The sequence below is a fragment of the Nymphaea colorata genome, chromosome 6 (assembly GCF_008831285.2).
Source record: "Nymphaea colorata isolate Beijing-Zhang1983 chromosome 6, ASM883128v2, whole genome shotgun sequence".
Taxonomy (NCBI): Eukaryota; Viridiplantae; Streptophyta; class Magnoliopsida; order Nymphaeales; family Nymphaeaceae; genus Nymphaea; species Nymphaea colorata.
The window spans coordinates 25,696,134-25,768,222 of NC_045143.1; the positions used below are offsets into that span (position 1 = coordinate 25,696,134).

General features: G+C 40.2%; 2 protein-coding genes and 1 pseudogene across 2 annotated transcripts; all 3 read left to right on the forward strand.

Moving 5' to 3' along the window:
* The first annotated feature begins 6,519 nt into the window (after positions 1–6,519).
* On the forward strand, positions 6,520–13,089 carry LOC116256767 (SNF2 domain-containing protein CLASSY 4-like). Its single transcript, XM_031633247.2, has 5 exons — positions 6,520–6,859; positions 7,709–7,773; positions 7,883–10,204; positions 10,795–10,938; positions 11,050–13,089. The coding sequence occupies exons 2-5, from the start codon at positions 7,711–7,713 to the stop codon at positions 12,937–12,939; spliced, it is 4,419 nt and encodes a 1,472-aa protein (XP_031489107.1). The 5' UTR covers positions 6,520–6,859; positions 7,709–7,710; the 3' UTR covers positions 12,940–13,089.
* A 17,587-nt stretch (positions 13,090–30,676) lies between these two features.
* On the forward strand, positions 30,677–31,546 carry LOC126410129 (protein transport protein Sec24-like At4g32640). The gene is made up of 3 exons (XM_050078233.1): positions 30,677–30,910; positions 31,202–31,276; positions 31,387–31,546. Exons 1-3 carry the CDS (start codon positions 30,734–30,736, stop codon positions 31,510–31,512), a joined length of 378 nt encoding a protein of 125 aa, XP_049934190.1. The 5' UTR covers positions 30,677–30,733; the 3' UTR covers positions 31,513–31,546.
* A 10,507-nt stretch (positions 31,547–42,053) lies between these two features.
* LOC116256768 (cyclin-dependent kinase C-2-like) lies at positions 42,054–48,957 on the forward strand (annotated as a pseudogene).
* The last annotated feature ends 23,132 nt before the right edge of the window (positions 48,958–72,089 follow it).

Below are 72,089 nucleotides of genomic sequence, written 5' to 3' on the forward strand. Positions count from 1 at the left end.
AAATATTTTTTTTCATGTTGAGAAGAGGTAATTTGTCTTTCTCTCTCTCTCTCTAAATATTTTAAATGTCTGCTTTTGCAAGATCCCATATGTTCTTGACCTTAAAGTATAAGACAAACTTTTGATGAAAAAAAATTGAGAAACTGTGAAAGATCATAAACATAATGGCAAAAATGAAAATGAAGAAGTCAATAAAAATGAGAAATAGGGCCAAAGATAGTGATCCCACTTGAGTCTAGCAGCAATCTGCTTTATGTACACATGGATCGTGTTAGTTAGCCAACTCCTTTGGCTTACCTTTTTCTGAAAAATTATGGCATTACAAATTATCTTGTGTTTGAATGTGCTACCACATTGATATTGCATTAGCTAATCATTGGACACTTTGGCCCACTTAGTTACATTCCATGGTATGGGCCATGGCCAAAAAACTTATTTGTTGTAGTGAACAATCATTTTCTTACATGTAGATTTGCAGAGCTGCTGGATGCAAGCCCATCCTTCTCGTATCTGATCTTCTGGAACCCAGCCAAATTCTTGCCTCTTTTTTATGAAGCCGCTCACATGGCCCAGGAAACATGTCTTTATATTGGGTGACATTTGAGGGAGAGAAATTCTTTCATGTTTTTCATGTTTTTGATGGACGTCTGGAAAATGAAATCATGCAGGAAGTGGTGTTTGATGCATGCAAAAGTTGCAAGGAGATGGTGTTGAAGGAGTCCTTGCATATGCACATGGTTACGTGGGCGGTTCTCCATTGGAGTGTTCCAGTATATTTATTTTATCTATAAGCATTCTTTTTTATTCTGTTTTGTTATGGATATATGTTATGCATCAATTTAGTTGATTCTTGGTTTTGCTGTTCAATTTGATTGAAGCTTTTCCAAGAATTGGTTGTTTGAGACTCAAACAAAGGGATTGGTCTCACTCTGAAAGGACCATGATTAGATCTGGACCCATGAAGATGACAAAAGGCAAAATAGAATATGAATTCCGAAAATGCAAGCACATGTACATCTTATTTTTTTCCTGCTTCTCTCGTCCTCGTCGTCTCTTCGTCCTCGTCGTCTCCCTCGCACTCTCACTCTCCTGCTCCAGCCACTCACCCTCATCTCTCTCTCGCTGCCTCCCCTGACTCCCTCCCTCACTGCGTCTGCCCTCTCGCTCCCTCCCGAGTCCCTCCCTGGGGCCTCTGGATGATCGATGACTTCGACAATGGCGGACTGTCTTCGATTCAGATACGACCCTGAGCTTCTTCCTCGATAGGTGGCGTCCCTTTTTAAAGAACGACTATGATAGAACCCAACATGGTCGGAAGCAGAAACAGTAATAAAAACATTAAGAAGAACGTCAAATCAAGTTAGAGAGGATACCCGTGGGAAGCCCTAGACTATCTCAATTTGACTAACCACAAATGTCTAAGAGGATTAGAGTTAAACCTTATAAATGCATTCTTATAACAAATGTTTAGAAGCTATTTTGCACAACATCCTTGATTAATACTTTATGTGCATGCATTAGTACTAGTCATACTCATGCTTTTACTGTGATTTGTGCACACACACACACACACACACACACATATATATATATATATATGGAGAGAGAGAGAGAGAGAGAGAGAGAGTTATGATGTGGTCTTTACCATCTATGTCTTAATTTCCAGTTTGAATGCAATTTTATACTAAGAAGGTAGTTATGTGTATATTCATTTAAACATATGCACATCTTTACCATAATTTAGGTTATTCCATTCCCAACCTCAACATTCTTCCCCATGCATCTAATATCATAATGTGGAATATAACTACTTATAAGTAGTTCTTATGAGACAATTGTAAATATAGCATTAGAGACAATACTTTGGACTCACATCAATCTTGAGGTTATTTCCTTTTTCTAGATTTTTAATTAAGCAGTTGCTCAAGCATTAGTCAATCACTCCCTAACATGAGGTAAGAGACATAGCCACTCAACTCAACACATCCATTTCTAAGGTTAAGAGGCTAACAAGTTGGATAGCAAGTATGAAGGAGGTTCACCCAGGTTAAGGTAAGAATAAGTGATGTAAAATACCTTCTAACAAATCCAATTAACCATCATAGGGATTCTGACTCTAATCATATTTTTTATTTCCTTGTTTTTAGTTAATTTGGCTTACTCATTGAGCAGGTTTCTTGCATTAATCAAATCTATGATTCTTTTTTTGTGACAATCTCAATCTGACATCAATGGCTATTCCTTAGGTTTGGTTCTCTTATTTCTATGGCACTAGAATCACTTTATTCTTACTTAAGATCTAAGTATCCACATCCAGATTTTTTTTTCTTATGTTTTATTTTTGTGCAGCTACTCAATACTAAATAATACGTTGGTAGAGGAAAATGTTAATATCTTACAACCTGATCAGTCTTCTCAGGTTACATTCTGTTTAGCCTTATTAAACAAAAACATCAACACAATAGGGAGTATCAGGCTTGCTCATACTATTTCTAGAAGTAGACATAATTAGTTAGATTAGTCTCTACTCATTGCTTTATTTGCAATAGAATTTTTCTACACACTTCTCTATTCGGCCAGACTTGTTTCACAACTAAGCATCACAAACTTGTTTAGTAGTTCTAAACTTCAAGTGTTTTACACACTGCGGCGTTTGAGAGTAATTTGTGATTCTAATCACATACTATATTTCAAAAAAGATTGTAAATGTGATTGGATGCATTGTTTCATGTTAATGTTAATAGAAAATAGAACCACCTTTAACAGTCTATGTGTGTGTGTAATCAACCTATATGCATAATTGCCCAAACTTATACATTGATTTACATGCAACCACATGCAAAGGGTGAGACCTACATACTTCTCTCATGTCTGAATATTACCATGCATGTTTAGTGCTGGTAAGTGCAAGTTATTCCATAATATCCATAGACTACCAATAATCACATATTATGATAACTCTGTTTTAGTGATATTTTGATTTCACAAATTCTAGTAGGGGTAAATATATGGTTGTCTCTTTCTTTTTTTCTCCTATGTTCTGTTATAGTGATGAATTAACATGATGTATTAAATCTATAAGCAAAGTAGAGACACAATCAATGAGCAGTAATTTTCATTAATCTGACTTGCTCATCCTAATTTGTACAAGTAACCTTCTTCAGCTTTGACTGCTTAGCAAACCAGATCACAAAGAATCTTGATAAATTCCTTATTTATGCGGTCTTAACAGACATGCATATTCATGTCAAAGGTCATTACATAGGTTTATTCAATTCTTTTAGCAGAACACATACAGACATATATACCAATATGGTTTAAGGAACAACAATAGTTTCTATGCATGGTTTACTATCCAACAAAATTGATTACAAAAGATTCTTTTGAACTCTTTAGTTATGGACTTTTTGAAATTAAGACATTTTCATCTCACAACAACCATTTAGTAATTTGCCAATGTACTAAGAAAATATGATAATCTTCTCGTGTAATTTGATTGTATTCTGAATTCTAAAAGAAACTTAATGCCATGCTTAGATTCCTAGAAACATGATGAAATGCATAATATCATATGCAAAACAATTATTCTCATTCACAACCTAAGTGTTCTTAAGCGTGTGTCTACGCATATACAGATTTACATATTTATGTTTATATATATCTATATGCACATAAGCACATCAACGTATTTGAACCACATGTTTCACACATATCTGAATGTTTTTCATTCATGTTAAAACATAAACAAATATAATTCCAACAACTTACAAGACTATCAACATCGTGAGGCCTCTGGTTCTCTAGGACCTTTGCTGACTAGACACATCCCTGAGTTTCAATCAACAACCCCTTCTACTTCTTATTTTCTTAAGTAGCTGAGACAATCGAGGAGTACACCATTTAGTACCAAATTTAATCCCAAATAGAAAAGGAGCATAAATGAAGACTTACCTCTCTCTTTTCTCCAATTTTCTGTTGTTAGGACCTTCCCCTATAAGAATGCAGCAAATTGAAGGTTAAGATACTACAATACAAGGTTAAAGTGGTTATCTTCAAGGCCACTAAAACTATGATCAGAATTTGCAACTTCTCCCAAGAAGGATGTCCTACAGTTTCCCCCTCAACAATCTTTCGATACACCCATTAACATATTTGATCAACTTATTTTCTCATGCAAAAGTAGTAACCCCCTATTTAATGTATATAATTTATGCTTCATTATGACTTAATGAGAGGTTTAATTAGGCCCACTAATATATATATATATATATATATATATATATATATATATATATATATATATATATATATATATATATATATATATATATATATATATATATATATATATATATATATATATATATATATATATATATGCATCTCTAGAAACATATTCAGTTCTATATAATGAAAAATGACAGGTTTTACAAAGAAAGAAAGAGAGATAAATACATAAACAATATATAGAGCCCGAGTCAAAAGAATTGTATCAGGCCGAGTTAGATTCAGACCCAGGCCGACTCTACCCAACAAAATTTCTTTGACTAGGCCAGTTTGTGGAAGGAATAGCCGGCCCAAAGCCTGATGTACCCGATCCCCACCTTTATTGGCTGCCCCATAGAGGTTGTAAATTAAAATATTAACGCCCATCTTTCAAATATTTTTGGCTCCTCCACTAATTTCAAAAAGTTGGAAGGAGCGGCATCATCATTCACTTAAATATATGATGGTTAGAAAATACCACCGAACATTAAGAAATATCACGCCGAAACAAAAAGAGTTGAACATGCTGAACACATGCCATGTCGAAACTGATTTTGCAGGAGATGAATGAGAGTTATATACACATACGATCTTTTATGTATAAATAATTAAGTGTGATCGTATTTGAGAAAGCATAGAAAGTAGGCCTGGGCATCGTCGGCCAGGCCTGGCTCCATAAGAGTTGGGATCGGCCATTCTGATAGCACCTCACAACTTGAACATCACAAGTCGGGATTGGGTCGGCCTGATGCATAAGCCTGGGCTTGGCTTGATACTCGATATTCGAACCTGAGTTCGGCCCAACCTAATTAAAATAAAAAATATTTGTTAACATCTAAAATAAAAAAATCTGAATATAAATAAAAGTAATTCAAATTTTAAAAAATTAATCAGGCCGAATCGGGTCCCAACGAGCTGACCCGGGTTGGTCCGAAATATTATCGGGCCGACCTGGGCTGGTTTTTTCAGCCCAGGTCTTGGGCCCGATTGGGTTATGTATCGAGTACCTGTTGGATATCGGGATCGGTTGCCCATGCTTAAAAGAAAGACAGGATGATGAATAATAGAAGTCCTCACAAAGGCATTTTTAATCATGTCTATATATAGCTATTCTTGTATTACAAACAAGAGGTATACATACCATCTCATTTGTTGATGATGAAGTGCAAACATATATTTATGGCAAAGATAGAGAAAAAATTTATGATAGAGATTCTTACACTGTGTTTCGATGGATTGAGAAGAAAGGATAATAAACGAAGAAATTATTGATAAAGAGGGAAAATAAGGAAAGCAAAAATATAATAGTTTGTTTGGATAAGAAGAAAAGACAAGGAAAGGAATAGTCAAAAACCATTGTTCGTTTAGCTGTATAAAGAATATTATATACCTAGCATATGCATTATTTAATAACATGAACAATAATTGAATGTTTATAAATTTTGAAGGTACACGCTTAGGGGATATTTAGATGGATACTTAAAATTGAGTTTGTCAAAAACCCAATTGTTTGACAAAACTTTTTTTTTTATAAAGGCTTTGAAAAACCTACCCTCAATTTTTTTTTGAGAAAACTGGGTTTGGCCGCTCTCTCTAAGTTTTTACTAAGGTTGAACATCATATCGGTTTAGCTTGATAAAGAGTTTGGTTCGGGCTTCCGTTCGAGCTGTGCCATGACTAGACTACCTGAAACCCGAGTTCAAGCTCGACCCGGCTTGGTTAAAATTAAAATACATATAATTTAATATAAAATAATATATATATAATTATTTATAATAAAGTATATAATTATATATATATCAATAAAAATCATATTATAACAAAGTTATCGCATTAACTAGAGCTGAGTCGAACCAACCTAAGTTCGTGTTGAGTCCGGCATCCAATTTTTATCCTTACATCTATACAAATAAATCAATTTTCAAAAATTATTTTACAAATTTATTTTTCATCAAACTCGGTTTTCAAATTTCTAACGACGTCACTAAAAAGCCGTGCTAAATCACTTCGATGACTTTTAAAATGCGCGGTCGAACGCAAACGGTAAATCCAACGCAGTGATTTTATGTGGCGTGAATTTCATGAGGAACTTTTGAAGACGGTTTTTTGTTTCATTAATGACAAAGGGAAATTTAATTATTTCGAGGACCAAACATGGGAGTTAACGGACAATTCATTAGATCAGTGATTTTTAGATCACCAAAAAATTTTGGGCGGCTTTTTGTAATTCCTTTAAAAAAATTAATGCGATCGCCGACCTGCATCCCTTTCCCGGGAACTCGAGTCCTACACGCGCCCCTTTGCCGCAGCGGAACTACGGACGCAGATCAGAGGAGGGAAGTGGCGCGCACGCCGCCCCTTCCGCCTGCTTCCCGCTTTTTTCTGAGCGGCCGAAGGTGTCGGAATCATCCCTTTCCATGGGTTGCCTCGTGGCCGTTCACGTCGGTGCGCACCAGACGTAGAAAGAAGCCACCTGTAGTCTTGCTATCGAGGTTTCTGTTTCTTAGGTTTCCCCTGTATGCGTGCCCTAACCCCCTTATAAGCCCTTTCCTCCATCGCTGGGATGTCGTCGTCTTCCCCGCCATTGCTGTAGGTACTTGGTCACTGCACTGCCTCTCCGTTAGCCCGTCACCCGTTATCAGAAACATAAGCTCTCTTCTCTTCGCTCTCTCTCCCTCTGTCTCTTACAGAGGTGGGCAGATTGAGAGAGGGAAAGGCCGTAAAAGGCCCAGCCGCTGCCCCTCTCTTTCTCTCTCAATTTGCCTTTCTTTGGAGACACACACACAGAGCGAGAGCGAGAGAGAGAGAGGCGCTGCATCATCCCTCTCTCTCTCTCTCTCTGTGAAACTGATTATACATTTAAAATTTTGAATTTCTGGTGTGTCTTCCTAGTTGGATTACTTCATTGTTTGGCTGAAAGTTTTACTTCCTCCGGCAAATTCTTTTAAACTTTTGAAGGTCGGTGTGTATGTTTATCATTACTCGAAAAGGTTATCGATCAATAGTTTGTCAAAAAAGAAATATATCTTGATTGTTGTATATCATTATGCAAATATGCTGTTATGCACTCAAGGAGTTTATGGTTCAAACTCAAATGTATATATATGAATTGTCCAATTGATTACATTCGAAATAAATTGTAGATTATTGGAAACAAAATGTTCTTGTATATTTCGTTAGCGATATATATAAGCGTGTCAAAATTGGTTATCATGAGTGTTTTTAGTTCTATTTTATTACGTAGATTTTGTTGCCTTTAAAAAATGAATTTTTGGTGAAATTAATTTCTTCATCTTCGGTTGGCGAAGCTTCGAAACGCCCTAAAACAGTGGTATCTCGGTTCTATCCTTATTTTCGATCTTCCTCTTACCATGGAACTCAATTTCGATGTTTGAAGTATTCTTTTATCGTCTAAATGCTTGAGTTTTCTCTTTTCGTGCAGCCATGAGCTGCGTCGCGAGGAGAACGAGGAGCCAAACCCAGAAATCGTCAGGTTCTCGTCCTCCGGTAATTCCTTTTTGCTCATCTTGTTTTGTTTGCTTTCTTCTCTCATGGTTGAGGGGAACGATTTTCTTGCTTGTGTCGTCTGGGATAATTAATCCGAGAGATTGTGTAGGCTGCGATCGGTTCTGCTGAGAGGAGAAGGCGAGTCGCCCGAAGAAACGGCGGAAAAAGTGAAACGGTTGTTCTCTCGAGCGAGGAGGACGGCAAGGAGGAGGGGGAGGTGGTGGAGGGGGAGGAAGGGCAGCATAGTGGTTTTGTAGGGAGAAGCCTGGGAAGGAAGAAGAATTTAGGTTCTGCTAAGAAAAGAAGGCGGATAGCAAGAAAAAACGGCGGGAAAAGTGAAACGGTTATTCTCTCGAGCGAGGAGGACGACAATGACAAGGAGGAGGAGGTGGACGAGGCGGAGGGCGAGGGGGCGAGAGGGCACCCGCGTGGTTTTGTAAGGAGAAACGTGGGAAGGAAGTGGAATTTGAAGTCGGGGAAGGGGAGAGAAGAAGCGTCTGCGAGGGGTTCCTGTTGGGAAGGGGCGGCAGGTTCGATTTCGGTGAGGGAAGGTGTTCCTTCCTGTTGTCGAAGGAAGAGAGACGGGATCCATGTAACCGGCGATCATGATGGTTGTAAGGAGGAGTTTGTAGGGAGGAAGGGTATATCGAGAAGAACGCAAGTGGAAACAAAGAGTTCTGTGGATGGACAGTTTCACTGGTCGAATGAATTTGTGTGGGCGAAGAGAAACGCGCCTGTGAGGAAAACAAGACAATGGGGGAGGTTGACAAAAGGCAATTCCGCGATGAATCAGGAAAAGAAGAAGAATAATTTGTCGGGGAGACAAATTAAAGTGGATGAAGAAGATTCAGTAGCTGAATTTGAAGAAGGAAGCAACGGTAAGGACAACAGCAATCATGATGAGAGTAGCAATAATGAATTTGAAAAAGACGAGAGTGAGGAGGAAAGTCATGGTGAGAGTGACGATGATGAATTTGAAGTAGGCGAGAGTAAGGAAGAAACGGACGATGATGACGAAAGCATTCACTATGGGAGTGATGGTGTTAATTTCACGAATGAAGACCGCAATCATCTGGGAACTTCTGCAAGAAGAGAGATTGCAATAGAAGAGGAGATGAGGATTTCTTCGGATGCAAACATGGGCCAGGAAGATGAAAAGGATGGTGTTGATGATCATGCTGTTGACAATGATGAGGGGGAGGAGAAGTACGAAGTTATTGCAGCGGAGGAAATTGGGAGAGAGAAAAGGCAGGTGCTACAGAGGGAAAATCCGATAATTCAGAAGAAAGAGATTAAAAACCGCATGGAAAGGGAGAAGCCTGGCAGAAATAGCAAGCAGGAAACGTCTGTTGCAATAGAATGTAGAGTTAATGAAAGAACAAAGGATTCATCGAGATGCCCCTTTTCTGTCAGCAACAACGGAGCACAGGATGACGTTGGTGATCATTTTATGAAAATGGGAGCTTCCAATGCAGAAGCACAACTGGCAGAAGATTGTACTGATGATCCATCAGATGCTACTGATGAAAATAAATGGGGGCTTCTGAATAATTGTGTCGCCAGAAGAACAAGGTCAAATTTCAAACAAACTCCCATTGGAAAGGTTGGATCATTTAGCAAGCCTATTTGTATAGGTATGAACAATTCTCTAAATCCATTGGTCGTTGACCATGATATGCATCACGATGGCAGTAGTAGCGGTCATCAGGTAAGTGACAATGGTGTTCCTGATTATGATGGCAATGATAATGTTGCTGACGAAAAGGGTCTAGCAAATGATTTTTCTGATGTAAGCAGTCACCGGATCAATGGGGATCTTGATTCTGATGATGATGGCAATGATTGTCTTGCTGATCGAAAAGGTATAGGGACTGGTTTTGCTGACAACGTAATGGAAACAGCAGACGTCAAGATATCTGGGAAGAAAGGAACTTGCTTCGGTGATTTTCTTGGTGATGCTGGACGTGTTACCGATGGTTCTGCTGAAAAGGGAATAAGAGAAATGGGTAGGGAGGCGTCTAGAGAGCAACAGTGTGATTATATTGATGATGACTGCAGTAGCTGCTGTGATGATAGTGAGGATGATGAAGACGAAGAAAGTGAAAGTGACGGATGTTCTGACATGGAGATAAATGAATATCCTGAAGGAAATTCTGGAAATGCAAAAACAAAGCATGGTTCATTAGATGTCTCGCTCTTTGACCTTCTTGTAGCCACAATTTCTCGGAAGAGAGTTGCCATCCCAAATGATGTCAAGTCCAGTGAAGGAGAGAATCTAACTAAAGAATTGCCATTATGGTTTTCATTCAGGGACTTACAGCCCGAGCATGTGAAGTCAGAAACTGAAGAAAATTTGGACGCACTGTGGGCTGAATTGGACTTTGTTATTGAATGCGAAGCAATTGGATCCTTTGATTGGCAGGAAATTGAGGTGAGATGTTTCTAACCACTCCATCGTTTCCTTTCCTTTTTCCTGTTATAGCAAGCTTGTGAGTACAAAAAGTTGTTATCTCATAGTCCAGAATTGGTAATCTCATGATAAGAAAAACATGTTATAGCAGTTTTAACACATGAAATTCATGAAGTGAACATACCAAATGTGGCCCAAAGTTTAATAACGTCAAATGTTTGAAAACCAAGACTAAAACAAGTTATGGCAGTTGATACCACATGTGTATCTTCGGGTTTCAGCTTTCTCAAAAGGCGACATCGAAGGTGCACCATATCTGTGTTTATCATGAATGTGTGAATTTTCCAGAAACAAAATGGCAAACTGTCAAGCTGACTAAACCTGCATGTATCAAGGCCTGTGTCTGTCAAGACTTAGATCTTTAATTAAAGAAATCAAGCTGTTTAACTTTCAATCGTAACTGAAACTTGTTCGAACTGTGGGATTTCTTTATTACTATTCATTGCTGAGATGGTTACTTTATCCTGTTTGTGCTCTGGAAGCTACAAATGAATTTCACGGAGGATTTAAAATTTGCATGGGAAAATAACAAGGTTCACTTGCGGATGCAGGTCGAACCCAAAGGAAGCATGTTTAGTTGTGAATTTAAATCACCTGCTTGTCAGCATCAATTCGTCCTTGATGAACAAGTTGGTGTTATATGCAGAATATGTTCCTTTGTGAAGACGGAGATTAAGCACTTTATGCCACCAATGGTAGGTAACAAGGGCAAGCTTCTCTTACTATTGGGTGGGCATATTTCATTGTTTATCAAGTTAAGAAGTGTATATCGATATGACTCATGCAAAATCGTTCTATGCTGTTAGGTTAGTGGTACCTTTGGAAAACAGAGCAGGAAAGGTTCATATGAAGAGGGGGATGACTCGGTGTTGGATGAGTTTGATTGTGAAGCTAGCGGTTGCAGCAACATTTCAAATGATTTCACCAGTGGAACTGTGTGGGATATTATTCCTGAGTTGAGAAAAAAAATGTTCCAGCACCAGAAGGAAGGTTTTGAGTTCATCTGGAAAAATTTAGCAGGCGGAATTGTTCTTGATCAATTGACTTCCAATTCAGATGCTGTAGGCGGTTGCTTAATTTCACATGCTCCAGGTTCTGGCAAGACGTTTCTAACTATAGCATTTCTCCAGTCATTCCTTCAAAGGTTTGATGATTGTAGACCAATGATTGTTGCTCCAGTGAATCTACTCCATATTTGGGAAGGTGAGTTCATAAAATGGGGAATTGGGGTGCCATTGCACATGCTCAACAGTCGGGGTTTCTCTGGAAGAGAAAGTAGTTCTGCCTTGGAACTACTGACAAGAAGGCGAGGTAAGTTAGGTTCTACTGGAAGGCAGAATTTGTGTCGTATAATAAAAATCTTTTCTTGGATTGATAGGAAAAGTGTTCTGCTAATCAGTTATGGTCTGTTTAGAAAGCTTACCACCGAAAGGCGACATTCTGATAAAGAAGGTCAAGTCATACGCAAAATACTCCTCGAGTATCCAGGTTTACTTGTCCTTGATGAAGGGCATACTGCTCGGAATAGGTTTAGCAGGATTTGGCAATGCCTAAAACGTGTTAAAACTCAACGGCGCATCATGCTGTCTGGCACACCCTTCCAGAACAACTTTGTGGAGCTCTTTAACACATTGTACTTGATTAGACCAACTTTTGCAGAAGGAATTTTCAAGAGCTTTGGGGACCATGAAAATGGCTTAGAAGCTGATCCAGTTGAAAAAGAAATGAGTTTGCAGGATAAAAATGAGACGGTGTTCAGACGTACTTTTGCAACATTTTCAGGTGGCATAGAACCACGGGGAAATAGCTCAAGATTAAAAGAGCTCAGATTAATAATTGATCCTTTCGTCCATGTCCATGAAGGTAATCTCCACAAGCTTCCTGGGTTGAGAGATTATTTTGTCTTTCTGTATCCATCTACTCTTCAGAGGTGCATCCTTGAGAAGCTAACCGAGAAAAGTAACTTCGAGAATAACTATAGGGTGTCGTGCATCTCCGTCCATCCATCCATTCTCTTGGGAATAGAGACCCTGGATGCAAAGGATAGAGACGTTATCAAAGAGCACCAAGCAGACCTGTCAAATGCCCGAATTACTGATGGAGTTAAAGTAAGATTTGTAGTTGAGCTTGTTAGGCTGTGTGCAGCTTTGAATGAAAAAGTCTTGGTGTTCAGCCAATTTGTCCTCCCACTCTCCAATATCAAACATTTTCTTATTTCATCCTTCAATTGGACCACTGGCCAGGAAGTTTTGCAGCTTGATGGAGGAATTGCACAAAAATGTCGTCAGCCAATAATTCATACTTTTAACAACTCACAGAAAGTAAAGGTACTACTTGTTTCCACAGAAGTGTGTGCCGAAGGGATGGATCTGACAGGGGCTTCAAGAGTGGTTTTGCTTGATCTTGCTTGGAATCCATCAGTACGAAGGCAAGCCATAGGTCGAGCTTATAGGATCGGCCAGAAGAAAGTTGTTTATGCATACAATCTGATTGCGTCTTCTACATTGGAGGAAAAGAAGCATAAAATACAAGATATAAAGGACAAGTTCTCACAGTTGGTGTTTTCTACAGTTGCAAAGAACGATACGTTGGTAGACACTTTAAAGGAATGCGATGATGGAGTCCTCTGTGAACTGATTAAGCGGGACATATCTGCTAGCTTTTTTGAGAAAGTTCTTGAACCGAAGTGCGGTTAGGATCTTGAGGTCTAGCAGGAGGACTGGTTGGTGGACTATCACAATGGAGGGGCTTGCGTTTCAACTTCGTGGTTGTTTTGTTGGGTTTCTACGCTGAAAAAGCGAAATAAAGAAAGAGATCAGGAGCGTGGAACTCCACTTTTTTGGCTCTAGGCTTCTGAGATTTCCGAGTTGCTATGGTCTCTCCCATATGCTTTCGAAAAGTTTTCAGAGTGGTTCCCATCTGTTAACCATTGGATGCCTAACTTTTGAACCTTTTACAATTCATTTTTGGGGTAACAAATCATTTTTTCGTATAAGAAAAAGAACGCTGTAATTCTTGTTACAAAAAATTATACCCTTTAGTTTCAATTCTTTTTTTCTCAACGCATGTTCTCCTCTTAGCATTTACTGTCCATCGCCCCCATCATGATGGAGTTCCATAGTTTCGGGTTGCTACCATCATTTCAAAATTCACCAGATGCTTTTCATTCACAGCACATATCTCTCTCTCTCTCTCTCTCTCACAGACGCTGTGTGTGTGTGTGTCTTAGTGCTTTTCTCTTGAAGATATATGTTGTGCATAAATCATGGCCATAAAGATTCTACTGCAAAGGGCGGAGAAGCTGGGGGCTTGACAACATGTTCTTTTTTTTTTTTTTCCTTTTCATTTCTTTGTTCTTTCTTTCCTTTAAAAAGTGTTTGACAGCTATCAAGCACTGTTCACTGTTAGAGATATGCAAAAGGAATTTCAGCCGACAACGTGAAGCATGAAAATAGTTAAACTTCACAAATCATCAACGGCATCGTATATCCGATGATAATTCTGGAATCTAGAGGTATTCCTCATATATGGTTCTCCCGTTGACATATGCACAGCCCGTGGAGAAACCGTAACGAAGGAATCAAGTTTTCTGAAATCAGTTTCTTGGGTCCGTGATATTCTTGATGGAGCACTACAGCTTTAAGTTTGCTAATTGATGGAATCAAATTGCATCCAAGTCATTCATTTTTTTCCCCAGAAATGCCAAATGGGAAGTCTGATTCATCAATTTTAAATTCCAAATTTCCTAAATCTGATGGTTGTAAGGTTGTCTGGCTTGTAAAATTTAAAATACCAAGGACGCCCTAGTGTTCAAGCTGACAGTGCCCAAACTCTAATGTATTTCTGGACTTGGTAGTCCTGTCTTTTTCTTCATGATTTTTTCAGAGTTGGGATGAACATATCAGTTTGAAATCTATCAACTTATTTGGGCGTTGGTTCTTTTCCTTTTGGTTAGCATTCATATTCTCTCGAAGCTTCTGCTGTTAATCAATTTTTCTTTTTTCTTGGTCATTTTTACGACTGTTTGAATATGTGCAATTAGGGGTGAACACGAGCTCGAGCTCGGCTCAGCTACTAAATCCTCGAGCTCGTCTCGAGCTTGTCCAAAGCAACTCCAGCTCGACTAGGTAGAATTTGTCGAGCTCGAGCTCGATTAAGCTTGACAAACTGGACTCAACTGAATCCTGCTTCCCCTTGAAATCATGGAGATCTACCACCGGTCCACCGCCACCACTCTCGTCTTCACCACTGTCAACACCAACCATTGGCATTTTCACATGCTTCTCCCCCACCCAGAATCCACCTTAAGCCCTGCAATGGTTAAGGGGCTCTCGCTCAAGCTAGGGTTTGCAAAACTCTCGCAACCCACATTTGGGCAAATACCCTCGCCCAATCCAAAGAGTGAGGGAAACCCTCGCTTGGGCAAAACCCTCGTCCAAGAGAGGGTTTCAGAAAGCCTCTTTTGGCAAAACGAGAGAGAGAGATATCAGAGAGGGAGAGAGAGAAGGGGAGAGTAGAGGGAGAGGCTTGGACAAAACGAGAGAGAGAGAGAGATTAAAGAGGGGAAGAGAGAAGGGGAGAGTAGAGGGATAAGAGCAGCCGAGAGCAAGAGGGTGTATACCTTAATGTTGATGTTGAAGAATCGGTGGCTGGTGGGGGTTCATGAGAATGAAGGAGAAGCCCAGTCAAGAGAGAGGTGAGAAGCCCAGTGAAGAGAGAGGTGAGAAGCCAGCAAGTAAAAAAAATGCGAAGAAGAAGAAGAAGAAAGAGCGGAGAGAGAACGCAGGGGATGAAGCATGGAAGAAGAAGAAGAAAGAGGGGAGAGAGAATGCACGGGATGAAATGAAACGTAAAACGAAAAAATCAAAATAAGTATTGCTTTTGATTGAGCCGAGTCGAGTTGGCTCGACTAAAAAAACGAGCCGAAAAATGAGTTTGAGCTCGGCTCGATAAAAAAATGAGTGGAAAAAATGAGCTCGAGCTCGGCTCGTTTATTGAAATAGTCGGCTCGAACTCGATTTCGAGTCGAGTTTTAACGAGCTTGTTGTTCACCCTTAATTGCACTGCAATTGCATTTTTAAAAGTCTCACACACGAGTTATCTTCTGCAAAATTCCGGAATTTGGTGAGCCGGCAAGACTCACTGCCTCATTCAAAGCTCCCACCCAACCCGTCTTGCAGTTGTTTGTCTTCTGTTACTTCAAAATATCCAAAGATTGCCCTAAAACATTGTCGCTAACTGTGCATCACATGGCTTATTTGAATCTAATTTAAAGGGAGAAACAACCTTTTGAATTTTTTTTGAAGATTCAAAAGAATTCCAAGCTAATCTGGGAAAGAAATTTGAAGAAAGAAGAACTTGCTATGAGTTATTGGAGAATTAACTATGATGAGAATACCCAATTAATTTTGTAAAGAGATTGAAAACAAGACTTGGGAATTTGAGAGAGAAAATTTGGGCTTTCAGGTCTGGATCCTCATCGTTAGACCTGAAAAAGTAAAGAATGAAGATCAATTTTGGCCTTCATATTTGAGTCTTCATCATTACGTATAATATGAGGAACTTTGAAATAGATCTGGAAGATGGTTTTGAAAGCATCACTTGAAATGAGTTTTAATGATTTCATTTAAGGATTTCCTTTTGAGATAAGAATTTATATTGAAGGTTGCTTTGAATGTTTAGCAAACATGAACCACTTTAAAAATTGGAATATGCTTCCATGAAGGTTAAAAAATGGATATCTTTTGCATCTTCACTATGACCAATTATGTGGATTAGATCCAATTCCATACATTTTATCAACAAAAAATGCTCAATGTTGTTCGTCTCATTCGTTTGTGCAGATTTTTATAAGTTAGGCGCAATGAAATGCAATTAAATTTGCAAAGAAAAAGACCTATATGTTCTATGTAACTTTTGATTATGATTGTCAGATTATTTGGTTCTCAAACTAGAAAACTGTCGGATTAATTGGACTGGAAAACTCTATTAAGTGGGTATATAAACTGCATTAAATATATTTGAAAAAGTGTATTAAATGGATTTAAAAGATGTATTAACAAATTTGAAAAATTGCATTAATTGGAACTGAAGATTTGCATTGATTGGATTTGCAAACTGTATTAATTGTATTTGGAAAACTGTCAATTGGACTGGGGAATTGCTTTCAATTGATTGAATTTGAAAATTGTGCCGACTAGATCAAAAGCTTCCATGGATTGGGTTTGGAAGCTGTACGGATTGAATTTGAGAACTGTATTGATTGGATATATATATATATATATATATATATATATATATATATATATATATAATGTATGTATTGGATTTGAAGGTTTATATTGGTTAGATTTGAGGATATGCATTGCTCGGATTTAAAAATTATACGAATTGCACTGCCCCTCTTCTTCCTCTTTTAAAAAAAAAGTTCAAAAATTTACATATAAATTTTCACAAAAATATTTATCATATATAAAAATTTTGAAAAATGGTATTTTGGTTCATATCAAATTTTTGAAACGTCTGATAGAAAAGTTACTGGCTACAGCCGTGGATAGACGGGTTGATGTCTTCTTGAAACTCTGTTTTCTCTTCACCAATGGAGGTAGAGGCCGACTCTCCACCAAGGTAGTCAATCAAAATTTTCACTTGGCGGCGTTTGATGGCAGTGAAACTACAAAAAAAAATTTGTGAATTTGAAGAATTCACCTCGACTCAGTGTGCACAGGTAATTTGCCTGTTCTATGGCGACCCTGGTCTACAGACTTTTGTCTGTGTTAAAAACTCGGTCTTTATAGGGGGTCTGACTTTTGGCCGTGGATTTTTTCTGTAGCTTAAACCAGCCTTCCCCTTTCCTCCTCCTTGATGCCTTCTCTTCTCGAGTAGCAGCAAGTGTTTACGGTGAACAAGCTGGAGCTCGACCAGTTAAATCTAGGCTCGGGGTCTTTTATTGAACGAGTCGAGATGGATTTCACGAATTGACTCGTTTATTACCCGAGTCGAGCTCGAGTTCAATTGATTCGTTAAAGCTTAGGGTGGCTCGAACATTATCTGGTTCGATTTGTTCATATCGAATCGTTTTCAAATATTAAACCGGTTTCCAAATGAAAAGGTGAAAGGCTGAAAGTTAAAAAAACCACCTGGCATTCTCGCAGGGCGGGAATCCTGACTTTCGCAGTTCCCGCAGGGTGGTCGTCCAAATATCTCGAACACTTGGAGTGCTTCACAGCTCCAACGCAAGAATAAAAACTGAACCTTCAATCTTGAATGGCAGCAAGACAAAGAGCCAAAGACGAGGCTCTGATACCATGTAAATCAGGCCCAAAGAAACAACCTCTTCAAGTAATATCAGCCTTGAAGCTTTCACCAACAAGTCAATCTCACAAACCCTCAAACAAGAGGTGAAGAAGAACTTAAATTAATCACACAAAGAGATACAAGAAGTAGGCTAAAAAGCCATACCTAAAACAATGGGAGAGCTGCCCTATTTATAGAGGAGAGGGCCAAAGAGAAGGAGGAGGAGGCAGTCCCAACGGCTAGAAATCTAGTCGTTGGGACTAGTCTCCCTCTATGAAAAATAGAAAAAGGAGAGGGATAAAAGGGGAAAACAGAAAATAATACATAAAGAAAAAATACATAAAGAAAGTGAAAATTACATAGGTGTCCTAAGTACCCAAAATATAAAATATATATATATATATAAAGCATATATTAGATGACTAATATATGTGATATATATAAATGTATATATGTATACATATGGGATACATACATTCTAACACCCTCCTCAAACTTACGGTGTGATAACCGAAAGTTTGCCAAGGAGAAAATTAAATCTGGTAGCAGCGAGAGGTTTAGTGAAGAAATCGCCAAGTTGATACTCTGATTGGACATAGGGGAGATCTATGTTTTTCTGAAGGAACTCTTCACGAACATAATGGCAGTCCATCTCTATATGCTTTGTTCTTTCATGGAATGTGTAATTGCTAGCAATATAGATTGCACTTTTGTTGTCGCAACAAAGCTTGACAGGATTCGTAATATGAATTCCCATATCTTTCAGTAAGCTTTTGAGCCACACTATCTCCATTGTTGTAGTTGTCATTGCTCGACATTTAGCTTCTGTTGATGATAGCAATACCTTATTCTGTTTTTTGCATCGCCAAGAAATTAAGGAGTCACCTAAAAACACACAAAAACCAGTGGTGGAGTGCCTATTATTGGGATCTCCACCCCAATCAGCATCTGTATACGCAACTAATTCTAATATAGAAGAAGAAGACAGAAATAGTCCTTTGTTGATAGTGTTTTTCACATAACGGACAATCCGCATTGCCGCTCCCATATGTACTGAGGTGGGTCTTTGTTGAAATTGGCTTATCACATGCACAGCATGAGCAATGTCAGGTCTGGTGATGGAGAGATAAGAGAGAGCGCCAACTATTTGCCGAAAAGGAGTGAGATTCTCCAATATCTCTCCATCATCAATTTTCATTTTTACTCCCAGTGCTGCTGGAGTATCCACAACTTTGTCATCTGAGATACCTGTTCTGTCAACTAATTCACTAGCAAACTTCATTTGAGAAAGAAGATAACCTTGTTTGCTATAAGCAACTTTAATTCCAAGAAAATAAGTTAGTCTTCCCAAATCAGTCATTTGAAAACATTTGCTAAGAAAGTGTTTTACCTCTATAATCCCTTCATCATCACTCCCAGTAATAACCATATCATCAACATACAGTAATAAAACAATTACACCTACGGAGGTAGTTTTTACAAACATGGCAGTATCAGAGTAGCAAGATTTAAAACCTTGATTAAACATGACACTACTAAACTTGTCAAACCAGGCTTTGGGAGCTTGTTTTAAACCATAAAGAGCTTTCTTAAGGCGTAAAACTTTGTTTTGGGGTAGATCAAAACCAGGGGGAGCACTCATGAAAACTTCTTCTTGTAGGTGACCACTTAAGAAAGCATTTTTAACATCCATTTGAAAAATAGTCCAATGTTTAACAGAGGCAATGGCAATAAGGGTTCTAACAGAAGTCATGCGAGCAACAGGAGCAAAGGTTTCTTCATAATCAATCCCATATTCTTGAGCATATCCCTTGGCAACAAGTCTGGCCTTATATCTTTCTAAGGTTCCATCACTTCTAGTTTTGATTTTATAGATCCATCTACAACCAATAGTCTTTTTCCCCGTTGGTAGAGGCACAATATCCCAAGTTTCATTGCTTTCAAGAGCTTTAAGCTCAAGATTCATGGCTTCAATCCAATTGGGATCTTCTTTAGCTTCAAGGTAAGAAGATGGCTCATGAAAAGAATGATGTGCCATAATACAAGCTCGAAATTTTGGAGAAAAAGACTCATAAGAGACAAATCTTTGAGGAGGCCTAATGTGCCTTTGGGATCTCCTAGGAAGAGATTGATTAGTTTCTTGATTTTGGGGGTCTCTTCTTCTATAAACTAAAATCTCTTTTGGAGGGATGATATGAGTAGAATTATCATTGTTGACTTCTTCAATTGGTACCTCTATACCTTTATCGGGTTCATCATCATCAATATCATCATCATCATCAATATCATTAGTACAAAGAAAAGTATAATCTTCTAGTTTCTTGGGTTCATCTTTGAAACCATCTTCATTTTCTAAAAAGATCACATTTCTAGAAACATAAACTTTATCTTTTTTAATATCATAACATCTATAACCCTTTTGAGTTTCGGAATACCCAATAAAAACACAACAAATAGCTTTGGAGGAAAGCTTATCGTCTTTGTCACTTAACACAAAACATTTGCAACCAAAGACTTTAAGTCTATTGTAATTAGGTTTAACATGATGAAGTCTTTCAAAAGGAGAAATATGTTTCAAAAGTTTGGTAGGCATTCTATTAATTAAATAGGTTGAAGTCAAAACAGCCTCGGCCCAAAAGTTTTTGGGAACATTTTTAGATAAAAGAAGGGCTCTAGTAGTTTCAATAATGTGCCTATGTTTACGTTCGGCCACTCCGTTTTGTTGTGGAGTGTTAGGACAAGATCTTTGATGAACAATGCCTTTTTCTTTTAGAAATTGTTGAAATTCATTTGACATAAATTCTCCTCCCGAATCACTTCTAAAGACTTTGATATTTGAGCCAAATTGGGTATAGATCATGTTGTAGAAATTCTTAAAGTTTGTGAATACTTCCGATTTGTGCTTGAGAAAATAAACCCAAGTATGCCTAGAATAATCATCAATAAAGATCACATAGTACAATAATCCTCCTTTTGACATAATAGGAGCGGGTCCCCACACATCTGAATGCACCAAATCAAAAGATTTTTGGGCAATAAAATTTCTATTATCAAAAGGTAAGACTTTCATTTTAGCCTTAATACAATCATTACAATCAAAGTTCTTTTGACAAAAATTCTCCATGAATGGAAGATGAGACATTTTTTCTATATTGGAATGTCCAAGTCTTTGATGCCAAGTTTGAATGTCACATTCTTTGGAGATATTGCAAGATGGTCTTGAAAGGTCCAAAAAGTCTATGTAGTAGAGATTATTTGTTTTAAAACCTTCCCCAATCATCTTCTTGGATATCCGATCCTGTATCAAACATTTGGATTGTGAGACGATTACATCAAACCCAAGGTCGGCTATTTGAGAAACGGACAATAAATTTAAGTTTAATTTAGGAATATGTCTTACTTGAGGTACTTTTAAAATTTTGGATCCAAAAGCTAGGTCAAGATTTCCAATAAAATCAATTTCAAGAGAGGTACCATCCGCCATTTTCACAAAGGAATAAGAATCATTTTTAGTGCATTCGATGAGAAGGGATTCATAAGGAGTCATATGAAAAGATGCACCCGAATCAATAATCCAAGAGTACTTACTTGAAGAAGTAGATGCCACGGTCGCTCCCAAAGTCGAAGGTGTGCTTCCTCCTTTTAGAAAAGGTTGAAGAGCACTTATGAGTTGCTCAAGTTGGAATGAACTTGCTTCTTTCTTCTCTTCTTGAATTTGAGCCGCAACATTGCTTCTTTTATCAAAAATTCTAAGTTTTGGACATCTTAGCTTGGTATGTCCTTCTTCTTGACAATGATAGCAAATAATTTTTCTCCTTGTTCCTTCATTTGTACGATTGAAGTGAGGAGGTCTATAAGGTCTCAAGTGGGCCCCTGGCCTAGATGTGGCAAGCACATTGTTGACTTTCTCTTTATCAAGACAAAGACGATTTTCCTCCATTTGAAGTTCCGCAATAGCCTCATTCATAGATGGTGTTTTAGAACGATGAAGTAAAGCGGTTTTGACACCATCAAATTTCGGTCTAAGACCTATGATAAACTTGTAAAACTTCTCACGTTGTATTTGCTTTTCTCTAAGAATAAGATCTTGTGTCAAATGTGGTTCAAAAATACTCAATTCATCATACAATTGATCCATTTCAGCCACATAATCTTTAATGGATCTATCTCCTTGTTGAAGATTGTGAATTTTGAGTTGAACATGATGCATATAAGCAACATCTCTCATGGTATGAGTTTTCTTCAGATATTCCCAAGCTTCTAGGGCAGAATTTAATTTAGAGATTTGCCCGCTAATAGCATTGTCAACACAAGTCAAGATCCAAGTAATGATTTTGTGATGACCAACACTCCATTCTTCCCATTTTTTGTTGTATTCAGCCATTACCTTCTCTTTTTCGGTTGCATCCAATTTCATAGCCCTTCCATCAACAACTTTCGTAAGGACTAGTTGTGGTTCAAGTTTTGTCCCTTCAACTAGTCCCCAAAGGCTTTTACTACGAATAAAGTGTTCCATAGTTCTAGCCCATTGTATGTAATTTGTTGATGAGAGTTTGGGAAAAGGAAGAGAAGAGACTTTGTCATCCATGGGCACAATCAACAAGGTAGATCCACTTACAAGTTATGAAGAAGATGGCAGCCACGTGAAAAGAAGTCCACGGCAAGGATAAAAACTCAACAATGATAGAAACCTATCACCCTTTCAACAGCCACGAGCTCACCACCAAGGGAGCTAGATTTCGTCAAGAAATCACCAAAAAGAAGCCAGCAAAAACACTCTTCTTCTTGTGTAAAACTGCAGCAAGCAATATCTCGAACACTTGGAGTGCTTCACAGCTCCAACGCAAGAATAAAAACTGAACCTTCAATCTTGAATGGCAGCAAGACAAAGAGCCAAAGACGAGGCTCTGATACCATGTAAATCAGGCCCAAAGAAACAACCTCTTCAAGTAATATCAGCCTTGAAGCTTTCACCAACAAGTCAATCTCACAAACCCTCAAACAGGAGGTGAAGAAGAACTTAAATTAATCACACAAAGAGATACAAGAAGTAGGCTAAAAAGTCATACCTAAAACAATGGGAGAGCTGCCCTATTTATAGAAGAGAGAGCCAAAGCGAAGAAGGAGGAGGCAGTCCCAACGGAAATCTAGCCGTTGGGACTAGTCTCCCTCTATGAAAAATAGAAAAAGGAGAGGGATAAAAGGGGAAAACAGAAAATAATACATAAAGAAAAAATACATAAAGAAAGTGAAAATTACATAGGTGTCCTAAGTACCCAAAATATAAAATATATATATATATATATAAAGCATATATTAGATGACTAATATATGTGATATATATAAATGTATATATGTATACATATGAGATACATACATTCTAACACCAGGTACATGGCGGCGGCCCGGCCCAGTACCCAGGCTTACTCGCCTCTCGGTGTTTGGTCTTCATCAAATTCATTGGAGGGAACTGAGATAGAGAGAGAGGGAGAGAAAGAGATGGAAATGAATGGTTGTTGCTGCCAGATGTCTTCTTGTTGTGTTGCTGGTTAGTCATGGAAACCCTAACACAAAAAGAGATGGAGAGGGAGAAGGGACTTATGAAAATGAAGCTTCTGGTGATTTTGGGAGCAAGAAATTGAGCCCTAAAGCTAGAAGGATAAACCTTTTTTTTAGTAACTTAATTCTATAGGGTTTGATTGCACCTGAGTGGGCAGGTGCAGTTACTGCAATTGACTTGCATGTAACTCAGGGTAAAAGCATTTTCCATCTGATGTTTCAAGCTGTCATTTGATAGCAAAGTTGCAAAATGAAAAGAGTGGAATGGACTTTCTATAATGGGTGCCTTATTTTCGTTACTTTTTTGCTGTAAACAAAATCTGGTTGTATTGCCCAAATGCACAATGATGCATGTATTTAACATGCTTAACTATTTTCGTACTGCACCACAATTTATGAGGGTATGTCACTATGCAAGCGAAACTACATAATCAACCATTTGAATTGCCTCATATCTATGAATTCATGGCTGTGGATTTTGTGCTACCAAATATTTAAATCTTATACCATGCTATAAAGTAATTGAATTTACTAAAATGGTAAATAAATCATGCGAAGCATATCCAGAGGAAAGAGGGAAAGAGAGAGAAACAAAGGGAAAAGGGGGAAGGAGAGGGAGAGGAAAAAAGGAAGAGGAAAAAGATGGAGAAGGAAAAAAAAAGTTGGGCGCTGCCAGCCACACCCGACTCGGTCAAACCAAGTTGGGTGTATTGTCGGGCCGCACCCGCGTTGACTCGGGTGCGTCACCATTTTTGGCATATCCTTGTGACTTAGACCATTTGTTTTCTAGCTTAAGGAAAATTTGATTATGTATGCTTCTGGTATCATGGTTCAAAGCCATTAGTTTAGATGCTTTTGAGCTTGGTGGGTGTAATTTGCAGTTTTGCATTCCATACATGTCACACCCCGACCTTTTGACACTCAAACATTTTTTTTTTCTAAACATAAAGCATCGAGGTGCGACTACTCAACAATTCAAAAGTGAAGGAGCCATGCCATTCAAAACAATGGGGCGAACTTTCATTTATGTAATCATTTCAATTCATACAAAATCACATCTATGTATGACAAAAATGCCCCAAACTGTATAATTGATGCCTAACAAAAATAAGACATCAATAAAACCAAAATAAGACGCGCCGGCACTACAAAAGACACATCCCAAAACCTCTCTAGTAGGACGTGAGTGAAGCCATCTGCTCAACCTGCTGCCCTGGTCTACCAAACCTGAAAAAAAAAACAACTGAAGGCTTAGCCTTCGCAGTATGGCAACAAGCCAGGACAATACCAAACCCTCTTAGGTAGGGCTCAAATAAAAGAACAAACATCAAGGTCATCTATCATCATGTCGTATCAGGGCACGACACATAAAAACCACTCAATGGCCACAGTAACTAACTTTCAAATTACATGCAAGACATGCTCAAACATTTCACTTGCATTTATTTATAAGCACAACGATCACATGCATCTCAATCACGTACAATCAATCATATACAATACATTTTCATTAACTTCAGTGTATTAACAGTTCCTGTGGGTGCAACACAGGCACGTGCACACCGCGGGCGGCCTACAGCCGAGAGACAACCCCCGTGGTGGCCCAGAACAATATGGATCCATTTCATCCGCTGCAGCGGTAGAGCACTCATCCATGGATGTGTGAAGTCTAAGGAGAGATACTCAGCCTTCCCTAAGACACCCAGGTTGGGAAGGCGGGGAGCCCAACGCTCCAAGCACAACACACAACAAAACCTTGGGGCCTTGCACCGCCTGCGCTCCGAATAGGCGAGACCAGTGGCAAAAGCGGGACGTCTCCCAAACACATAGCCACATCCCACTGGCCTCTCATCTCTTATTCATTCATTCTTATCATTAGATTAACACATTCACAAACTGACTGGTTAGCTCATGAGGTTGGTGCACTTCACGAGTGCACCTACACCTCCAATTGCCTCCACACGAGGTCTACACATAACAATAACAGTCATAGCTAGCCGTCATACAGTACGGGTACGACTACCCTCCAATTCCATTATTTGCATCATTGCCCACAGCAATGTGTATGCAACAGAACAAAACAGTCACATCATTCATCATATCAATCACATCTTCAAAAAACTTAGCCAAACCATAGAGAGTAGTCTCGATCTGTGATTGACTCGTAGTTGTCCTATGCAATTATCATTTTAGGATGCTTTCTAATGCACAATTGGGGTCGAGGAGACACTCGACTCGATACTCCGCCTCATCTGTCCTAAACAGTTATCAATTCTAACATGCACATGCAAATGCGTAACATTTTCAAAACAAACTTCTCATAGTCTTTCCAAAACAATTCATATCATATATCAAAACATTTACATGCATACACACATTCATTCACTAAACAGTCAATCAATTGCATCACAATCCTAGGATCCCACGACCCTAGGAACACACATTTCATACATTTGCCCTAGGCAGAGATTTGCCTGGAATGCTGCCATACCTGTGGCGCGCTCACAAACTCTTCAAAATGCCTCAAGCTTCGAATTCGGTAGCTCAAGGTCAACGGGACGTGCCCGGTGTTCCTACAGACATAAACAAAATATAAGATTCCTACTAGATACCCAAACAATTCAAAAAAATACAAAACAACATCATTGAGGCACGTGTCATCGCCTCAAGAGGGTGTCGACGAGTAGTGTCGACCTACAAACTCTCCAATAGGTCACTTCCCAACTTCTTGCCGTGCCAACAGATGTCAAAACTTAATGCTTCACCCAGTCCCTCACAACACATTTCTCATTTGCTTTCTGTAGTCTAGGCGTCAACCCCATAGTCACACCCAACTTCCGTATGCTTTCCCTATTTAACTCTAAGGTGCACCCATTCACAAAAACGTGTGCCACGTGCTCCCAAAGATGGTTTTAAATTTTCCCCACAACAACACAATCTCTACCATGCTTCCCTAATGCTTCGAAAATCAACTCATCGTGCTTAAATGATCATTATAGGTGTGAATCAACACTTCTCCATCATAATCCTAAACTTCCCCAAAAACAAAATCGTTAACATGCATCCCAAATCATCAATTCTAAACTCTAACATGCTCAAACAATAATTATACATGCCCTAATAGATAATATTCAATAATCTCAAAAAGGCCTTGCCCACCCCAATCTAAGTGTTCAAACTGCTGTGACGCCTCCAACAGCCTCCTCAAGTTTTCAGTCAAGTGCCACCGCCAAAAATCGCTGGCTGCCTTCACCACTAATGCCCTCACTTCACTGGCATGAGGGGAAAAACGTCCCCAAGCTGCAATCCATACAAACGACAATAGCTATGATGAGAATCCACAAAAAGAAGAGGACATTAGAGGTTTGCCGTGAGAAGAAGGCAGTGAGGGTGAGAGCGCGTGAGAGAAGAGGGAGAGGGCAGGTGCTGACAGAGGGAAACGGGCAGAGAAGAGAGCGCAAGAGGGACGAGAGGGACGAGATAGGGGAGGCAAAGAGAGAGGGGAGAAACGGACAGCGGGACTGAGAGAGACCGCAGAGAGAGGTGCGAGGAGCATGAGAGAAAAGAGACGGAGAAATCGTGCGGCAGAGGGTGCTGACGAAGAAGGAAGAGAAAGGGGAAAAGGCGTGGGAGAAGGGGCAGAGGTCGAGAGGGCTTACCAGAGCGCCGCTGCAGTCCTTCCTCCGCCGACCCAACGCCGCTGCAACCAGCTTCCGCCTCCCGTAGCTCTCTGCCGTGCGAACCAGCAGAAGACAAGAGAAGGAGACGTTGAGGAAGGCGAGGGGGGGGGGGGGGGAAAGAGTTCCCTCGCGCGGGCTCCCTCACGACTTAGATCTCGGATCTGGGTTTGGACCCGCTCCAACCCAATCCTGTAAAGACGAGTGTTACAATACAACAGGGTTCATGTGCCATTGTGTTATGAAGTTGATGGTCTGCTTTATTGCTTATAGTCTAATATTTGATTTGATTCCAAATCCACTTGGTCAAGTTCAATGAGAAAAATTGTTTTGGTACTGAACTTGATGTTACATGTCTAACCTAATTACATGTAAAAATTAGATCTATTTTTGTCTTCTGACTCTTCTCTATAATTCCATTTGAAGATGTTAAATGTCTAAAGACTCTAAACCTAATTACATGTAAAAATTTATTCTAATTTTGACTTCGGTATGACCTCATTTGAATGTCTTTGATTCAATACCCTACTGGCTATGTTGTCAAAGGCTTGCTTAGCAGCTAGGTCCCCAAGCTTGGTCATTCACCTAGCTAGCTGTTTTTATGCAAAATGCCTTGAACTTCACTTGGGACACCTGATGATGTGGGCCTTACCAGTGGTAGACCTGCTTAAGCAGGATCTTGGGCCCTCCAAGGAAAAACTGATGAACTCCATTCCATGACACATTGTCTTGGCCAGGGTCATGGCCTTCCAACTTGGCTTAACCAAGTTTTTGCAGGTTGGATATTCAGATAAGTTTGGGTACTCAGTCCAAGTTTTAGGTGGATCCAGGTTCGGGCTGAGAACTTATGATCCTAGAGGGTTACTGATCTGAGCGAACACCAAAACCTTGGTTTAGGTTGAGGGAGCCCAAGAGATGTTTGGTAAGCAGTGGGATGATGGGGTCGTGTGGTATGTGGCAGCAGTTCTGGGTCATTGCAGTAGCAGCCTACACATGGAAAGATACTTCAACACATGTCCCAAGACAGAATGGAAAGGTGGGGGGTGGGGTGGGGTTACTAATGGTTGCTGCAACATTACTATTTTTGGGATGGGGTTTATTGATGGGATGAGTGAAATCCTATCCTTCCCAACTGTGCTGGGTTGAGTGAGGCCGTGCCTGCAAGAAAACATTGACGGATTCTTTTGACACTCAGGACCTGAAGTCAAAGGTGAGGCAATTGGTGCATGGGATCAGCTTGTGAGCAACGCATGGCATGCTGCAAGGCAGTAGGACATATCACCATAGATGCACATTGTTATTGTTGGCCTTGCTTGACACAGGACATTGATTCAGAGTAGAGTGAATGCGGCCACAAATTTGATGTGCAGACAAATTTCTCCAACAGCTGACAAGCACGTGACCTGGGGAGAGCTTGGTGGCCGTCGCTAGGTGTCTGGGGCTTTGAAGCTTGTGGATATAGGTTAGGGCCCATGTCAAAAGGACTCACGAAAAAAAATTGACTATATATGAGTATTATGATGTGTCTATATATGTGACTGTATATAAAATCTAATGTTGCATTTTATTTTTGTTTTATTTGTTTTGGCGCAAGTGCCTAGGTTCTATGTTTTACTCAATCCCTAGGCTCTGCCTAATGCGTTTAGCAGCATAGCCTATTACTCAAATAAGGTAACAGTTATATCTGGTCTGTCTCTTAACCCTTTGTGTCGTTTCTTGCACCTGTAGCAACCTAGTGTTGCATTGGCGCAGACAAGTTGGTCTTATTGTTGTTCATATAATAATGTTAACTCTAAGTTGTAAATCATGAGATATTAGAAAGCATAAATGTTAATATGTCACAAGATATTGAAAATACATGAAATTTAGTATCTCTTATAGTATCTCGACATTATTAGAATATTATTGTGAAAATTTCATTTATTTGCTATTCGTTAATAAATAACTTTTCCATTTTTTCCCTACTTATTTTTTCCGTAGTCTTTTAAACTTTCAAGCTTTCCTGACATGTTTTACTAGATCTATTAGAAAAATATCAATGTCCTGATATGTTGCATCAGTTTAGACCATTGTTTGTGATTGTGGACACAGCCTCATTCGGAATTTTGGACTTCTTACTGAAAATGATTGTTTGTGTACTGGTTCTGAAGAGTTCCTAGAATCATTTAAGGAGAATTGGGTATCCTTCATATCATAAGACTTAGCCTCACCAGGATCAATGTTTGTGACTTATCCCAACCTCATTTGGAGTTCTGGAATTCTAAACACATCCATTTGTGTCATGTGTTCTCCAAAGTTCTCATTAGGTTAGTTTATCTTTTTATGGACAAATAAGCTTACGCTGCTGAAGGGGTGAGGAAGTTGCTGGAATAAACAAATATTATTTGGTCAAGTTACAAATTTCTTGCTTGCTACCATGCTTGATTGTAAAGGAAGATCAAAAATTTGAAGTACATGCTCCGTGCTCAATGTTCTTACGTAGAAAGTTTTGTACTTTCACTAGGAAGAAATTACATAGATTAATCTTATTAAATGTTCTGTGTAATTGTCATTTATTCTTTTATCATAGCTGATCTCTTGTTCTCTTTCTTTTGACCATTAAAATTCAGCTTTGCCCATGTATGTGCATACATCATATATGCCTGGGTGTAGTCAGCCTCTATGAGAGGTTAATCTCATTGCAACTCGATGACCAATTCAGTTTCTTTTTGGGTTTCAGTAAATGGTAGTCTGGTTTAGTCACTACACTTAGGTTTATATGTTAGAATATATAAAGTACACATATATATTTCAGGTTTATATACATACGTATATGTAGTCTGATATATACATGTATAGAATGTTTTTTGTATTTTTTACTTTCATATCCATTTTATTTTCATTTTTGTCTTTTATTCCTTTGTAAGAGATATTGGACTCCGTTGGGTTCTCCAACAGCTCTTCGCTGTCTTATTTAAACCCCTTGTAACATATTCTTAAAAGAGGCTGTTTCACAGCCCTTTCTTCATTCTTGAATAGAAATTCTCTTTCATTCAGCTGTGTGATTCTTGTTGGGCTTTGATGCCCTGTTATGAATTGTTGGGCTTTGGGGCGCTGTTTGTTGCTTGATATTGTGCGTTGGTGCACTGGGGCCTTAGTGCCATTGTTGTGGATCATATGCTACTGCATTGACAGTAGATTTTCCAGTACTTGTTGCCTTTATTGAACTATTTGTTGCTGTGTTATCAGCCTGCTCTTGGTGGCTTAGTGCACTGTTTTGGTTGCTTCTATGATTAAAAGTTGTGTGCCTTAGTGCACTGATTACCTTTACACTGCTAGGTGTTATGCTCTTGTTTGAAAGAGTCTCAGAGATCAAGATTATAGTATAGCTAAATAGCTTTTCTTAGTGGGGAAAACATTTTCTTAGCCTTCTATGAAGTGTCAAGTGTAATTCTGTACATATACATGCATAAGTGCACATGTGCACGTGTGTACATGTACAGATGCAATCATGTACTTATGTATTACTGAGGTGACATGTACCTGCAAGGAACTCAGCCGTGGATACTGTAGTTTAGGTCGCAGGCAACATTATCTATTGGGTAACTATTGTGTAATTAATGCTCATATCTTTGTTTTTCTGATCAAATTTTTGCAATAAACTGCAAGATCTTTCCGCTCATTCTATGTTCCTATTTGTTCTTTAAGTTGCTGTAAATATCTATTGATTGTGACTTCTGTCACCATGATTTATCTCGGAAATACTGTTATTTTCATGTCAACTATCATTGTGTGGATTCAATTGCCGGTTCTGGTTTCATTATTTGATGAAATATCATATTCCTTTTTCCCACTCCTTTACCATATATTTTTTAAATGTTAGGTTCCAGTTTTGGGTGGAAGTATGCAGACGCCACAAATGTATAGTCCTGGAGCACCAGCTCCTCCAAACCAACCTGTTCCTCTTGGGCTACCTGGTATGGGTCATCCACCAGGAACTGGACTACTGGGCATGACGCGAGCAGGTTCTCCTGTTGGTGCATCTCGAATGGCAGGGGCTTCTAAAATTGACCCAACCCAGATGCCTCGGCCATTACCCACTTCCTCCATGATAACATTTGAAACCCGTCAGAACAATCAAGCAAACCTTCCCCCGGTATTTTCATGACATTTTATTTGTTCGTATTTTGTTGTTTTATCTTTAGAAGTAACTTTTTCTGCTCTTTTGCATCATCATTTTCCTTTTGCAGATCTTTTTCTCTTGCATGCGACTTTATATGCTGGAAAACATGATATTGCTTTGTTTGTAGTTTGTACTTGTTGAAATGTCTGAGGAATTATTCTCCACATTTTTTCTCTTTTGCACAAATGCTGGGAAACATGAGATTTATCCTGTTTGTACTTGTTGCAACTTGCAATGTCTGAATACTTATTTCTTCTATTGCAGCCTGCCACAAGTGACTATGTGGCCAGAGATACAGGGAATTGTAGCCCACGGTACATGAGCTGTACCATGAATCAGGTACTTGTCTATGCCAGTTCAAATATTACTTTTGGATATGAATTTATTCTTCACCTAGTTTGTACTTTTTTACTATTATTGAAGTTCGTTTTTCATCTAAATGTTTCCAGATTCCTTGCACCAGTGACCTTTTGTCAACATCAAGCATGCCATTGGCTCTTCTGGTTCAACCTTTAGCATTTCCTCATCCTTTGGAGGAGCCTATCCAAGTAATATTCAATCTTGCTCCATCATAGTACTTCATACCTACCTTTCCTGGGGTGTGCATCTGATTGACTTGGTTGACACATTAACCAACAATAGGTTCCATGGGTCAACACCTTTAACATGGTTGCTTCTTACTTGTGGATTATGAACTGCAGCTGTTGTTGACCTTCATGCTGAGGTGTTCTTTTTGAATCTGGCTTTCCTCAAATGAGATCAGAGCTTTCTGGACCTATAATTTTACCATGATATATTGCAATGAGTAACAGGTTTCAGAATTTCTTAATATGTGCAATGTATGAATTAGAAAAATCGAATGAGTAATCACATTTTCCTTGGGAGTCTAAATATAATCTTGAACAGTTGAGGGTACTAAGTTTTAGTTAAGAGTATGATATCTCAGCAAAATGATCGGGTCACTTATTTTGTTTTAGTTAAGCTGGTTCTGTCATGCAGGTCAAGGGCACAACTAGGCAACTAGCTTTATGAGTTGATTGGTCTATTCTGCATAACTGGTCTGGACTCTGGACCGATATCTCTGGTTACAAACAGAAGAATGATGATCTGGATAGATTGTGGGTGGTCCAATTCCTGCTCATATAAATATCGGTGCTTGAACTAAGATTTTTTTCAGCTAATTCAATTCTGTGATCCAAATAGAATGTAATCCCAAATTAGAAACCAACTGGTTGTCATTTAGGTAGGTTTAATCTTCCTTTTTTTTATTCATTCCTTCTTGTGCTTTGGCACTTGAAGTCTTCTTTCATTCTTTGTTCTTTTAGGACAAGAAGACATATGAATGCTTAATTTCTTCCAGATTTCCTGTGTAATGCTGCTCAACAAAAGTAAGAATTGTTGTCTTTGTTCATAAACCCTGTTCCCTTTCCTTCAAATGGTCATGCAGATGAGGAAAAGAAAGAAATCTTGCTAGGCTTGGAAGCAGTCTAGCAGACTACTGATTGCACTTCTCAGTACTCTTTAAGGGACTTGTCTTACATCTCGAGATGCCCAATTGTGAATGTTTTCTTTTCCTTGCTTCACTACCTAATAGTTCATTTTAAATTCCCCAAAAGGATTGAGTTGTTGGATGATAACTTTGCTTGATTTCGATATGTATACAGAAGAGCCATCTTTCATGTAGTTCTGCTTCTGGCAAATTTACACCCTTCATATTTCAACAAAATAATAATAGCTTTTCATGATTGTTAGTTGCTGGATTGGGTGACCATATGAGGGAAGTAATAAGCATTTTTTTTTTAAAAAAAAAATCACATTCTTGGTTCTCTGTGTCAAAGAACTAAGATCAAGTCAGCTGGAGCTTTATGTCCCTTACTTCAAGGACCACAGATATGCTCCTGACGGCCTTGTGACTGTACTAACGATTGTACATTAGGGAAACAAGTGATCCGTGTGCTATTCCACATTGTTAAGGGAAAGACACTAGGTGGACTGATCTGCATTCGGTTTCAGAGAGTGGCTTTTACATATAGCAATACAAAAGGAATAAAGGATATGGATGTTCTTCTTAAAGCATTTATTCAGTACTCAATAATATTAGTTTTAGTACAGACTTTCAGTTGGATAACCTATGGATAGGTTCATTTGTGGTGTTATTTTACATGCTTTTATTATGGATCACCTCAGGTTGTGGAATTTGGGGAAGGTGGGCCTGTTCTCTGTTCTCGTTGTAAGGGTTATATCAATCCTTTCATGAAGTTCATTGATCATGGGAAGCACTTTATTTGCAATCTTTGTGGTATGTATCTGGAAGATCGAGTTGCTAAGAATTTATTCTTCCAACTTATGCCAGCTTAAGTTTGTTTTCCTCTTATTAATGATTTGTCTCATGTTACAGTGGGTATGATATCATCTAAGTCACACGGGTGCGCCAAAAATGGTGGCGCACCTGAGTCGACTCAGGTGTGGATGTGGCCTGACATGGCACCTGACTCAGTTTGACCGTGTCGGGCCCATTTTTTTCTTCTCTTGTGTTTTTTTTTTTCATTTTTTCCTTCTATCATTTCCCTTTCCTTTTCTCTTTGCTCTCTTTCTTCCTTCTATTTTATTTAATAAAACTTTGAATCTTGTATGAAATTAAGGTAATCTTGATACAAAAAAATTTAAAATATAGAAGAATAAAATTACTTATATATAACATATTATATATATATATATATATATATATATATATATATATATATATCTATGCCCTCGACGCACCTGCATCCAATATTTTTTTTTTGGAATTTGCCTCATCTAGTACCCGCACCAGGACCCACACCCATGTGACATAGGATATCATGCTTCACTTAGTAGTAAGGTCATAAAAATCAATGATTATTTTAGAATCACTTTTATGCTTAAATATATCATTGACTTCTTCAAGAATTCAATATTTGCATGAAGTGTCTCTTTTAGGATTGTTTTACGCTTAAATTGCAAAAATGAAGTTCTCCATTTAAGACTCGATTTCTGTTCAGATATTGATCGGTCTTGGTTTGACATGGTTTACAATTTACACGTTACTGGTTCCTGGAAGCTTAAATAAAGAATGACAAAATGCTCTCTAAACTGCAATATATGTTGTTAAACGACTAGTTGCCGGTCAGCTGTGGATGCTAGCCTATGGATGCGTCTTTGGTCTCCAAATTGTAAAGGTGTAGGTCAGACATAGGTTGGTCAACTTAGGCAATGAATCACTGACTAGTTGTTGACCAACTAGTTGCTTGTTTGGGCCCATTCACTTTGCATTTGATAATATTTTGTAATATCCTTATCTTTTTTACATCTTTCGGAAAATTTATTGGTTTCCCCCTTTTTTAAGAGGTAAGTTTTGGCAACTATTATTGTAGTGTCCTACTGGATGTGGCTCCCTAATTCATCCAGATTCTTTTCAATTCTCTGTGTGTGTGCACACACTGACATAAGGTTGAAGCATTGTCATACATGTGGGCATTTTTTCAAAAAGCACCAAAAAAAAGAAAATGAGGAGAATGAACAAATGTGAAAAAATTGCATTATTTTGGAAAATCACCATAATGAAAATAACATGCTTTTATTGATCTCCTTTTGCATTAAAATGTATCCAAATACAATGTTAATTTTTTGAGATTTCTTTTAACAATTTAATGATCTTTCGATTTTTTAAATGAGAAACATAGTAGAAAACTCAAGTTTTCATAGACTTTCTATTATTTTTTATTTTAATTTTAGAATTCTTACAATTTCCTGAGAAAGATAAACTTCCTTATTGTTTCCCAATAAGAACTCAAGAACAACATATATGCTATGTCACTTGGGTGCGGGTACGACGGTTCGGGTTCGGACACAACATTTTTGAAAATTGTGGGTATGCGGGTACACAAATTTTATATTCTCAAAAATAATAAATGAAAAAAAAAGAATTAATAGTCTTATAATCTACAAAAAATCTGAAAATTAAAGAAAATGGGAGGAAAATATATAATCTTATTGGAAGGTAAATATAAAAGAAGGGAAAAATAAAAAATTAGAGAACAAATTAAGTTTGAAAATATAATTTTAAAAGTTTTAAAATGCAGCCATACCCCGTGCCCATGTCGCCGTACCTACGTACCGACACGGGTACCTGGGCAAAACTGGTGTACCCATGTCACATAGCATATATAGGACAATGGATTTTCAAAAACCGACCTAAGGACCAGATAATGGAAACACATCTAGCTTTTCAATATTATTAAAAACAGATATAATTTATTTCACGCATCAAAATACTCATGAGATTTTTTCTGTCAAATTTATTTTAATTCTAGTTTACACTTTTAAAAACAACATAAATATACAGCAACTTTTTTGATACAATTAGGTTTCCCTAAAGAAAAAAGCATTTGCATCACTATTTTATGAATTAATAAAAATTATCTAATTTGGATATAGTTAATCATATACTTTTGTTGTATGATACTGTTAAGGAGGCTAAAATAGTCTAATGAACTTGAAAATTGTCGCTGTTGAGGCTGTTTAATTTTTTATCACATTTACCCTAATAAATGAGCTTCATTTGAGCCTGCATGACAATATGACATCTGGACAGTCCTATTCTATAGCGGAAAAAAAGGAGGAAAAATGAAAGAGGAAGACAGAAAAAGAAGGTCTAGTGGACATAATGTCGTCAAAAGACTCAAAACATAAGCCTATTAGCTTATTATCTCTGTGGACATAATGTCGTCCTATTCTTAGTTTTCTGGTTTCAAGCTGTGTATTAAGAAACTATGCTCTTATGTTCACCTACTGCATTTTAAACCTATAAATTGCAGGTTCGTGATCCAATGCCTGCTGTTTTTTTCTTCCTTGTGGATGTCTCCATGAATGCCATTCAAAGTGGGGCAACTGCAGCAGCTTGCAGTGCAGTGGCTCAAAGCATTAATGACCTTCCTGTAAGTGTTGATCCACTTTGCTTACATGGTTCCTATATATCATCTTTTTTATTATAGCATGCCATCCAAACTTGGGATTCTAAGCAGTAGATTCTTGAGGGCCTGATATGCAGAAAAATGGTTGGTACAAACCTTTTCTCCCCTTGTTATTGAAATTTATTAAGGATTCAATATTTGAAATTATAAAATGAAGGAGGAGTTAGGATGACAAAAATATGGGTGACTATCTTGATCAAAATTGTGAATGCATTTATTAAGAATGGATTTGGGAAGGTTAATATCTGCAAAAATAGTTGGCTTCATTTCTTTCTTGAATGTTGTTTGTTACATTATGATGGATGGATGAAGCTAAAACTTGGGAAACTATTGAAATCAATTTCCTCAACACAAGTCTGTTTACCTCAAAAGATCCGAAAAACTGGAGATCTTTGTACATTTATATGTAGAACTTTTAAATTTGATCCCAAATTTTATGCATGGTATAAAAGTGATGCATGGGGAATGTGAATCTATTGCACATACATTATGTGTAATTATTTATTTTTTGGTATTGAGTAGCTCTTTGTTGAATATTTTTACTGTCATCATTGTAAACATTTGAATTTGACCCTTGGGAAGGAACATATTTGCACTTCAGACAACTTATTAATGGGAAAGACATCATTGAACCTTTAGTTCCCTCTCTCTGCCTCAATTAGGCAATGAATTTTGGTGTTTGTGTGGCCATAACACTCGACTAACCTATAACAACCTAATTCGTTACGAATTTGGATATCAATTTGGTCTTGCCAACTGAAAATGATCATGTGTCAATGTGAAAATTTTCACGTTTGTGTTATCTGAAAACAATCATATCTCAATGATGCAAGCATACCATGAAGTCTGAAACTGTTTACAAATTGTGTTCTACAGTTTGCACATTTTTATTGGTAAATGTTAGTAGCGGATGAAACCATATACAGATAAATAGTTTGATGATAGTGCTGTTCTTTATCTTTCCCTTCTCATTTGCTTTTAGTATTTATTGTGTTTATCTTGTCAGCCGGTCGCTGGTAATTTAAATTGGATAGTTTAGCTTGTAAAGGTCCAAACATGCGACTAGGAAAATGGCTTCATTATTGTTTTTTGTGGAGAGGTATATTTGCAAAACGTAGATGGTGGAAGGGGCTGAACACAGAAGCACCGTGCCTAAGTTGCATGATGTGGAGTATAACTATGGAATTTCATATTTAACTTTGGTAAAACTTCGTGGGCGTGTCTCTCTGATAAGGGAGAAATCAATACTTTAAAGTTTAAACTTTAAAATTAGGATATAGAAATTTCCTCTCTTTTCCAAAGAAGTAATGTTAGAAAATTTACGTTTAAGCTCCTAAGTCCACAAAGCGTTCTTATGAATATAGTTGTTCCCATGTTGTTATTGTGACAATGACAAGGGTAATTGTTGCAAGAATTATATGAAAGGGTTTCCATGTTGAAACAGCAAGTCATATAGGCTGAAATAGCAAAGGATATGAAAGTGGTTGATCCACCTTGGAGGATATTTGAATATGCAAATGCAGCATTCTAGCGATCTCTGGCCCTGTGGTAGAAGCAAACATGACATGTGGAATGCACCCTGACGTGTGTTCTGCTTCCCTTAGAAGCCATTTCGGTTTTACCTTGAGACGCCAAGGACTGAATGCTCATCAGTCAACACTTATCAGGCCGAGTCCATTCTCGCCCTGCAACTTGATGCAAACAGCATTGCTGGATGTGGAAATTGTGTGATGGCTGTTTGAGGAGCACATGAGGATGTTGGAATCGTGTGTTCTCATTCTATGTGTTATTGGGACAAGAATCAAGCATCCTCAAAGCGGCCACTCATATGCAAATTTTATTAAGCAGGGAAAAGAAAAGAGTGGCTATTAAAGGGGAGAAATATCCTCCTCTTCGTTCGCATTATATGTGTTATTGGGGCGAGAATCAAGCATCCTCAAAGAAGCCACTCATGTACGAATTTATTATGCAGGGAAGAAAACAATGTCTATTGAAGGGGAGAAATATCCTCTGCATTGCCTTTCACATTTGACTACTTGTGGCAATGGCATATAAGGTTGTTGTTCTAGGATTTTAGCATGTTTGGAGCTGATCCACAGCTGGTTATGACAGCTAGGATAGAGGGCAAAAGTTGCATTTATAATTGTTATGATTTCTCAAATAAACTCCACCATTTAAATATACTGGGTATGAGGCTCTTGCTGTCTTGGCTCTCTTTCCTTCCTTTACCCTGGATCTTCGTCTTTCTATTTTTTAGCTTCATGTCCCTGTCACTTGAGCTGACATTCTAGTTTTATGATTTTATCATCATGTCTCTCTCTGTTCCCCTGTGTCAGGGTTGTATAGTCTTTGTTTTTGTTTTTGTTGATTTCCTTTGTGTATGTTTGGGCCTTGGTGTAAGCTTGAGTGTTCATCTGTGTAGGAGCGCCCTCCCAAGGTCCTTTGCAAGTGTATAGATTGGGGTTCCTAGCTTTGGTTGGTCGGCTTGGTAACTTTGTAAGCGGCTTCGGCCAACCTTTGTAAGTAAAGTGAAAAGCTTACTTGCTTCCCTCGTGATGTACTCATCTTGTTAAAGTGAATATATTGCGAGTTTTCTTTCGACACTCTTGTGTATTTTGTGTCTTTGTTTTCGAGAAAGCGTTCAAGTGATCTGCGCCCACTTGAACGAAGGCGAAGGCTTGCAGCTTACTGGCGAGAGTTTGCCGCGCCGCACGGGCCGAAGGAGTCGGCCCGTGACAACTGGTATCAGAGCCCAGATTCAGGTCAATCTGGGGAAGAGATTTGAGAGTCGGTGTAGATCGTCACGCCGACTTGCTACCGTTGAAGAAGGAGCCATGACATCATCATATAATCTGCGAGGTGCCAAAGGCAAGGAACCGGCCCGTCCAGAGGAGGTGAGCCCAGGCCGTCAAAGGGAGACGAGCCCAGACCGTGGCCAGGGAAACCTGGAAGAGACGGTGAATAGGTTGGTCGCAGATGTGGCCACCTATGAGGAAGCCCTCGGCTTTGCCGCCGAGACCTTTGAGGGATTCAAGGAGGAGATGAAGTTGATGCGGGAACAGATGGCCGAGTCAGTGGCCTTGAACCGTTCACTCTCTGACTTGGTGAAGACCTTGCAGGACGAAGTTGCTGAACTTCGGGCTTCAAATCAGAGACTGCTACGTATTAGCTCATCCAGCTGTAGCCATGAGAGGACCAGTAGGGTCGACGTTCAACGTCCGGCGAAGTACAGGTAGCCGGGATGCGAGGGCGATCGACAACTTTCTGTTTCAAGTGGACTACTACCTGGACTTGCAAAACGTAGTAGAGGAGGACTTGAAGATCAAGACCGCAGCGATGTTGTTAGAGGGAGATGCTGTGGCTTGGTGGAGGCGGAAGATGTTTGACGTTGAGAATGGCGATTGCACGATTGCTACCTTTGACGACTTCCGTAAACAGCTGAAGGGGTACTTCATGCCTGTGGATGCCGAGAGACAGACTTACCGGATGGTGGCGAACCTGAGACAGACAGGTTCCTTGCGGGAATATGTTAGAGCCTATCAAAAGCTCATGTTGGATGTACCTAAGATGCCAGAAAAGGATAAGCTTAACTGGTTCATCATAGGGCTCCAATCTTGGGCCCAAGCCGATGTGGAGAGATCAGACCCGAAGACTTTGGAGCAAGCATATGTGGCAGCCGAGCGCTTGGTAGATACCCAACGCAAAAGCTACACTGAGACCTTCAAGCCTACGAGGGAGTCCGACCACAACGGTAAGGAGGAGCGACGAGACAGAAGTGGATCGTCATTTCAGAGGCAAACTGGGGGAAGGCAATTCTTTCGCAGGGATTACAATGGGCCACCAAGAGAAGTAACTTGTTGGGTTTGTGGGGAAAGGCATGAGGCACGCGTCTGCCCAAAGCGAGTAAGGCCAACAGGGCAGGCCAATGCTGCGAGGGCTATAGAGGCAAGCACTTCAAGGTCATCTGCAAATGCGCTTCAAGGTGGAGATGTGGAAGAGCCCAGAATTGGGGCACTTCAACTTCTTCACGTTTTGACAAAAGAGGAGGAAACGAAGGTGACGACACCTTCAACGGAGCTCATGTGCATAGAGATTTTGGTGAACAGAAAACCTACCATCGCCATGGTAGACACGGGAGCCACGCACAATTTTATTTCGGAGGAGGAAGTCGGGAGATTGGGCCTCACCCGAGGAAAGGGGGAGTCACGCGTGAAGGCAGTGAACTCAGAGGCAAGACCGATCTACGCCATAGTCCGAGATGCAGTTGTGAAGATTGAGGGTTGGTCGGGAAGGGCCAACTTCTCGGTGGTTCAGACAGATGATTTCCAGATGATTCTAGGCATGGAGTTCCTCTGCGCATCAAAGATGGTACCGATGCCGCACTTACGCAGTGTAAGTATCATGGACGAGAGGCACCCTTGCATGGTCCCAACCGTCCCAACAAGGAAGGATAAAGGTAAGGCCGTGGTAGTATCCACTCTTCAACAAAGGCAGGGCGGAGACTCTAACAGAAGCCTCCCAGAACGAGACCTCACCGTGCAGCGAGTATCGCCGACCAAGCAAGCAACAGATCGGCGGGTGGAGAAGATTCTTCGGCAAAAAGCAAACTCTCGAGGAGAGCCGAAGAAATACCAAGTAAAGTGGATAGGCGAGCAAGACCCAACGTGGGAGTATGCGTTTTGCATGAAGCAGTGCTACCCGTTGGACGTGAAGACCTATCACAGCAGATAGCGCCGAGGACGGCGCTTGTTTTGAAGGGGGGAGCCTGTTCCCCTGTGTCAGGGTTGTACAGTCTTTGTTTTTGTTTTAGTTGATTTCCTTTGTGTATGTTTGGGCCTTGGTGTAAGCTTGAGTGTTCATCTGTGTAGGAGCATCCTCCCAAGGTCCTTTGCAAGTGTATAGATTGGGGTTCCTAGCTTTGGTTGGTCGGCTTGGGAACTTTGTAAGCGGCTTCGGCCAACCTTTGTAAGTAAAGTGAAAAGCTTACTTGCTTCCCTCGTGATGTACTCATCTTGTTAAAGTGAATATATTGCGAGTTTTCTTTCGACACTCTTGTGTATTTTGTGTCTTTGTTTTCGAGAAAGCGTTCAAGTGATCTGCGCCCACTTGAACGAAGGCGAAGGCTTGCGGCTTACTGGCGAGAGTTGCCGCGCCGCACGGGCCGAAGGAGTCGGCCCGTGACACTCTCAGTCCAAGCGAGAAACTATTTTTATGGTAATGAGTCTTATGGCATGCTTTAACTTGTTTTTTTGCCTTAAATTGTTGATTCTAAACCATAATTGTTCCAAAAATGAGGAGAAAAACTGCATCTTTGTGCATTTCTGTTGATGTTCTGTTATTTGTTTTTCAAAATGTATTTCATTTGATATCTACGGCATTGTGTTGTTATGCATTGTTGAGACTTCTATCATTGGGAGGGTTCTGTGTAAAGTTTTTTTTTGCAATGTCATATTACAGGAGAGTCCTCGGACCATGGTTGGTTTTGCAACATATGATTCAACTGTTCCACTCCCAGTCTCACTCATCTCCCTCTCCCTCTCGCCGCCATCTCTCTCGACTGTCCGACCTTCTTCCTTTCTTCTCTTCTCCATTTCTCATTTCCACGCTCTCCTTTTCGTTCCTTTCCCGAAGCCGTGCAGCGGGCGCCACCAGCTCCAACGACGAGGTTTCCGACCTTCTCAGCCGGGTGAAAAGGTGATGACCTCCTTTTACTCTCTCTGTCTCTCCATCCACGCCTCGCTCTCTCAATACCTCTTTCAATCGGTTTACGGTTTCAATTGGCACAACGTTTAATTTTGATCGGTTTTGGGCGTTTCTCTATGAACTCTTTTTCTTGATCCATATCAGTGTGTAAGAAAGGAATTTTAATAATGATTTTATTTTCAAGAAACATGATTTATAAGTATCCATATGATTATATCAGATTAAACTATTGTTTTTAGTTTAAGACGATCAAGGCACCCGCTCAACTATGAATAAAAAATAATAATTATATCAATAGGGAATATGTTTCTACAAGCATAAACATGAGCATCATTTTTAATGAAGTGGCTATCAGATTATTGTTGCGTTTCATACGACAAATATTTTGACGAAACATGCCCTTTTGGTTTTACAGACATTTCCTGAATATCTCTAGCCTAGGCGGCTCGTGGATGGAGAGCCATTCCTGAAGGCTGTGTAAATTACGTTGTTGCTCTTGGATTTACTGGCAAAGAAGCCAAGGGCGTCACATCCCCGTACTTTCGCTTTCTTCTTCATCCTCTTCGAATTGGGAAAACCCTCTGTGGAAACCGTCTCTGCTTCATCCCCTCCTGTTGACATGCAGCAGCAGCAGAAGGAGGAGCAGGTGGAGGAGGACGAAGAGGAGGGGAAGAGATAAGGAGATTGCTTGAAATAGGCGCGTAAGGCTTTTGGTGCTTTCCTTGATGGCGCCTCAAGTGGGGGCAGGAGGGTGGGAGGCAGCGACAGATGGCGGCGGCCGCACCCGGGCAGCTGAACCTCGATGAGTCTCCCTCGTGGGGATCGCGGAGCGTCGATTGCTTCGAGAAGCTCGAGCAGATCGGCGAGGGCACCTACGGGTAATTCACAGCGCCACTTTCTCTCCTCTTTTTCAATGATGATTTCTTGCTTTCCTTTCCTATGTTTTGCAGCGATTTGAGCAATCGGTGACACTGGGTGGTCTCTTTTTTGGTGTTCAACTGTGTGGGTTTGGTTTTCGCAAAATGTCTTGGCCGATTGCCTAAAGTTGGGTTGGGGTTACTTGCGTCTCCTTCGAGATCTTCAAGAGGCTTTTCACGAATTTCTTTCTCTGGGTTGATCAACTGTTTATGTTTCTATTTTTCCCTTTTGGACTGGCTGTTAGGGTTTTACTAGATATTTACACGAAGAATTTTCTGTTAATGTGCAAAGAGATTTCTGTTTGGTGCTATGCGTTGGTGATCTGCTTCTTGATTTCACACTGTATGAATTGTAACTGAGAGTATGACCATGGGATAACCAGGGTTAGGATATTCCGTGTGGCCGCAGTACGTTCATGGTAACAAAATGGCTGCATTTTCAGTAGCACATAGACACATGCATCACATAGTTTTTCACAGCCAATAAGAACTCACTGTTAGATGCACGGGATATAGGCATATCAAATTAACATAGAAAGATTTAATGGATAGATATATGGAAAATGGGCATCCATTTTTATTTACAAGCGGATAACAGTTAATCAATAAAATAGGATCCTGACCCTTGACGTACTATAATGAAGACATCGTAAAAGTTCCATATGCCGATTAGCTACTTTACTATCTAATAGGACATGTTAACATGATGGATGCATTTTATTTAGTTTTGACTCTTTTTGTTACAATTGCAGTTTCCTATAACCGCTATACGTGAAATCAAAATTTTAAAGAACCTGCATCACGAGAACATCATTCAGTTAAAAGAGATTGTGACATCTCCAGGTTCTATTTCTTCAATAAGGTATTCTTCAATTGTGATGACTTTAGTTGGTCATTGATCTTATATTCTCTATATCTAATTACCAGGACCTGAAAAAGATGAACACGGAAGGCCACGTATTTCTTAGTGCATGCATTTAAAATTCCATTATCATATTTTTTCCTTTATCTGTTACGTTTTGAAACATTAATTTTTGTGCAGATGGCAATAAATACAAGGGAAGCATTTATATGGTATTTGAATACATGGACCATGATCTGACTGGGTTATCAGATAGACCTGGAATGCGGTTTACAGTTCCCCAGATAAGGGCAAACTTCTCTTTAGCTTAAGAAATTCATTTTAACACACTTAATTGTGGTCAGTACCTCAATTGAATATATTCTTATTTATATGAATTCTTCTATGTATATCTCAGTGTTACATGAGGCAGCTGTTAACGGGACTTCACTATTGCCATGTTAATCAAGTTCTTCATCGTGATATTAAAGGTCACTAGAGAGCCTTGTTGTTATTTTCACCCCATAGAATATACTGCAATGTCTTATGGGCTTGTTTGCTTCCCATCTAACTACTTCGGTGTCCTGCATTCTCTCCTGTGCAGGTTCCAATCTTCTAATTGGCAATGAAGGGCATTTGAAGCTTGCAGATTTTGGCATAGCTAGATCTTTTTCTAGTGACCATAATGGAAATCTCACAAACCGTGTCATAACTCTTTGGTACAGGTAACCTGTCATATCTTGTTGTCAATCTTGTTGATGTTGGTTTTTGGACACAGTTTCTCTTTTGTAATCGTTGAGTTCATTGGCAGACCTCCAGAGTTGCTGCTTGGCTCCACTAAGTATGGGCCAGCTGTGGACATGTGGTCAGTTGGTTGTATTTTTGCTGAGCTACTAAATGGGAAGCCAATCTTGCCTGGAAAGAATGAGGTGCCTGCACAAGTTTATGATTTTTGAGAAGTGTAAACCATAATATTGGATGAAAAGCAGATGAAACTGATCCAACTTACTGATTCACAACTGAAAATAGCAGAAAAATTATACATGTATTACTTCGCTCACCAAGTTCCAACACTTAATCTATAGTTTTTATCCTCATGCATTAAATCGTTTTCATGATGTAACATTTGAATTTAGAATGAAAAGCCCCAAAGCAAGTTATTAACGTCCCCTTTTTCCGTTGTCTTATCATTTTTGGGATTGATAATAGTTTCCGGTGTTAGTGGTAACTGATTGGAGAGGGGATGGACTAACTGTACAGGCAGACATTTTATGAAAAAGATAATTTAAAAAGCTATTATCCTCAATTTTTAAGGCTGATACGGCTTATCTTTTAGGATTCCAGTGTGGGGTTTTTAATTTTTAGAGCATTTGACTCGTACTATGGCTTGTGTTAGATCCTCATTTGTCATACCACCAACTAGGCCATTTGACCTGTCGAGTAGCTTGCATGCTCGGTGCTTTGGTGACTAGGCCCTGGCCTAAGTCATAGAGCGTCATTGGTCTTCTAGTGCATAGGCTCCTTCTTTTTTATATTTATATGCAGTGAGGCGTATTTTATAATACATGTCATAAAGGGCAGCAAAACCTACACTTATGATGCTCATGATTTGAATGTGTATAGTAGGTGTATCAGAACGATATCACTGCTGTATGATACGATACAACTGATACAGCCTGTATCTTACAATACTGAGCAATTCTTAAGAAAGGGGCACAATGTCCCTTTTGATCGTTTTCTCTTCTATCACTTCTAAGAGCTTTGGGTGGGGGGGGGGAGTTTTTGCTGATTTTGGAGAGCAATTTTCAAATAAATCGAGGGAGAAACTGCCGGTTTGAAGGGAAATTTACATGTGGGAAATCCATTTATATTTGGGAAAAGAGAGCTTTAGTGTTCCTTCTTCTACAAAAGGTATACAATCTCTCAATTTCAAGGTTTACATAAATTCATTCATACTGTTTCCATTATATGTTCTATTGTTGGTCCTCTTCTTCTCTATGAGGTCAGTTTGAGTTGATCAAAGAGGTCTGTCTAAAATAAACTCAATAAGGAGCTGTAAAACAAGTCCATATATTCCCCTCCCCCCCCCCCCAACACACACACACACACACATATGTGTCATGATGTTTCCATTATATATTCTATGTTGGTCCTCCTCTTCTTCTCTATGATTGAAACTTTCCTTTTCCTGATAATTCTAGCCACAGCAGTTGAATAAAATATTTGAACTATGTGGATCACCTGATGAGGTTAACTGGCCGGGAGTTTCAAAGATTCCTTGGTACAATAATTTCAAGCCTTCAAGACCAATAAAGAGGCACCTTAGAGATGTTTTTAAGCAGTAAGTACAAAACATATGAATCTGGTTTACAATGATTTATAGTGAAAATTTGTTTTGAGGAGATCTTTTTTTCACATTTACTTTTTTGTTATGTTTTTGTTTGTGTAGTTTTGTGGTTTATCAGTGGTTTACCACCTTATTATTGTTATTGTTTCCAGTTTATATAGAGGTAATGTGCCCATGAGATGCAGTTATTTTTGCTTTTAGCTTTGATCGGCATGCTTTGGAGTTGTTGGAGCGGATGCCAACTCTTGACCCATCTCAGGTATCATCTTGCTATATTCTCAGAGTTTTGGAGGTTTGAACTTTTGTGACAAATGATTTAGTGTATGGATGTGAGTTCTGGCAAGTGGGAGTAGCAAACCTACTCCTTGAATTCTTATAATTATAAGTGGTGAGTCCTGCTCCAGATCTGAACGTCCTTGCAAAACAAACGACACTCCGCAAATAACATTGCAAGTTTGGCCTTGGGTGTCCTTAGCAGTTTTAGTGTCAGCTTTACTATAGACGTTGGGCTCCCAAGGGAGTTAATCTCTTTCTTGTTTTGACAGTGATCTCGGTAGTTTCCCCAAGTTTGGAGAACAAGGCTTTTACTTCTTATTTGTTAAGTAGCTCTGTGCATGTAAATGTCTTTATTTCTAGATAGGGCATGATCTCTTATTTTGGATTCTAATGATAGAATCATCACAAACTCCAAAATCAAATGAACTATGTACTAGTATTTCCTTTTGCAGCAAAAAGAGATGAAGGTTTTACGTTTTTTTTTTGTTAGTCTTGCAACAGCCCTCTCTCTTTCTCTCTGGTGCTGAAAAGGAAAGACTTCCTATATTAAGTTACTAAAGAAACATGAATAATAACCTTTAGAAGATTTTTCCAAGTTGAGGTTTTTTGAGTTAATATTTATTGTTCTAATTTATTTTCTGCAAAAAATCATACATGATACCTGGCCATTGTATTGTCCAGTCATATAAATATTACTATTGTTGGCCTCCAAGCTTCTTTTGTTCGGTACCATGTCTTTTTTGCAAACCACTTGTGGTGATGAGAGTAATATAAGAAAAATGTTCGGGAGTTATGTAGTTCTCTGCCCATCATCATTGTCGAGTTACTATTTCAGTCTGCATTTGTGAACAGGGGTGTCAAGAGGTGAGGTTGTGGCACTAAAGCATTTGATGACTGCTTCACTTGATTCTAAAAGTATTGCTGCTAGTGCTTTTGATAGCTTTCTGGAAAATTATGAATTACCCAACTAGCGTCCTGTTCATCTACCAAAATGAAATAACTGTGATGTATATGACATGAAAGTGATACCTGGCATTTCAATGTATTTACAGTTTTGTTTTCTTCCCAAATATGGAAATGTACATTCAAACTTCTCTGTGACTTAAAAATGACAAAGGGAATCAGTGTTTCTTGAGAAAATTATCTTCTATTTTTTAACTTGTCCTTGTCTGGTGGAATGTTGCCAGCAATTGTTCAACATTCAGTGTTGTCATCAGTTCCCTGCTAAGTCACATGTGAATGGGGATATGGTCCCTGTACTCCCCATACCACAGATGCAGCTCTGCGGTTAAGGGACATATCTGGATATCCCTTTTTCCTTTTAAACATTCTTCTGGTTAAAATTGAAAAAGGAAGGGCAAGAAGGGAGAGAGAGAGAACTGACTGTAAGCCTGAATGGTTTTCAGTGAGAGAGAGAGAGAGAGAGAGAGAGAGGAAAAGGGCACACACTGAAAATCTTTTTGCTTGAACAGTGGTCCCCTTTATTTATTATAACTTTCTAAAATTGCTCTTCGAATTTTGTCAGGTAGAATTCTATTATTCTACATATTGAAATACTGGGTGCATTTTCTGTTTCGATCTGCATTCTGTGTCTCATTATTTCTATTTACAAGAGGTTCTTCAGCTGCTTTGAAGTCAAAACTAGAGACTAGAGTTAGATATGTTGGTACCACTCCTTCCTAGCTATGATATTTATCTGGTTGAGATTGTATTCTTCCTTGATGTTCTTGCATTTCTCCAGTTTTTATATTTTCTTCTTGAAGTCTGCTGTTGATATGTCAACCCTTTTTCCTCCTTGCATCCTCTGCTGTTTGTGTTTGTTTGTCCACTAATGGTTTCATTTTCTTCTTTTCAGAGGATATCTGCAAAAGATGCACTTGATGCTGAGTATTTCTGGTGTGATTCGTTGCCATGTGGCCCGAAAAGGTACAAAATCTTTTGTTCATGCCAAGTGTCATGAGTTTCAGACCAAGAAGAAAAGACAACAGCAAAGGCAGCACGAAGAAATAGCCAAGAGGCAAAAATTACAACATCCTCAGCTGCATCAACGTTTGCCGCCAATTCAGCAGCCAGGGCAACCGCATATGCAAATCAGGCTTGGCCGTAACCAATGCCCCACCTCAAGTTGTTGCTGGGCCAAGTCACCACTACAATAAGCCTCGGGGACCTCCAGGAGGACAAAACATGTATCCTCAAGGCGGAAACCCAAGTGGTGGATACAATCCAAATCGTGGTGGTCAAGCTGGTGGATATGCTACTGGACCTTATCCACCTCAAGGCCGAGGTCCTGGTTATGTTGGAACCAGTATGCCTGGAGGTGGCCCTCCTAGAGCTGGAGCTGGTGCCTATGGCGTCGGGGCTCCAAATTATCCCCAATCAGGTCCATATGGCAATTCTGGTACTGGTCGGGCGCCCAACATGATGGGTGGTAATCGGAATCCACAATATCGTTGGCCACAATAGTCTGGAAGCAAACTGAAGCATGATCTGTTCAATATATCTGTGCACTTGACTGGTGCTTCTACATTTTGAAGAGAAGGGCTCTGCCAGGGACTTCTGCTTTCACCTCAAGTGGGTCGATGGGAATTGGTTTAATGCACCAGAGGTATTCCTACAAACCAGTGTTGGATATTTAAGAATATCCCTTGACATGGATTTAATTCACGCACTTGTTTTCAGTTTTATATGGAGAAAGAGGAGATGGTTAGGTATTTCATTACTACGCTGCTCCTTTGTCCAGCAGACAGAAATAGGGAAACAAGAATGTGTGTTTTTCTTATCGATGTTTATCATAGTTTGACTGGCGATGATGAACTTGTCAGTATATGGATGGGTTATGTGGGTTTTGTCTTGTGACTAGAATCTTCGTAGTAGCTATGCAGTCCAATTTCATGATATTCTTGGTTTACTTTTTGTAAGTTCAAATATCGTGCCATAGTCATAATTACTCACCATTACAGTTTCTTTTATTGTATTTACATGCCTCGGGGCACGTAATTTTTTTTTTTGAGTTGAATTGCATGCTCCAAGTACAATTGTTGGTACACTTCTATGAAAGTTTGGGATTTGAGCTTAATATCTAGTGAACACAGTCAATCCTGTTTCATTTTTGCATAGGAACGGTTGGGTTGTTTGTATGGTGTAGCGGTTCTGAAGTTCTTTCACCAGCTGCTTCTCCCCAATATGCCACTTTGCAATCCCTTCATGTCAAAGGCTGAAATGACTTGAACATGGTAATGCCCCTTTGTTAGCATACAGGAAGATCAGTGAATCAGTGGACTTGGGGAGCCCTTTAGAAGGGCGAACTGATCTTGGACTGTCACTAATTCTTCTTTTTTTTTAAAAAAAAAAATTCTCTGGTTTGGTGCTTTTCTGTTCATTCGTCTGCAATTAGCCCTGGACGTGCTTTGTGCTCCAAATTACCAAGCCGGGCGCCCCTTGTGCGAAGGGGAGATGGCCTAAGGTTCTGGAGAACATTGAACTTTTATTTGTACGATCGTTTTTGAAGTATACTAGGAATTGTAGCTGTTGTCTTGTGTTTCTGATAGAATTTTCACCAAATTAAAAATCGTTTTTAAATATAAAAACGACCTTCAATTTTTTTTTTTTTTTTTTTGCATCTAAAACTTCTTTGGCATATGTAAAATGGCCACCAGTTTTCAGTTGGACCAATTAGGTTGGATTTGCTACATTATTTAGTGTTCTTCATTTTTTTTAGAATTTTGGATCTTTAGTCATTAACCTCACACGACATTGGTGGAAAGGTTTGTTTTGTTGTTTTCTTTTTTTTTTTTGAGTGAAATTTTATATCTTATAGTTGGTAAGGGTTGAACTTAGTAAACATAGGTTCATTTCTTTGTTTTTAGGACGTGTTTTTCTTCCTATAAACTGTTTTATTTTTTTTGCTTGAATTCTTTGATTTGTTTAGCATAAGGTGCAAGGGAGGAGTGATTAGATAGGCAGGGATAGAGTAGAATAGATGATTTGTATTTGATTTTTGAATTCGATAGTTCGATTTTTGAATTGGATAATTTGATCTTCCCTACTTCTATAGGAGAGCATATGAAGTTCTTCTTCTACCCAACAAATCAGTCTGGTTTCATAAAAATTACTCTTTTGGTAGAAGAGAGTTCCTACTTCCAGGTGATATGTCATTTGATGTCAAGTAATTTTTTGAAAGAGAAAATTTTTTATTGTGCCTAGAAACATTTTAAAAGTGTCTTATCATGCAATGATATGCCTTCGTTTTGTTCTTACTACCTGCTCAAGTAAAATGAAACTTTCAAGTTTTTTTTGTTGTCAATCATTAGAAGAGGAAATCTGGAAAAATCCTATGAAGCTAAGAAAGTCAAGACTAGGAGATGGTATTGGCTCTAGTGATAAGTGTCTGTAAGGGTTTAGCAGGAAAATATGAAAAGCCATAATTCCTTATAAAATATTGGCAGGTAGCAAAATAAAAGTTGAGAGATGGGCTCGAGGCTTGTGTAGTTGTTTTTCTGGGTTAATAATCAAGAGTACCAGGTAGGCATATAGGTGATTTATGTCTATGCCACGAAGATAATGACTTATGAACTTTTGGCATGTTGAAAACCCGCAAGGTGAAACGGGTTGATATGTGACAAAACTACACCTGACCACCAATGCGGTGGAGCTTCGTAGTAGCCTTTGGGGTGGTGAGGTATTCCCTCGAAGGTGAAGGTCGGCCTGAAAAAGAAAATCAAAAGCAAGAAAAAATGAAAAGGCAAAAAGCCAAATACAGAAAAAAAGAAAGAAAAAGAAGCAAAACCAAGAAAAACAAAAAAGCTGCCTGTCAAGAGATAAATGGCATGAAGGCTGAACTCGAAGGAATTGAAATGCGACAATCTTTCATGGATGTGCGATCCTTGGGTCAATATCTGCTCTTCTTTTTGATTTCCTAAGACGTTGAGGATGATTACTTTATGTTTATTTTTTGGAAATTTAAAGGCTTCCCTTCTAGAGATTCAACAACATTGATGCGAAATGAATCCCGATGCTTGTACGGTATTGAGGGTAAATGAAAGGCATATCATTTGCTCAACACGAACACTTTCTACTTATGATTTAAATTGATGATTTATAAACTATTTAAAAGTAAACACTTGACATCTCTTGTAATGTTTCTTGACTTCATGGGCATATGAGGAACTCCCAACCCCTTTCTGTTTTTGAAAAATGTTGTCATTTTTAGTGCCAAACCGCTAGTCCATTCATAGAATAGATGAAACCCCTCAAACATGTTCCACTCATGCTGAGTGTAATGAATTTTTCATCTTCCCCTTTCCACGTTCCCATCACAATTTGTTTTATTGTGAAGGCTAGACAGTATTTTTGTTGATTTCTCTTTTAAGGTTTGCTTAGGAAAAGGTTTGAAAGAGTCGTTAGCTTTTAAATTTTATTATTATTATTATTATTATTATTATTATTATTATTTTTACATTGTCAGTGTCTTCTGATTCATGCAGCTGATGTCGAGGTTTAAAGCCGAACTCATCAGTGTTCTTGTGGATGTACAATGGTTTTGGAAAAGCCGATTCATGTTGCACGAGAGTTTGATCTTGTACTTCAAAATCAAGTTTTTATTTGAGTTCCCAACAAAGTTGTGGCATCCAATTTGATTTGAGTGAGTTTACATAAATTTTTGGCTGAAATAGAAACTGACTAATGCTGGTTGCAAAAGTTCGCACAAAGACAGGCAAATCCTGTCATTGTTTGTTTGTGTTTTTTGTTTGTTGTCATAATTGGTAGGAAGCCAAGTGTTATGCATGTACATTGCCTGAGAGCTCGAAACCACACCCTCTACGTCGGAAATCTCCTACAATTGTAGAGATTGCTGCAGAATTCTATAATTCTATTCCAAAACTGTGGATGTTTGGGTGACTTTAACATTTGATGAATGATTTATTTTGCTTGCCAAGACTTATCCCTTGGGTTTAGTTTATTTTATTGTAGGGAATCTGATCTGATAGTGGTTGCAAAATCGAGAACAGAGAATTTTTGCTAGAGAAATTTACATATATGTGCAGAAATTAGATTGCTTGCAGAAACCAAACAAGTTTCAATTGGTCTATCTTTTACCTGAATTGAGTTAGGATTTTGGGTGTGATACGACAACTTAAGTCAGAGTCGTGTAGGCTTCTTTCACGGTCTTTCAAATTTGCTTATATTTAGGTCCAGTTAATTTAGATAACATAGATTTCAAGTAAGGATTTTGGTTATTTTCTGTTTCATGTATATCGTTTTAAAGTGTTTATTAGTTGAGCTTAGAGTTCTTGCTCGTGAGTGGGTCTAAGCTCTAGGTTTACGCCCTTGCTTTTCTTTGTTCTCATTTTTTTTTTCAAGTTCGTCATTGCAGCCGCATGCACTTATGGATAAATGTAAGGGCTGATGCATTCAGTGGAGGAGTTGGAGCACAAGTCAAAGATCTAAATTGACACATGGTTGCCCTTTCAAGCAACCACACTTTAGGAATTGTTTATTTTTCAACTTCTGTAATTAAACCAGTAGCATCACTCTTGAAGAACCTTTTGATTTGTTCCTATTTGAGGTAGTAAATGTGTCACACCCCAACCCTTTTGATCATGAGAATTTTTTTTTCTAAACATAAAACATTGAGGTGCGACAACACAGCGATTCAAAATGAGATGAGCCAAACAATACAAAACAGTGGGACAAACTTGTATTTATATAACAATTTCAGTTGATACAAAATTACATCAATGTGTACAACCTAAAGTTGCCCCAAACCATGTGACTGATGCCTAACAACAACAAGACATCAATATAACCCAAAACACGACGCGCCGGCACTACAAACGACCCAAAACCTCCCCAATAGGATGTGAGTCAAGCCATCTGCTAAACCTGTTGTCCCGAGTCTGCCAAAACATGAAAAAGAAAAAAGCAACTGAAGGCTTAGCCTTCGCAGTATGGTAACAAGCCAGAAAAAATCCTAACCTCTAAGGTAGGTGCTCATAAATGAACTAACCACAAAGAACATACAACTCTGCATAGCAGATCATTCTCATTCTAATAATTTACATTAACTTTAGTGAATTGGCAGTTCCTATGGGTGCAATACACAGGCACATGCACACCGCGGGCGGCCTACAACCGGGAGACAACCTCCGTGGTGGCCCGAATCGATATGGATCCATTCACGCTACAGCGGTAGAGCACTCATTCATGGATGTGTGAGTTCCAAGGATAGATACTTAGCCTTCCCTATGACACCCAGGTTAGAAAGGCAGGAGCCCAACGCTCCAAGCACGACACACAACAGTACCCTGGGGCCTTCCACCGCCTGCGCTTCGAACAGACGAGACCAGTGGCGAAAGCAGGATGTCTCCCAAACACATTGCCACAACCCACTGGCCTCTTATCTCTTATTATTTCTTATTTAACATTATAAAAACACAATCATAAGATGACCAGCTAGCTCATGAGGTTGGTTCATTCCACGAGTGCACCCATACCTCCAAATGCCTCCACACGAGGCTACATAAATAATTAACATTCTTAACTAGCCGTCAAAGCAAATACGGGTACAACTACCCTTCAATTCCATTCATTTGTATCATGCCCAAGGCAAAGCATACGAAAACATTACAACATTCACATCACTTATCACATCAATCATATCTTTCAAAATTTAGCCAAAGCACAGAGAGTAGTCTCGATTCGTGATTGGCTCGTAGCTGTCCTATGCAGTTATCATTTTAAGATGCTTTCTAATGCACAGTTGGGGTCGAGGAGACACTCGACTCGATACCCCACCTCATCTGTCCTAAGCAGTTATCAATTGTAGCATGCACATGCAATTACATAGTAATTTTCAAAACAAAACTTATCACATAAACTTTCAATTCTCATGTATACAATCATTCAATCACATCATGGACATAGGATCCGATACTCAAAACACACAATCTAGTTGGTCCCAGGTCAGGATTTGCCTGGAATGCCACCATACCTGTCGCATGTCACCAAGATATCCAAAATGCCTCAATTTACAACCTAGTCACTCACGGTCTAGTGGACGTGCCCGGTGTACCTGCAAACACAATGAAAAGGTAAGTTCTACACTCACTTCGCTTTACAATTCATAAAAGTGTAAAATATAATCATTGAGGCATGTCATCGCCTCAAAAGGGTGTCGACGAGTAGTATCGACTCACAAAACCCTCCAATAGGCCTCTTTCCAAAATTACATCCTACTCACAAGCTCTTTCTCAACCAACCACGCAACACGTCTAACGACCAATGCGTGCGCCACGAGTTTACAAAAATGTCTCTAAATCTTCTTAACCCTTCAAATCTCTACCATGTTTCCACATAGCTTCGAGGATCAACTTATCATTCTAAAAAGGGCATTAAAAGCATGGATCATTGCCTCTTCAAAACAATCCTAGGCTTTCCCCAAAAAGCAAAGTCGCTAACATATCCTAAAATCATCAATTCTTAATTTTAGTATGCTCAACCAATAATTATACATGCTCCAATATAAAATATTCGACCATCTAGGGTCGATTAGGCCTCGCTCACCCAAATCTTAGTGTCCAAACTGTCGTAGTGTTCCCGACAGCCACCTCAAGTGTTCGATTGAGCGCCAATGCCAAAGATTGCTTGCTGCCGTCGCCAACAACACTGCCTAATTGATGGAAAAAGAGGGAAGACAGACTTCCCTAGCTGAAAACCAACTAAACGGCCATCACTATCATGAGAATCAAAGGAAAGATGTGATGGAAGAGGTCCTCCTTGAGAAGGAGGCAGTCGGCAATGAGAAGTTGGTTCGGCTGAGGGAGGAAGGTCTGACACAAGAGAGAAAGAGAGCAGAGAGTGTTCGATTGAGGGTGCGGAGGGAGTGCAGGCAGAGAGAGCAAGAGAGTGTGAGAGTGGTAGAGGAAGAGGGATAGCACGACAGGGAAATGAGGGAGATGGCGAGGAGGAGACAATGAGACGCAGAGGGAGCTCAAGCAGAGAGGGAGAGAAAGAAAACATGCGGCAGGGGAAGGCGTTGACAGAGGGAGGAGGAGAAGAAGGAAGGGGAAGGAGGTGGCAGAGAGAAGTCGGAAGCCTCACTTGACCGCCACTGCCACAGCTCTCGTCGTTGCCCTGCACCAATCCTCCGTCTTCTCCTTCTTCTACGCGCTGGCACGAGAGGCAACAAAGGGGGACTGAGAGGAAGACGAGGGAGAAGAGGGAAAGGTGAGGGAGAAGAGGGAGCGAGGGAGAAAAGCCCGTGCGTCGGGTTCCTTCACGCCAAAAGGGTTCGGGTCCAGGTCTGGACCCGCTCCAACTCTACCTGCGAAAAAAAAACAATAGCGTTACATCCTACACTTCTTAAATAAAATTTCGTCATCGAAATTTATATCGTACCTCAATGCAAGAACAAGTGTGGATATTTCTTTCGCATCTCCTCTTCGGGTTCCCATGTACTCTCCTTCAACCTGTGGTGTTTTCATTCCACTTTCACTAAAGGAATTTTCTTAGTGCGAAGCACTTGCTTTTTTTGATCCACAATTCTAATAGGTTTTTCTTCCATCGTCAAATCACCTTGCACTTGAATACCTTGAAAGTCAATCACATGCGTAGGATCTTGTACGTACTTTCGAAGCATAGAAACATGGAAAACGTCATAAACATGACTCAAGTCAGGTGGTAGTGCCAATCTGTATGCCACCTTTCCAATCTTCTCTAATATCTCAAAAGGTCCTACGAACCTCGGGCTCAACTTTCCCTTAATACCAAATCGAAAAACGCCTTTAGTAGGCGAAATCTTCAAGAACACATGATCACCAACCTCAAAAGCCAACTCTCTACGTCAAATGTCGGCGTAACTCTTCTGCCTACTCTGAGCAGTCAATAACTTTTTCCTTATCAGTTGCACTTGGTCGGTGTAGTGTTGCAATACTAAAGGGTTCTCGATCTTGCCATCATCCATTTCGGTCCAACAAGTTGGCGATCGGCATGGCCTTCCATACAAGGCCTTAGAAGGCGCCATACCGATACTAGAGTGGTAACTGTTATTATATGCAAATTCTGCCAATTTTGCATGTTTATCCCATTCTCCTTTCCAGTCCAAAACACATGCACGTAACATGTCTTCTAATGTCTGGATGGTCCTCTCAAATTGTCCATTAGTTTTGGGGGTGGAACGTTGTGCTCAGCTTAAGCTTAGTACCCAAAGCCTTTTGCAATTGCCTCCAAAATCTAGAGGTAAAACGTGGGTCTCGATATGCAATAATGGACTTTGGCACTCCATTCAACCTCACTATTTCACCAATGTATAACTCTACGAGACTTTCCAATGATTGACTGATTCTGATTGGTAGAAAATGGGCGGACTTCGTAAGTGATCAACAATTACCCATATGGCATCATGTTGTCTCCTAGTGTGAGGCAAGCCAACTACAAAATCCATCGTAATGTCCTCTCATTTTCATACTGGAATATCAATCCTCTGCAACAAGCCTCCTGGTCGTTGATGCTCTGCTTTGACCCGCTGACAAACTAAGCATTTGGCCACGTATTCTGCAATTTCGCGCTTCATTCCAGGCCACCAGAAATTTCTCTTCATATCCTGAAACATTTTTGTACTGCCCCGGGTGTATGGAAAATTTGGATTTGTGAGCTTCATCAAGCAATTGACGCTTTACCCCTTCATCTCTAGGGACCCACAATCTTTGTCGAAACTGTAATGAATCATCTTCATCTTGATGTCAAAGAGAATCTGTCTTCTTACTTTCTTTCATGTTTTTAGCAAAATCAGGATCTTCCTTTTGCTTTATGACCAACTCTTCTAACAGAGGGTGCCGTATTAAGGCAGTCATTGTCGCTTTGTTATCATCACGTAGGTGAGGCTGCCATGCTATCAATTCTTGCAACAGTGTCCAAGAACAAGTCAACATACTGCACATAGTTGCCTTAGCCTGTCTGCTCAAAGCATCAGCCACCACATTCGCTTTTCTTGGATGATATGATATTTTGAAATCATAATCCTTCAAGTACTCGATCCATCTTCTTTGTCTCAGGTTGAGATCCTTCTGGGAGAATATGTACTTCAATGACTTGTGGTCTGTAAACACCTCAAATATTGCCTCGTAGAGATAGTGTCTCCATACCTTCAATACGAACACAATCGCTCCCAACTCCAAATCATGAGTGGGATAGTGTTTCTCATGGTCTTTCAATTGTCTCGATGCATAAGCCACCACAAGACTATGTTGCATACACAGCCATAACTAATTCCAGATGCATCAGTGTACACAACAAACCTGGAATGACCCGATGGAAGTGTCAAAATAGGGGCGTAGTAAGCTTATCCTTCAAAGTTTGGAAACTCTTTTCGCACCCTTCATTCCAAACAAACTTCACTTCTTTTCTCAATAGCTTAGTCATGGGTGTAGCTATTTTCGAAAAGTCTTGTATAAACCTGCGATAGTATCCTGCCAAACCCAAAAAACTCCTAACCTCAGTTGCATTGCATGGTGTCTTTCAGTCCTGTACAGCCAACACCTTAGCTAGATCGACAGAAACTCCATCCTTCGATATCACATGACCAATAAAGTTTACCTTCTCTAGCCAAAATTCATATTTCGAATACTTGGCATATAACTTATGCTTGCGCAAAATACTCAACACACTCTTTAAGTGATCTCTATGCTCTGCCTTGCTATCTGAGTACACCAGAATATCGTCAAGAAAAACAATAACAAACCGGTCCAAATTGGCTTGGAAGACCCGATTCATGAGGTCCATGAACGCTACAGGAGCATTGGTCAATCCAAAAGGCATGACCCTGAATTCATAGTGCCCATATCTAGTTCGAAAAGTAGTCTTAGCAACATCTTCCTCCCGTATCAAGAGTTGATGATAACTTGTCCTCAAATCGATCTTGGAGAACACCTTTGCATTCTTGAGCTGATCAAACAAGTCTTCAATTCTAAGAAGCGAATACTTATTCTTGATGGTGACTTAATTCAACATGTGGTAATCTATGCACAAGCGCATTGTTTCGTCTTTTTTCTTAACAAACAATACAGGTGCTCCCCAAGGTGACACACTAGGTCGAATGAAGCCCTTGTCCAAGAGCTCCTACAATTGCCTCCTCAGTTCTTCTAACTCTGCTGGTGCCATTGGGTATGGTGCCTTAGAAATGGGAGTTGTCCCTGACAACAACTCTGTCTTGAATTCCACTTCCTGCGTTGAAGGCAAACTCGATAGCTCTTCAGGAAACACATCAGGGTACTCATTCACAATGGCAACATCCTGTAACTTCACCGGCTCAGTCACACTGGTCAACACGTTGACCAGGAATGCAACGTTTCCTTTTTCTAACAGTCTTTTAGTCTTTAGCGCAGACACCATTATCTTATCAGTTCGACTAGCTTTACGAGCTTGGAATTCCACGGGTTGCATCTCAGGAGTCAACAATAGTATCTGCTTCTTTCTGCAATCTATGTTGGCGTAATACGCATATAGCCAATCCATGCCCAAAATAACATCAAACCCAGTAAGACTAATGATTACCAATTGTGCAGGTAAGTGGTGCTGATGTATTTCCACGTCTACATCAGGTAGATACTCGCTACATGACTCTTGGGCATGCATAGAGCTGACCACTTTTAAAACATACGGCATCATCCTAGCCGACACTTCTAGAGAAGAGGCAAATCAACTAGATATAAACGAATGAGTCGCCCCTGCATCAAACAACACTCTAGCAATATGAGAACCAACAAGTAAAGTACCTTCAATAAGGTCGTGGGCCTGCAGCTCCTCCACGGCAGTTGCATAGACACGTTTGGTTGTCCTTTGTGCATTAGAAGAACCGGCCTCCTGCTTCTTCGACTCTTTTCCTGCCATGGTGGGGGCAATCTTTGATGAAGTGCCCCATCCCTCCACAGTGTAAACACGCCCCGGTCATCCGATAACATGGCTTTCCGGGGTGCACACGTGAACAAGTAGGGCACTTCGGTGGAGTCGGAGTAGTCATTGACCCCTATGTGACGTCACTGCGATTTGGCCTGCTCCGCCTGAATGTTCGATCCTCACGCCTCTCATAAGGCCTAGCCCTGCCTGCAAAGTGGTGGTGCTTGACTGGCATACGCCCACCATGTGTGTGCTGGGTAGTCTTCTTCTGATGGTCTTTTTGAGTCCTAGCCCAATCTTCTTCCATGCGCCTTGCCATAGTGGCCGCCTCGTCCAAGTCACGAGGTCTGCTTAACATAACTCTGCCTCATAGTCCGTCACGCAACCCATGTACAAACTTGTCGGCTCTGGCATCATCTGTAGTGTAGAGGTGCGGGCAATACACCTCCAAGTGTCGATACTTAGTAACATATTCCTCCAAGGTCAAATGATTTTGTTGCAATTCAAGAAACTCTTGCATCTTCTTGTTTCAGGCATGTGCTGGGAAGTATGTGCTGAAGAACGAATCTCTGAACTGCGTTCAAGAGATCGACTGTTGGTCTGCAAACCGGATCTCACGAGTCGATTGCCACCATCTTTTGACATCACCTTTAAGCATATACGAGCCATAGTTTACTTTGTCACCTCCTGGCAACTTCAGAACCTCAAAGATACGTTCAACCTTTTCGATCCATTCTTCTGCCTTGTCTGGATTGCCATCTCCAGTAAAGACAGGTGGCTGCATCGACATAAAATGCTTGAATGACACTGTCGTTGCTTTCTCCTTAGGTGGTGCGGTGGTGTCTCCTGTAGGAGATGCTTGACTTCTCTTATTATCGACCATTGACTGTACTAGCAAGGTCAGCATCTGCAACGTAGTCAGCAATATAGCATGCTGATCCACAAGTGGAGTCTGACTCGGTGGGATTTGAGCACCCCCACCCATCTGGGCATACTGGTGCCCTGACGTACTATCATCATGTGGGGTATGTGCATCAGAATGAGCCGGACTGTAGACGGCCCAGCTCGCTTCTTACCCCTTCGTTGGTACTCCATCTGTACAAACAAGAACTCTCATGCTCATTACAAAGTTTGAGACAACTCTTACAAGTCCCATTTGCAAAGATGCATCACAATCATCAAAACATCAATTCATCATATACGTATATATATATATATCATAGTAAAATTAAAACATCAATAAAAGTGAACTCAAATAGCACGTACCTGGGCAACACGGTTTCACAGATAGGCATTAATTCACATCCATAGTAGGGTTTGCCATGGCTCTGATACCAAAACTGTCACACCCCAACCCTTTTGACCATGAGAATTTTTTTTTCTAAACATAAAACATTGAGGTGCGACGACACAGCGATTCAAAATGAGATGAGCCAAACAATACAAAACAGTGGGGCAAACTTGTATTTATATAACAATTTCAGTTGATACAAAATTACATAAATGTGTACAACCAAAAATTGCCCCAAACCATGTGACTGATGCCTAACAACAACAAGACATCAATATAACCCAAAACACGACGCGCCAACACTACAAACGACCCAAAACCTCCCCAGTAGGATGTGAGTCAAGTCATCTGCTAAACCTGTTGCCCCGAGTCTGCCAAAACATGAAAAAGAAAAAAGCAACTGAAGGCTTAGCCTTCGCAGTATGGTAACAAGCTAGAAAAAATCCCTAACCTCTAAGGTAGGTGCTCATAAATGAACTAATCACAAATAACATACAACTTCTCATTCTAATAATTTACATTAACTTTAGTGAATTGGCAGTTCCTATGGGTGCAATACACAGGCACGTGCACACCGCGGGTGTCCTACAGTCGGGAGACAACCCCCGTGGTGGCCCGAATCGATATGGATCCATTCACGCTACAGCGGTAGAGCACTCATTCATGGATGTGTGAGTTCCAAGGATAGATACTTAGCCTTCCCAAGCACAACACACAACAGTACCCTGGGGCCTTCCACCGCCTGCGCTTCGAACAGGCGAGACAAGTGGCGAAAGCGGGACGTCTCCCAAACACATTGCCACAACCCACTGGCCTCTTATCTCTTATTATTTCTTATTTAACATTATAAAAACACAATCATAAGATGACCAGCTAGCTCATGAGGTTGGTTCATTCCACGAGTGCACCCATACCTCCAAATGCCTCCACACGAGGCTACATAAATAATTAACATTCTTAACTAGCCGTCAAAGCAAATGCGGGTACAACTACCCTTCAATTCCATTTATTTGTATCATGCCCAAGGCAAAGCATACGAAAACATTACAACTAGCTCTTATTATTTCTTATTTAACATTATAAAAACACAATCATAAGATGACCAGCTAGCTCATGAGGTTGGTTCATTCCACGAGTGCACCCATACCTCCAACTGCCTCCACACGAGGCTACATAAATAATTAACATTCTTAACTAGCCGTCAAAGCAAATACGGGTACAACTACCCTTCAATTCCATTCATTTGTATCATGCCCAAGGCAAAGCATACGAAAACATTACAACATTCACATCACTTATCACATCAATCATATCTTTCAAAATTTAGCCAAACCACAGAGAGTAGTCTCGATTCGTGATTGGCTCGTAGCTGTCCTATGCAGTTATCATTCTAAGATGCTTTCTAATGCACAATTGGGGTCGAGGAGATACTCGACTCGATACCCCACCTCATCTGTCCTAAGCAGCTATCAATTGTAGCATGCACATGAAATTACGTAGTAATTTTCAAAACAAAACTGATAAGATTAGAAAGAATAATCTTTGATTAACCTCGAAATCTGCCCTAACTCCTCTTTATATAGACTAGAGGAGAGAGAGAAGTTACAAGAGAAACATCTAAAGGAAAAGTTATTACAAAAGTACCCTCTTAAACCTAAAACTGAATATAAACACATCTTAACACTCCCCCTCAAGTTGGAGCGTATATGTCAAATAGGCTCAACTTGGAACAGCAGCTTTGGAATGGTCCCCTTGCAAGAGCCTTAGTAAAGATATCAGCCGTTTGCCCTGTAGTTGAAATGTGTGAAGTACTTACAAACCCCTTTTGAATCATGTCTCTAGTATAGTGACAATCTACTTCAACATGCTTGGTTCTTTCATGAAAAGCCGGATTATTAGCAATAAACAGTGCAGCTTTGTTATCACATAACAGTTGCATAGGAAGAGGCACTTCGACAGTAAGATCCAACATCAGGGATCTAACCCACATAACTTCAGCAGTACCCTGAGCCATAGCTCTATACTCAGATTCTGCACTTGATCTGGCAACCACAGTTTGCTTCTTACTCTTCCATGTAACCAAGTTGGATCCAATAAACACACAAAATCCAGTAGTGGATTTTCTGTCCGAGGGGCATCCTGCATAGTCGGCATCAACATACACAGATATAGTGAGTGAGGTACCATTCTGAAAGAAGAGTCCCGTTCCTGGTGAATTCTTTAGATACCTAAGAATCATCATAGCAGCATCCCAATGAACTTTCTTGGGCTTATCCATAAATTGACTCACTCTGCTAACAGCATAGGCAATGTCAGGTCGAGTAACAGTGATGTATAGGAGCTTCCCAACAATCCCTCTATACTGTCTCGCATCAACATCTTCAGTATCATCATCATACAAGCGGGTATTGATATCCATAGGCGTGGATGCAGGCCGACACCCCAGCATCCCTGTCTCTTGCAAAACATCAGTAACGTATTTCCTCTGGCACATGATAAGGCCCTTTTGATTTCTGGCAAACTCAATACCAAGGAAATAACGTAGTTCACCAAGGTCCTTGGTGACAAAGTGTTGTCCAAGGACATCCTTGATGTTGGAAATCCCCTGATCATCATCCCCTGTAACAATGATATCATCAACATAGACAAGAACTATCACCGTACCTGTAGAAGTCTTCTTGACAAAGAGGGAATGGTCGGCCGAAGAACGTCTGAAGCCCTCATTCTCAATATTCTCTGACAATTTCTGAAACCAAGCTCGAGGACTCTGTTTCAGACCATAAATCGCCTTTCTCAATCTGCACACTTTCTGACACTCCCCCTCAGCAACAAACCCTGGTGGTTGCTGCATATACACTTCTTCATGTAAGTCACCATAGAGAAAGGCATTTTTGACATCAAGCTGTGAGAGGGACCAATTCTTGCTGACAGCCACAGCAAGGAGAATCCGTAAAGAAGCATGTCGTGCCACAGGAGAGAAGGTATCATAATAATCAACCCCATAAGTTTGGGTATAGCCTTTTGCAACCAGACGAGCCTTATATCTGTCAATACTGCCATCTGCTCTGTATTTGATAGTAAAGACCCATCTGCAACCAACAATGGCTGCATCAGCTGAAGGAGTAACAAGTGTCCAGGTGCCTCTAGACTGAAGAGCATCCATCTCTTCTTGCATAGCTGCTGCCCATTTGGGATCAGAGAGAGCATCCATGGGATTCTGTGGAAGAGCAATAGCCGACAGCCCCTTGACAAACTGTCGGTACATAGGGGTGAGTCTATCCATGGATAAATGACCAGAGATAGGATGCAAAGTGCAACTGCGTTTGCCTTTCCTTTGAGCAATGGGCATATCAAGTTCATTAGGAGCAGGAACATGCTCGTGACATACTCCTATGTCATCATTACATAAAACATTGTCAGTTGAGTTTGTGTCAGGAATTACCTTGGGCGTGCTGGGTGAAGGCACAGGTGCACATTGAACAGGCGCAGCAGGCTTAGTACGACGTTGGTAGACAGCCCCAAAACGTGGATCAACTGGGTTTGGACAACTCATGAGAGGTAGAGGAAATTGGACTTCATCATTTAATTCAGACGCCCTTAATTGAGTTCCATTTGGGGAGAAGAAAGAGGTTGATTCAAAAAATGTAACATCAGCACTCACATAATACTGACGAGTAGAAGGATCATAACATCGATATCCCTTTTGAGTGCGGGAATAACCAACAAAGATCGTTTTGATGGCTCGAGGAGACAACTTATCTCGCCCAGGACCAAGCAACTGAACAAAGGCAACACATCCAAAAACACGAGGTGGAACAGAAAACAAGTCTCTGTCAGGAAAGAGGACAGAGATAGGAATAAGGTCTCCCAACACAGATGACGGCATACGATTAATAAGATAGCATGCTGTGAGAACAGCATCGCCCCAGTAAGAATGGGGAACATGGCTATGTATGATAATGGTTCTGGCAACATCAAGAATATGACGGTGTTTCCGTTCAGCAACCCCATTTTGTTGGGAGGTATAGGCACAAGAAGTTTGGTGGATGATACCCTTATCCCTGAAAAATTGTTCCAAAGAGGAAGCACAGAACTCAAGAGCATTGTCAGAGCGCACAATTTTGACACAAGTATCAAACTGAGTCAGAATTTCATTGATAAAATTTTTGATTACATGACCCACTTCAGATTTATGCTTCATAAGAAAAACCCAACTAACACGACTATAGTCATCGACAGCAACAAGATAATATCGATGACCTTGAAGAGCAGGTGTACGACTCGGACCCCAAACATCAAAATGAAGTAACTCAAACACAGAATGGCTACTTCGACTGGGCCGCAGAGGAAAGGATGACCGATGGTGTTTGCCCAACTGACAAGACTCGCATTGAAAAGAAGACTTAGGAGACAGCTGAGGAAGAACATGCAGCAGTTTCTGAAACGGTAGATGTCCAAAACGTAAATGCCAAGTATAAGCCGAGGATGAGGACGACCCTGCAGAGGTAGACCCAGCAAAGGGAAAGGGATGCACTAGCCTGTAAAGACCTCCTTGTTCACGGCCACTGCCAATCACCCTGCCCGTCAGTATATCCTGAAACACAAGAGAAGAGGAGTCAAATATCGCACGACAGTTTAAATCTCTGGTAATCTGACTGATAGATAGTAGGCTATGTGGGAATTCTGGTGCATGAAGAACATGTTGCAATGGTAATGATGAAGTAAGTTGGACCTCTCCAAGTCCAACAACGGGAGAATATTTGCCATCTGCTAGAATAACCGAGCGACCAGGTGGAGTAGGGACATAAGAAGTAAACTGTGCCTTGTCTCCACAGAGATGTGTCGATGCACCCGAATCAATGAGCCAATCTGTAGTGTCAGAATACATACCAGATGAAGATGCACTGGCAGCAGTAGTGATAGTAGAGGTGGTCGGATCAGGAGCTTGTTGAGGTCTATCTCCAATCAAGTGTCTCAACTGAGAGATAATATCATCTGCACGTAACTCACTGGAGGAAACAGGATGCTGAGTCTTAGGCTGCTCTGGAGAATCAGTAAAAACAGTCTGATTGGCAACAGCTGGACGACCATGTTTCTGCCAACACTTATCCACAGTGTGACCAATGCGATGACAAAACTGACATACTGGGCGCGAAGGGGTATTGCCACGGCCACGGTATCCTCGTCCTCTGGCAAAGAGGGACCCACCTCTGCCACGAGTAGCAAGCATAGCAGAAGTGGTATCAAGAACAGTCGATGAAGGGATTGGAATTCTGCTTAGCCTACTATAAGCTTCATCAATAGGAGGAATCGAGGGACTAGTGAGCATCTGATTCTTTGCTGATTCATAAACAGAGTCTAATCCAGACAGAAATACTCCGACCATAAGCATATCTCTGTATGCCTTCTGTTGTTCACACTTACATGCAGGAAAGTAGCTGTTTAGTCTCTCAAACATGGACTTGAGACTAGAATAATAAGTATGTAGAGGGCGACCATCTTGGCGCATCTGATGAATATCATGATGAAGCTGCATAATTCTTGTTTCATTCCTTGCTTGTGAATAGGTGGCTGCAAGGGAATCCCACATATCCTTTGCACTTTCCTTATGCAGGACTTCATTGGCAATGTCTTGAGTAAGAGTACCAACAATCCATACCATAACCAACGAATTATCTTTAAACCAAGTAGTATATTTTCCTACCTTCTGTACGGGCTCGGGCTCCAATATAAGATGTTCCTTCTCATGAGCGATCAAGGTTCTTTTTACTTGCATGGCCCACATCTCGTAATTACCCCCATCCATTTTGGTGATAAAGCTGGAAAATGGGGAACTCTTCATCTCTCCCGACGACACAATGGAAGAGGTATTAGCGCCGCTGCTAATTTCAGACATCGCTCAACACAATGGAGGAAACCGAGCCACGGAATAGGAAGTGCAGGCAAAAAGAAGACAATCACATATCGAAAGACAACATGCTGATCATGAAGCAGTTAACACAGGCAGCAATCCATAAGTCTGATCGGCTGGAAGAGGCAACAACAGAACTTAACGAAGACAGATTACCAGAGGCGACAGCTAAGACGCTGAGAGGAAAATCAGCGTGCAGAGCAGCGGCGGAGCAGAGGAGAGTGGTGGAGACAGCAGAGGCGATGCAGCGAAGACGCTGAGAAGAAAATCAGCGTGCAGGGCAGCGGCGGAGCAGAGGAGAGTGGTGGAGACAGCAGAGGCGATGCAGCGTGCAGCGGCGATTCAGCGGCAGCGGAGAAGCAACAGCGACGGACGGCGGCGGCGGGCGGAGGTGAAAGCCACGGCGGGCAGCGGCGAAGATGACTGCAACAGCTGACGGAGGCGTCGGGCGGAGAGGTCAGGACAGCGACTGGCGGAGGCGTCGGGTGGAGAGGTCAGCGACGGGCGGAGATGGGTGGACACGAGCGGGTGGAGGAAGCGCAGCGATGGGCGCGGTCAGGCGGCGGGCGGCGCCGCTCAATCGGCGCGCCAAGGAGGAGGAGACGGCTACTGCTCTGATACCATGATAAGATTAGAAAGAATAATCTTTGATTAACCTCGAAATCTGCCCTAACTCCTCTTTATATAGACTAGAGGAGAGAGAGAAGTTACAAGAGAAACATCTAAAGGAAAAGTTATTACAAAAGTACCCTCTTAAACCTAAAACTGAATATAAACACATCTTAACAAAAACTTATCACATAAACATTCAATTCTCATGTATACAATCATTCAATCACATCATGGACATGGGATCTAACGATACTCAAAACACACAGTCTAGTTGGCCCCAGGTCAGGATTTGCCTGGAATGCCACCATACCTATCGCACGTCGCCAAGATATCCAAAATGCCTCAAGCTACAACCTAGTCACTCAAGGTCTACTGAACGTGCCCGGTGTACCTGCAAACACAATGAAAAAGTAAGTTCTACACTCACTTCGTTTTACAATTCATAAAAGTGTAAAATATAATCATTGAGACATGTCATCGCCTCAAAAGGGTGTCGACGAGTAGTATCGACTCACAAAACCCTCCAATAGGCCTCTTTCCAAAATTACATCCTACTACAAGCTCTTTCTCAACCAACCACGCAACACGTCTAACGACCAATGCGTGCGCCACGAGTTTACAAAAATGTCTCTAAATCTTCTTAACCCTTCAAATCTCTACCATGTTTCCACATAGTTTCGAGGATCAACTTATCATGCTAAAAAGGGCATTAAAAGCATGGATCATTGCCTCTTCAAAACAATCCTAGGCTTTCCCCAAAAAGCAAAGTCGCTAACATACCCTAAAATCATCAATTCTTAATTCTAGTATGCTCAACCAATAATTATACATGCTCCAATATAAAATATTCAACCATCTAGGGTCGATTAGGCCTCGCTCACCCAAATCTTAGTGTCCAAAGTGTCTGTTCCGTAATGAGGAAGGGGAGAACGAGAGAGAGGAAGAGAGAGAGAGAGAGAGAGGCGGTAAAAAAGATCCATTCAATATCGTGCTTTAATCTCTACTAAAGGAGAGATTAGGGTACGGCTGTATCATTTACAAAAGAAGGACAACTAAATTATTAAAAAAGGACAAAAGAGAACCCTAACTTTTAAATATTCAAATAACTACCACACTACACTTAAAGCCAAACTTTTTACTTTCAACACTCCCCCTCAAGCTGGAGCATAGATATCAACCATGCTCAGCTTGTCACAACATCTAGAGAAATCACCAATCGGAAGTGCTTTCGTAAACATATCTGCTGCTTGGTCTTCAGAAGCTACATGAACTGTAGACACCACACCTTCTTTTATAAGATCGCGAATATAATGATAATCCACCTCAATGTGCTTAGTTCTTTCATGAAATACTGGATTGTTTGCAATATAAGTAGCAGCCTTGTTATCACAGTACATTCTCATAGGGAGAGGAACATGAATACTCATATTCGTTAGCATAGATTTAACCCACGTCATCTTAGTTGCTGTTTGAGCCATTGCTCTATATTCAGATTCTGCACTAGATCTAGAGACCACATTTTGTTTCTTGCTTCTCCATGATATGAGATTACCCCCAACAAAGACACAAAATCCAGTTGTAGACCTTCTATCATCAACAGACCCTGCATAGTCAGCATCACTGTAAGCAACCACATCTAGAGATTCACCTTTCTTAAAGAAGAGACCTCTGCCTGGGGATGATTTTAGATATTTCAACACCATCAACGCCGCATCCCAGTGAACTTTTCTAGGCTTTTCCATAAACTGACTTAATTTTTCAACAACAAAGCTAATGTCAGGTCTTGTTACAGTAACATAAAGTAGTTTTCCAATAAGAGACCTGTAAGATCGGGAATCTACTGGTTCTGATTGATCATCATGAAGATGAATCCGATGATTCATCGGGAGATTAGCCGGCTTGGTCCCTAGCATCCCTGTGTCCTGTAGTAGATCAAGAACATACTTCCTTTGAGATAATGCTACACCTTCTTTGTTCTCCACAACTTCAATCCCAAGAAAATATCTCAAGTGACCAAGATCCTTCGTGACAAAATACTTTTGAAGGAAAGCCTTTGTAGCAGATATTTCTTGACCACAATCACCTGTCAGAATAATGTCATCAACATATACTATCATGACAACTATACATGTGGAGGTCTTCTTGATAAATAGAGAATGATCTATAGGAGATCGTTCAAATCCACATTGTGAAACTACCTCTGATAATTTGTGGAACCATGCCCTGGGACTTTGTTTAAGTCCATAGATAGCCTTATTCAACCGACACACTTTACTACACTCCCCCTGTTTCTCGAACCCTGGAGGTTGTTGCATATACACGGTCTCCTCAAGATCACCATACAGAAATGCATTCTTCACATCAAGCTGATACATAGGCCAATTAGAGTGTACCGCAACTGAAATAATAAGACGAATAGTACCCAATCTTGCCACTGGAGAGAACGTCTCAAAGAAGTCAACCCCGTATGTCTAAGTGTAACCTTTAGCCACTAATCGAGCCTTGTATCGCTCTATTGACCCATCTGAATGATATTTGACTGTAAATACCCATTTGGAGCCAACAATGTCACAATCTTCAGGTGGATCAACCAACTCCCAGGTATCACGCTGTACGAGAGCATCCATCTCATCTTGCATAGCTGTTCGCCATTTACCATCTAGTAAGGCCTGTTGATGGCAAGTTGGGACAGTATGAACTGCCATAGCCTTAAGAAACTGTTGTAAGTTATCATCAAGATGGGCAGTGGAAACAAAGTGAGAGATAGGATGCATGGTACACTGTCTCTTGCCTTTGCGCAGAGCTATAGGCAAGTCATCTGAAGGAATAACATCACGTATACTTACTTCAGTGGAGCTCACATCTTGAGAAGAGTCTGATGGTCGACCATGAGAGGGGGGGTCCTGTCGCCGAGTGTAGACCAATGGAGGCTCTTGAAACCTATCCATAGTCAGAGTAGGAGATGGAAATGATTGCAACGGGATAGGAGGGATAGGTAAAGGGATAGGACATGACATTTCAGATGATGCAAAGGTAGGATTAAAGTAAGACCTAGACTCAAAAAAAGTGACATCCGCACTGATATACTCTTTGTAAGTTACTGGATCAAAGCACTTGTACTCTTTTTGGTTTCGAGGTAGCCAATGAACACACACTTAATGGCTTGAGCAGCAAGTTTATCACATTTAGGCCCAAGAATATGAACAAAACAGGTACAACCAAAAACTTTTGGTGCAACAGAAAACAAGCTTCGATTGGGATAAACAAGTTTGATAGGCACTTTGTTGTCAATGGAGGATGATGGCAAACGATTGGTCAGGTAACAAGCCATGAGAATGGCATCACCCCATAAGTATGCAGGTACATGATTATGAAGCATTAGGGTACGAGCAACAGTTAGAATTTGCCGATGTTTACGTTCGGCGACTCCATTCTGTTGTGAGGTATAAGGACATGTAAATTGGGGAGAAATACCATTTTCAGCATAAAAGGTCATTAAGATAGATGATTTGAACTCAAGAGCATTATCAGTGCGAATACACTTAACCACAGAACTAAATTGAGTCTTTATTTCAATAATCAAGTTTTTGAGAATACAAATTACTTCAGACCTTTCCTTCAACAGGAATACCCAACTGACTCGAGAATAATCATCAACAACGACAAGAAAGTACCTAAACTTATCTCGGCTAGCAACCCTGCTAGGCCCCCACACATCAACATGAAGAAGATCAAATAACCCTTGACTTGAAGGACTAAGACTCGAAGGAAAACTACTACGTGTGTGCTTGCCAAGTTGACAAGCCTCACACTGAAAGGACTCTGGAACTGAAAGATTAGGTAGGAGAGAACGAAGCTTGGGTGCTGAAGGGTGACCAAGCCGGAGATGCCACTGAAAGACTGCTGTAGGCTCTGATGTAGAAGAGGTAGTAGCAAGACCCATTGGAGCCGACAGGATGTAGACGCCCCTTTTCTCATAGCCGCCACCAATCATCTTCCCAGTTTGCAAGTCCTGAAATGAGCATGAACCAGGGTCAAAAACAACACGACAGTGTAAATCAGCAGTCAACTGTTTAACTGAGAGTAAATGAGATGGAAAGTCAGGAGCATATAAAACATGTGGAATAGTCATAGACTGAGAAAGTTTCACATCTCCATAACCCAATATAGGTGACATTCTACCGCCTGCAATTTTGACATGACGTGGCTGAGAGAATCTATGCAACGTAGTGAACAAACCAGGGCTACTGTAGAAATGTCTCGATGCTCCTGAATCAATAATCCACAAAGTACCTGAGTCAGACGTGGAAGGACCCGCTGAGAAGGCTCGATCGGTCAACGCTGTAGAAGCTGAAGCATGTGAGGCTTTGTGTGCTAAAAATTGTTCATACTCAACTCTATCAATGTTAACTGTAACTATCTCTGGCACTGTACTAGACGAAGCGTCCTCCACTGTAGGAGTGGCAATCTGTGCAGAGCCCATAGATGAGTGAGTAGGGCTCTTGCCCTGTTTGGTGACCGTATTTATTCCCTGCGACAAAGAGGATGGGCGGCCATGTTTATCCCAACACCGATCCTCTAAGTGTCCAATCTTTCCATAGTAGGTGCATTGGAACCTCCCACGGCCCCCTGTTCCACGACCTATACCTCTTCCTCTGGCACTATAGGTGGAGCCATGACCACAACCAACCCCCACAGCAAGAGCAGAGGCAGACGTCACACCAGTTGGTTGAGACAAGCTAATAGCAAGACAGCTAAGTCTATTGTATGCATCAGAGAGTTCAGGAATTTCACTTCCAGTGAGCATCTGATCCTTAGCAGCAGCATACTCAGGAGAGAGAACAACAAGAAACTTTGCAACCATAGTAGGTTCAAAGTGAGACTTATAACACGATTTGCACGGAGGCCGCAAAAATTTTAGACGTTCATAAGTAGCTTTCACTGTCGCAAAGTATTGGGATAAATCTTGATTTCCCTGTCGGAGGTTGTGCAACTCTTCTTCAACTTGAAGGATTTTACTCACATTCTTATCTTGAGAATATGTCTGTCTAAGGAAGTCCCACATCTCCTTCGCAGTAGTATAGTAAGTAATAGTAGAAGCAATTTGAGGTTGAACACTATTCATAATCCAAGACATAACCATGCTGTCGTCCTCTTCCCAGGTTATGTACTTCCATGTCTTGTTAATAGGCTCATCCTCTTCAATTATGTGTCTCTTTCGATGTCCTTTTACTGACAACATAAATGATCTAGACCATAGTTCATAGTTGTGTCCATCTAATTTAACTGTAGATCCATAGGAGAAGGGATTTCCAACTCCTTTATGATCATTACCACCCTCCGATCTTTGGTTGTCAGCCATAATAAAT

What these genes read in the sequence shown, in the direction of transcription:
- LOC116256767 (XM_031633247.2), top strand. Translation starts at nt 7,711, where the DNA reads ATGAGCTGCGTCGCGAGGAGAACGAGGAGCCAAACCCAGAAATCGTCA. An exon ending in TTGATTGGCAGGAAATTGAG is followed by an intron (nt 10,205 to 10,794) that starts GTGAGATGTTTC and finishes TTGCGGATGCAG; the next exon opens with GTCGAACCCAAAGGAAGCAT. An exon ending in AGCACTTTATGCCACCAATG is followed by an intron (nt 10,939 to 11,049) that starts GTAGGTAACAAG and finishes CTATGCTGTTAG; the next exon opens with GTTAGTGGTACCTTTGGAAA.
- LOC126410129 (XM_050078233.1), top strand. Translation starts at nt 30,734, where the DNA reads ATGGGTCATCCACCAGGAACTGGACTACTGGGCATGACGCGAGCAGGT. An exon ending in ATCAAGCAAACCTTCCCCCG is followed by an intron (nt 30,911 to 31,201) that starts GTATTTTCATGA and finishes CTTCTATTGCAG; the next exon opens with CCTGCCACAAGTGACTATGT. An exon ending in TGAGCTGTACCATGAATCAG is followed by an intron (nt 31,277 to 31,386) that starts GTACTTGTCTAT and finishes AAATGTTTCCAG; the next exon opens with ATTCCTTGCACCAGTGACCT.